A 72089-nucleotide genomic window follows, 5' to 3' on the forward strand; every position below is an offset into this window, starting at 1 on the left:
TGTTCTTCTGTATCAAACATGACTGACTCAAAGTTCCTAGAATCAGTAGAATGTTTTCAGAAAATAGCTAAGTAAGAGACCATAATAATATGCCCTCTTTCCCACACTATGTGGAACTTTTGTCTCAAAGTCTACTTACCAGTCTGGCTGAAGCCTTGTTATAAATTTCTGGCAAAATAAGAAATTTCCAGACAGATATTCCCCTTTGCATTCACAGTACTCAGACCCACACTGTGGTCTGAAGAGGCCATCTTATCTTCCTTCCTTCCTTCCTTCCTTCCTTCCTTTCTTTTTTTCTTTCTTTCTTTCTTTCTTTCTTTCTTTCTTTCTTTCTTTCTTTCTTTCTTTCTTTTTTCTTTTTCTTTCTTTCTGTTTTATTTTTATCCCAGCTGCCCCCTGCTTGTCCTTCTGAAGCATGTTTCACATATAACTTGCCATCTTTCTGTTCCATTTTTCTATTTTAACATCTCCTCCTAGAGAATTTGCACTAATAAGACAAGTGAACACTGCAAAAACTGCCAACAAATAGCAATTCATCAAGTTCTGTGATGGAGGGCAGAAGGGAACATAAGTTTAGAGCAAAGACCGATAAATGTGTCCTAGTGCCCAGATATGACTCAACAGGTAATCTAACAAACAGTTTTAAAGTCTTTGCAACTATTAACACTACATGTGTCTAAACTGTTTTTCTTGTTGTATTTCTTTTAAAATTCATTATGAAGCTGACCACACACACATACACACACACACACACACACACAAACACACAAAATATACTAAACTACAATGTAGTAGAGTTAACAAATAACAGAAACATGAGGATTGATTTTCTTTTTTAGTTACAACTAAAATAAAGATGCTGGAATTAATTGATATTAATAAAATATCATAGAAGAACTTTGCTTAATACCACCAAAACTGATGGAGACAGAAAAATGGGAGCAGTTGGATTTATATTATTCAATATTAAGAAAGTTTTATTAGTTTTGTCTTTAGTTAGAAAATTGTATATCTATTGCTTTATCTACATTGAGCAAAAATCTCTTCTATATCTATATGCCTATAAACTTCATCTTGTTTTACATGTACTTTATGCTCATTGTAACTAGTAAGATTTTAATGCATACTATCAAACCTTTAAAAAAAATCAAGTACTGACAAAAATGCATCCATATACTTTTATGCAAAAATGCTTTTAAAATCTGTATACTTATCTTTGTTTTTTAAAATAAAGTTGTTCAATTCAAAAGAAAAGTTCTTAAGACTTCCATAGGTGTATTTAAAGAATATTTCTAATTCAATGAGTAAAATGTATAATTAGCACATTATCATTTTTGATTTTACAGCAATATACTTAACAATATGAATTTTACTTTGAGCACTGCTATAGTTGTATCTTATATATTTAGATGCAATATTCAGTATTCCAAGATTTCAATGTTTTACTTAGTTTATATTTGTAATTTTAAATTATATTGAAGAGTATGTTATAGTCTCAATATTTGTGTCATTCCTCCAAACACATTTGCTGAAACTCTAACTCCCAATATGATGATATTGGGAAATATAGCATTTGTGTGTACAATATGTGACTGCAGGTAGATATGTGTTACAGTTGGCATCTGTAGACCAGAAAACAATCTTGTAAAGTATATTCTCTATTCCTGCTTTTACATGGGTTACTAGAATCAGGTCATGGTGCTTCTAGGCTTTTAGAGTAAGAAATGGTTTGTGGGTAGAGTGGGTTCCTTATCATTATTGACTTTAAATTATTCTTTTCCTTCTATTTCATTATTTAGTCTATTTATACATTATACATCCTGATCATAACCCCATTCCTCTCCTCCCAATCCCACTCTCATAAATCCTTCTTCTCATCAACACCTTTCCTTCTCCTCAGAGAAGGTGAAGCCCTACCTTGGCTGCAACACAGCCCTAGAACATTAAGTCAAAGCAGGACTAAGGACATTCACTCGCACTTAGACTCAACCAGTCAGTCCAGGTAAGTAGAGGCAAGTGATCCAATGGCAGGCAACTGCAACTGAGTTAAACTCAGTTCCCTTCCAATTGTTAGGCGACCCACTTGACAGTCAAGCTGTACATCTACTTACAAAATGTGTAAGAGCCTAGGTCTAGCCCATGCATGCTCTTTGTTTGATGGTCCATCTTCGTGAGCTTGTACAGGCCCAGGTTAATTGACACTGAAGGTCTTCTTGTGGTGTCTTTAACCTCTCTGGCTTTCTCAATCCTATTTCCCAGTCTTCCATAAGACTTCTCAAACTCTGCCTGATATTTGGGTCTTTGTATCTATTTTCATCACTTGCTGGATGAAGCCTTTCAGTATAGACTTATGTTAGGCTCCTGTCTATAAGCATAGCAGAGTATCATTAATAGTGTCAGCAGGTGGTTTTACATGGGATGGGTTTCAAATTGAGGCCATCATCGGTTGGCCATTCCCTCAATCTTGCTCCATCTTTGTACCTGCATATCTTGTATGCAGGATAAATGTTGGGCTGATGGGAGGGTTGATGTCCCCCTCCCTCCATTGGAAGTCCTGCCTACCTACAGAAGGTGGCCATATTCCCTATTGGTAGAAGTCTCAGCTAGGGCCACACACATAGTCTTTTTTACCCACAGAACCATCTCAGAGCCCCCTTAGTTAGCCCTATATTACTCAGTCCATCATCTGTTTTATTTTAAAATGAGACCCACTGTAGTCATCTCATCCTAGTGAGCTTCAGAAGTTCCTGCACATTTGAATTGAAGAAAAAATGTTGATGTGGTGTTTCATTATTATGATGCATGACCAGCTTTTGTGGGATGGTATCCCTTCTGGGAAAAAAGAGTGGTGTGATTTCTGCTTGTTTTCTTTAAAGTAAAAAAGGCTAAGGAAACAAACTTCTTACCTATTCATTCCCAGACTGTTCTATCTTCCTGAAAAAATAGCTTCAGATCTTTGACACATACTTTTCACAGCAAATAAGATTATTATGGTTAAATTATCTCACCTGAACTGTAAACCGTGATCCACCTTTGTAAATCCAATATTTCTTGTCAGTGAATAAAATAAGTTTCTCTAATTAAGACTATTGAAAACTCACAATGTGATCTCTTATTCCAACCTGTATTGGAAATGAATGTGATGTGAAATTTTTTTCTTTCTGATCATTGCCTCAAAGGTACATGCCACTAGAGTGGTAAGATGTACAAGAATCAGAAACTTTTCCAATGAAAACCCAATACAGACCAATCTCTCCCCACAGAATTAAATATAACCACACAGGAAGCAAAATAGAAATGATACATTTGTTTATTATTTTCTATTGGGTTAGTTTAAACTTAGTGTGTCCATCAATAGCAATATTTTATTTGCCTAAGGATGTTCAAATAAAAACATAACAAATCGATACATATGTACTCAATTAGCATAGTGAAGCAAATGTTAAAATGGCTCAGACATTGAACTTTAAAGAGATAAAATATTTCAATAAAATTCAGGCTGGTATGCATCCAAGTAGAGAATTGTAAAAATAAGCAACCACGTTATGGTTAATGGAATGCTGGCATGTGGGCATGTCATTTTATCTCTGGTATGACCATTAACCGAAATGACCTTGTGTAGAGGATAGGAGACAGTTTTAATGATAATGATGAGCTCATGCAATGACAATTAATGGCACTTGAATATGCCATGAAATAACTTGCTCTTTCAACACCAATTCTTGAAATGATATAAGAAAGTACTTTTAACATGAGTTTCTCATTGAGATTCAATATCTTAATAAACCCGAATAAAGCAAAGGAATTTTATGGCCTTTGGAATATAGCATGAAGAATTTGTACCCACAAAAAGCAAAGGTTGTAAGAATAAGGGGAGCTTTTTCCATCTAGTGAATGCTGAAAAGTGTCTTGTAAATATCCTAATTCCTTTCTTAATATGCAAATCTCTCCCATAAAAAAAGGTTGCTGTCTCTGTAGGCTGGCTGCAATGAGCTTTTCTTTGGTAGCAGCATCTGCATGCAAGTGCACACTAACAGTCTTTCACCTTTTTCAATGTCCTCTGGTGCTAATTGGAGAGGTTTGTGATGAGCTTTGAATGTGCAGGAAATGCATAGCAGGAGTCCAGACATTTGCAAATGGAATTTCTGGCTAGCTTGCTATTCGCTATCTCTAGTGAGATTTGAGCTGGATTCTTATTAAATCTAAGTCTTCTCTGCACCGTTTAAATCATTATTCCTCTTTTAGAATTCAACATATATTGTTGTAATCTACAGATGTGCTTTTAATGCATTCTTTTTGCATGACTCAATTTTAAAATATAAAAATAGAAAGCAGTGAAATGTTTATTTCAGGCTCCAAGGTCATGACATTTATTTTGTCATAATTTTCATTACTATTATTAATATTTTGCATTTTCAGTGATGTCCTCTTCACTGTAAAAATGAGCATTTCTGTTGTTATTATTGAAAATATAAAATGACTGAGCTGAAAGGATTATATTTTTAGAGCTAATTAGTTTTATTTTCAAACTGTCACGCAATGTACCCTTTCATAATAAGCCCCATGAATTCCTAGTAGAAGAAAGAGCTCCTACATCATTTAAAACTGAAAAGAATGTGCTTCTCTGTAGGAGACAGAACAAGAACAAGGGTTTGACTATTATCAAGGGCACAAGTAAGGGAAGGAACTGAGACAGGCCAGAGAGGACAGGGAAGGTCCAAAGTGAACACAGAAAAATGGAGTGGGTGGTCTGATATTAGCTCTCTCTTCCTCTCCTTTCCATGGGCAATTATTGCTCAACTAAAATATATTTTGACTAATAAGAGACTTTTGTTAAATTCATTCAATAAAGCAGCCTATTAACAAAATGTTCAGAATCAATTACCAAATTGACAGCTTCTCAGATCAATGACTGTGTAAGACTTTTGTGAACCATAACCAAAACCTGGAAGGTGACATGGTTGGGAATGAGAAAGGAGAATATTTGAAGAGGATTACTATAATCAAAACTCTGTAGATATTGTTGCTCTTCCCATGGGGTTACAAGCCCTGGACTAAACCACCAACCAGAGAGTACACATGAGAGGACTCAAGGTTCCAGCCGCATATCTAGCAGAGGATGGCATTGTCTGGCATCATTAGGAGGAGAAGCCCTTGGTCCTGTGAAGAATCATTTTTCACAGTGTAGAGAAATGCCAGAGTGTTGAGTTGGGAGAGGGTGGGAGAAGCAACATCCTCAAAGAATCAGGGGGAACAAGGATAGGAGAGGGAGGAACCTGGGAAAGGGGATAACATAATATTTGAAATGTATACATATAAATTATCCAATATAAAAAGAAAACTTCTGTAGAGATGACATTTTAAGTAAAAGTACATATTTCTTCATCATTACATTCACTATGAGACCTTTCTCAAGAAGTTATAAAGCACAAAGTTTCACAGCGATAATTCTAATCATGATGGTAAACCTCAGATCAATAAAACATTCTTATGAATTGGAACCTTTATTGGACAGCAAAATAGGGTTGTGCTATTTTGTTATTTAAAGCAATCAACAGACAGCATGTAAGATTTGGGACATGAGGTCTAAACATCCCATTCTTTTCTCCAGAATACTCCAGTGTTTCCCCATTTTTTTTATATCTCCATTTAATGCTTTGGTCTCGGTTCTCAGATTTGCTTCAAACTATCCCTGTCAGCTAATTGGTATTACTGTGTTCATAGTTCAAGACTTGCTACCACTTGGCTACCTGAGAGAAAAGACTCTGCTTCCAGCTTTCTGTCTAGGACATTTCTGCAATAGGACACCGTCCCTGCAGACTGAGCAGTCTTTCTTTAAGGCAAAGATAACCAAGTGACTGCCTTCTTACTAGCTTAGCTACTGTTCCCATTTTTAGAATACAGTTCCTGGTGAAAGCAATTTTGAAAAACTGAATTTTTTACTCATAGTTCTTTGGAGCAACAGTCCTTCATAAGTCAGAAGATGGTGTGGAAGGCCTGGGGGCAGGGCCAGGTCCTTTCCAAGGAGTGGCAAACACCTGGGTAGATCAGGAAACAGAAAAAGCAGTGCTGGCAATCAAATGATTTCTTTTATTCTCTCTTATTTGATCCAGAGCTCTGTTTCATGAATGTGCAACTCCCACACAGTGCACTTTCGTTCTTTTAATTACCTTGGGATTTGTGTCTAACAATTCATGAATCAAATTAGGTGACTGTGGTCAGGAGCCATCATAATTGTGGTTTTGTTTTAGATGAAATCTTCAGAGTGCAGAATTCACATTTTCAGCATTCCTCCTCGTATCCTTGGAAAGGAGAGGCAGAGATGAGAAGGAGAAAGGGTATCAATGAAGACCTCCAGTTCCTGGAAGCTTTTCTTATGCCAGAGGTTTTGAATAAGAACCTTAGTGGACCCAAACCTATTTCAATATCTGATGGGTCCTGGATTCTCCTGACTAGAAAAGAAAGCTTGTCTATGTGTCTTTATTTATGGCTACAATTTTCAGTGAGGTTCAGTGTACAAAGTACCAATTATAGAAATGATCACACTACACACAGTGCTTTAAACATCATATGTTGTATGATGCATGTATAAATTTACTTTGGAAATACTAAGTGCATGCAGTGATTTTGTATCAGTTAAAAGAAAAATAAAAAGATGTCATTGATGTTTGATGGATTTTGTATATAACACAACATATATATTCATAAACACATTTGGTGCAGCTTTTGCCAAATATTAGAGAGTGAAATGTATCAGAAGATCTTCTGCCCACTAAGAGGGAAGATATGCTGCCATCTACCTTTACCTTAAAAACTAACTTCTCTCCCCTTCTCCAACTCTCCCTCTCTCTATTTTTCTGAAATATTCAGGCCAATCAACCCCTCTCTTTTGGGCAGCAGAAAAAGAATATGAAAGGTTTTGTCTTACATATGCTCAGTCAAAGAAAGAATTCCGTGTGGCAGAAACAGTCATTAATGCAGTAGGTCCCGGCCAGCTGACTGAGCATAAGAACAAGGACAGGGAGCAATGTGTCATTTTCTGTCTGGTACAAGGAAGATCATCCACTAACCCGCATAAAATTAGCTCTCACAAAGCACCATGAAATCCTGCTTACTCTCAGGAGATAAAAATGCCATTAATTTTACTGTGCAACTTGTCTGTTTTAGCAAGTCATTCGTACTTGCATTTGGAATGTCTTTAATTATAGAATTTTTCTTGGATTATTTTTAAGTTTTATGGATGTGGTCATGTTATAAAACCATAAAATCAGAGAGTATGAATGCAAACAATGACCAAATGAACAATAAAGCACTAGATAAAGTAATTAAATGCCACTAAACAACTGGCCAATGTCGCATTGGTCCAAATAAAACAAATATCCAGGAGTTTACACAAATTTACACAAATAGGTTAAAAGAGACAAATCTCCACATAAAATAACTCCTGTACTTAAAAAATAAATTATGAAAATACTGTCATGGAAAAAAAGATAGAGTTCAGTTTATAGTGTGAGTATAGGTTTTGCTTCAAACATATGACAGCTTATTGATAGCAGAGAATTCTGGTAAACACTACTTTAGCTCTGATCAAGAGCTTTTTCTTTATTTCACTATTTCATATAGTAAACTACATTTTAATCTTTTATACAATTCATTCTTAATACAATACCTACTTTTTAATAAATATTGCCATTTCTGTAATACCACAAATAATATTTTGACAACTCAACAGATACATTTAATGCAAATGATAAAGAATCTCTTGAGCTTAATCTGAAGCTAACATTCTGCCTTAATAAAGTACCTCATGACAGTATTGATTTAAATATTAGCTTTAGGAACATTACAATCATCTTAAGAACACATTCACTAAGTGGCTTTCAAATATTTGTTGGAACTAAAGCAGCAATATGAAGATGAGAACACAAATGTCTTTCATATGTACAGTGATGTCCTCTTTTGGAAAATTTCATTTATTGAGGCAGCATTTCCCTGTATAGTCCAGGCTGACCTGTTTGTTCTTTTGTTTCAGCCACAAGAAATCTGTGTGTTCAGGTTTATTTAACTATACCTGGCATTGTTTTTAAGTAGTTAATAGAAATAAAGATATAAAGCACAAACAATGAATATATTTTAAACAGTACCAGCTTCCTCTCTTGTGCCTTTCTTGTTCATAAAGAAACTAATTTATAAATAACAATTAATATTTATCTTTGTTTTCTATCTTATGGTCTTCCTTTCAGATTCTCCTGTTTCCTTTCCTTCCATTTGGAAATGAGATTTCTCATCTGTGTTTTTAGCAACATAGAGAATGCCTCCTGTTAATCATGTATGTGTTGAGTTGGGAGCCTCTTTCACAAGGTGCATACGTATAATTTGTGCTATTATGGTTCTAGTATGTGTTTTCTTTCCTGATTAGTTTGTTATTTAATAGGATACTAGCAAAAGGAAATTCAATCATATTTTGGATGATTATAATGAACTATAATATATATATTATATATAGATAACTTAATAAGTGTAATTTAGGATCATACATGTATCTTCTGTAGCACAATCATAGTTCAGGCCTTAACTGGAGTATCAGTAATATAACACTGTCTCAAACTCCCTTTCCTGATCAATGCTCCCTCTTGCCTAAATACACAAAATATGCATCACTGATGGTCAATTCTGCCATTATCTTTTATTTCCTTGTTTAAGCATCCACAGTTTTCTGCAATCTTTGTTTCTGAAGGATTGTTCCTACCCACTTTGTCCATATAGTATGCTTTGAATGGGTCTCTATCCGCAGCTGACACCAGGTGGTAAATAAACCGTTGAATGTTTGCTGATGATTTAAGAAAAAGAACAAAGTCTCATATATTTGAAAGATTGTTCTGACTCATTTGAACAACATAAGGTGAACTTAATCAAGAACAAAACTATTAAGAATACTCTATGACCTAGTAATTGCCTTTTTATGACTTACGTTTCTCATACTAGATAAATACAAAACTGAAAATTATTGTATCTGAATATATTAGATTTTCAAAAAGGGAAAAAATAATTTGTTCTTAGTTTATTATAATTTATGATGTCCTATAACTTACAATTTATGACTTCAAATGAATAAACACTGCATGATTTTTTTTATTCACAACATTACATGTCTTTTGTTTGTACAGTGTTTCTCTTTCTGAGCATGGATGACCTCATTTAATATAGTATCTTGCATTTCCTTACAATTCCTTGAAAATTTTATTTTGCTTCATGGCTGAATAAAATTCCATTGTGATTATACATCACAAATTCTTTATTCTTCAGTTAATGAGTATTTATGCTGACACTGTATTCTTGCTGTGAGAAGGACACAATAAAGATGGATGTGCAGGTTGTCATGTAGTAAAATATAGATCCCTATGGGCTTATGCCCAGTGATAGTATTTGTGGCTTATAAACTCATTCTGCTTTTCAGTTAATTTGCAAAATGTCTACATTGATTTTTCCCTAATGGCTACCCTCACTCATGGCTACATTAATGGCTACATTCATGGTTACACACATTGAGATTCTTCTCAGCATCCAGTAATGTTTTTCCATACTCTCTCCACTCCCTGTTATTACTTGTTTTCTTGATGGTAGCAATTCTCACTATACTGACAGAACAGAATCTCAATTTAGCTATAGTTTGCATTTTTCTAATGGCTAACATTATTAAACACTTCCATATCTATTACACATTTATATTCCCTCTTTAGAGAAATGTCTGCTTAGGTCATTAGCCCAGTTTTTATTGGCTATGTGTTTGCTTAATATTTTTTTTATATTCTTGTATATTGTTGGTATTAACTTTCATTTATACATATTCTGTAGTCTGTCTTTATTCTGTTATTGTTGTTGTACAGATGATTCTTAAATTTAGGAGGTCCCATTTGTTGACTGTTGGCCTTATATCCTGAGCCCTATACATGAAAAAGTCCTGGTCTATTCCTACATGTTTTCTATAATTTTCCCTAATATTTTTATCATTTCAGGTCCTACATTTAGATATTTGATTTATCTATCACATTTTTCCAGAGGCTGTCTTCCCCAGTGTCTATTTTTAAAATTATTTCTCTTTGACTTTTAATACTCTCCCTTTTCTTACCACCATTCAAATACTTCCATATTTCCTTCTTTCTCTCTTACAAGTTCATACCCTCTTTTTCACTAATTAGTGAGTGTGTGTGAGTGTGCATGTGGGTGTGTTTGTGTGTGTGTGTATATGTGTGTGTGTGTGTGTGAGAGAGAGAGAGAGAGAGAGAGAGAGAGAGAGAGAGAGAGAGAGAGAGAGAGGGAGGGAGGGAGGAGGGAGGGAGGGAGAGAGAGAGTACAAATACATAAATACAGCCTGCTTTATCTGTATAATGTGAATTGTTTGTATGTTTTCAGGGAGGAACACGTGGCATTGGCCAACCAATTGGGGAACTCCTCCCTGAAGAAAACTATTTTTCTCATGCTGAGCATTCCTTAGTTGCTAGTAGTTCTTCCTTTGGGGTTGAGTCTTCCTGGCTTTTCCATTGTCAAGACTCTCATGTTTATTGTAGACCTTTTCATTTTTTTATGTACTAGTTTCTACCAGAATATACTCTTTGGCTGCATTGACCTATGTGCCTGTTTTAGGGGCTATCCCGCAGTGTGTGTGTCCACTACACACATATCATTTATAAACATGTCCACTACAAAATGTCCATTACAAAAATGTCTATAAGGACAAAATGTGTACTATTTCAGCTTCTTTTTGTTTTTTTTTTTTAAATCTTGCCTCCTAGCATAAATCTATAATGATAATATTAATATTCATTTATTCTAATCATGATTAATCACTTTAAGCAAAAGTCTTAGAAAATATAAAATTTGAAACATGAAGAAGAATTCGCTTTTTGGATAAGGAATGAATATGTCATCTACAATGATCAGGTAAAGAAAACCTGCCCCCATTATTTCATATTTTAGTTAGATCTGAAATGGAAACAGGGCTTCTCTTATTAGAGCATGATGTAAACTAATGCTCTTGGGTTTACATAATGCCTGAAACTAAGTTATAAAAATGATGACATAAGCAAAGTAAAAAAAGAAAACACATAACTGATATTAACTAATACAAAATTAGCTCAAGGCTGCACTAAAGAAGTGATTTATCTATTTATACTTTATTTGTTAATATAATCGTTGTGTCTCATTTGCCAATATTGCCAACTGATACTCATTAACTGTGAATTCATGACTTCTAGTCCCTGTGCATTCTTTACACAACCATCTGTCCTTGACTTCTGCTGTGAAAAAAATTTACCACTAACCAAGAGAAAAAAATGATGTCAAAAAGTGGACAAAATACCAAAACAGCTAACCAGGGACATGGGGGTAAAGCAATTCAACTACAGAGAAATAAATGTGTTTGCTTGGAGTGAGTTTCCTAATTTTCTTCTTCCATTTACTTACTGTTGCTGAAGTATGTGAGAGAACAGAGGAGCTAATATCGACAAACAAAAGCCAGCAGAGACAAAACTCAGATTCTGTTGTCAGCCAAAGCTGAAAAACAGTCTCCCATGTTGCAGAATGTCCTTTGAATATTTGAAATAAAAGAGAGAGAAGACATTTTGCCCAAGTTCTGCTATCGACTCACCAATATCTGTTCATCTTACATTATTTATACGTGGGACAGATCATCTTCAGAACATTAAAATCTGAGAATGGAACCCAGATTTGAATTAGAAGACATAAAAATAAAGTTAGATTTATGATCTCAACAGAACCAATGTTATTCTCCCATCGTAAAAATAATCAGAGCACCCTCTCAGAGTGGTACACCTGGACCTTAAATCATTAATAATCCAAGAGCTAAGAATATAGCCTTGTGGAAAATTTTGGTATTCAAAGATCATTATGCTTAATCTATACTCACCAAGAAAACTGACTGTTTCCATGTTTTGTTTTATCCTACATGTACTTTATGCTTATGGTAACTAGTGGGATTTCAAGGCATGCTATCAAACCTCTAAAAGGATTATGTACTGACAAAAATATTTATATAGTGTTATGCCAAATTGCCTTTAAAAATCTGTATATGTATCCCTATTTTTAAAAAAAATAGAGTTGTAAGAAAGAAAAAAATAATCAGAGGACAAAGAACATGATATCCACTATATTCAAAACCAAATAAAGAGATAAAAGGAAGCATACACCAAAAAATAAAGAAATGTGCAAATTTTAGGAAAATATCCTCATTAGATATTAATGGAAAAAAGCTGTGGTCTGGAATTTTCGTTAAAAAAAATCCCAATTCCCCTACTACTACCATGTCTACTATGAAAATGACATGCCTTAGGTAGGGTTTCCATGGCTCTGAAGAGACACCAGGGTAATGGCAATTCTTATAAAGGAAAATATTCCCTTGGGGCTTGCTTACAGTCTCTGAGATTTAGCCCATTTTTCTCATGGAGGAAAGCATGGTGGCATGCAGGCAGATATGGTTCTAAAGAAGGAGCTGAAATTCTAGAGTTGGGCTGGCAGGCAGCGGAAAGAAAGACTGAGCCACTGGGCCTGGCTTGAGCTTTTGAGACATTAAATCCCATTCCATATTGACACAACTTGTCCTCCAATGGCATACCAACTGTAACAAGACCACATCTCTTTAGGGATTGATGTGGCCATTGTTATACAAACCACTACATGAGGGATGGGAACTGGGGAATTACTCAGTTTTGCTTGGGTAGTTGTTATCCACAGCTCTTGGGTCAGATCCTGAAGCAAAATCATGTTTATCTTGGTAGTTTAAATGCCAGTGTGATATAGCTGGAACCTAAAGAACACAGACTGTGATTTTCCAATTAACAGAATGCAAAGGGGACAATCAGATTGCTTTAGAGACAAGTGCAATTAACTTTGTAGGACCCTTCTCAAATGCCAGGGTTTTCCAGAAATTCACAAAGGAAAAGACTAAAGAAAAACCAAGGACCTAATGGATGGCAATAGTGTTGGCAATGACATCTGTAACCTAGGTCAGGCCTACTTGTCTGTCTCCTGTGTGATAATGATGTCATGCTGGGAATATTTTATTTTACCTAACAAGGAATGCTCTTAATACTTCTTTACAGAACTCTATTAGTAGATGCTTAGCTGCTATATGGACCTGTATACAAACATGTGGGAAGAACACAGAGGTTACCCCAATGAGAATGTTAAAAGATGGAAGAGTAGTTTGAAACGATCTCATTACACATTCAATGTCAGGTGGGAAGCATGCTTTTATTTTGTCTATTACAAGTAGGAAAAAATTTTAAAAACATTGTCTGAACTGGACTATGGTAATTCTATTAACTAAGTTAGAGATGTAATGGACAATTTCCAATTTGTTAAGAGCAGTCAGTTTGATGCAAATGGAATGAATACTATTATATGCAGACAAAAAGTTACATAGTACATTGAGGGGAATATAAGGGTTATTGTTTTGTCCATATAGGAAGTACATTTCTATGTGACCAAACCTGGGAGACAGTTGTACAGGTAATCTTTTATTTTTCTATTAACTAGGTTCACCATTATAAGATAATAATGGGAGGAAAAGATTTTAGAAATAAAAATACCCGGCCACACCTTAGCTAGGTTTACTGTAAACAAAGTGGTATAGGCAGGAAAGCTCTGGTTTCTTTCTGAACCAATATCAAAATCTAAATTTAGATTCATTTGTTGCTGTAGCAGTGAGGGAATTACTGTATTAAATATCTCACCAAAGACTTCAGATACTGTGAGGTTAAAATTTATAAGGGCAACAAGAACCAAAACAATATTAATAAAATCCATATCCCTTCCATTTCCATCTCACCATGACCAAAAAAGACAAAATAAAACTTTTTCTTCTATTGGAATATATTCAAGAAAATAAAAATTCATAGGTATTATTGTTCGGTAATGTCTAGTTCATTTCAAATTAAGTGTAAGGAAGGAAGCCCAAATAGTTACTTTCACTATCTGATTCCAAACAGAAGTAAGGCTATTCTCTCTAAGGGGCAATTCCATTAGTATGAGTTCTTCAGTATAACGTGAAGAATGAGGGCATAAAGTATATTTACTGAGTTAAGCTGCTATAGGTACACACAATATCTTACTCAATACAGAGCCTCTGTAAAACTGAATGATAGGAACATCCTTTTCTATATGCTACTGTCTTTAAAGTGCTCTTTTGACTACATTTATATCAAGAAGATGGAAAAAGCTGAATGCTTAAAAATACTGTTCATTACTTTAAATAAGCAAGCCTTCCTTGTCCATCTCCCACCTCAGCACATTTAAATTTTCCAGGAAGAAGGGGTGGGAAGAAAATAATAAAATGGCCTAGATGGATTTAGCTTCAAGCTACAAAACTACCTTAGCATTCTTAGAATCATTGCATTCCCATTAAGGTCTCCAGGGAATAGCAGTGACTATTCCAGCCACCTGCAACTGACAGTCTGTAGCTTAGCCTCTAAGGACTAGTTTTTAATGCTAAAATTTAATCTTCACTAACAAAGACATTGTCACTATTCAAGGGGGAGTTCTAACTTTCAAAATAATTTTCAATCCTATGAAATGGATGTGATTCTAAAAAGACTCAATCAGTTATTTCAAAAGTCACATTACTGCTTCCAAGAATCTCAAAGTAAATTATACCTTTAAATGACAGTGCTTCAAATTTTAACAAATAGATGTATATTATGCTCAACTAAAGAAGCAATGTGTTCTTTTAGTAGCCTCTAATGTATATATAGTTAAGATGAATTGAGAATTTATTTATAGTAATGTTGACAGTAAAAAAGTATTAAAAGTGCAATGACAATAACTTTATGCCATGTGCATATAGGTGACACCTTCTGGATTAAAAATAAATGAGTGGGAGTTGAAGAGATGGCTTAGCCATTACAAGCACTTTCTTCTCTTCTAGAGGTCTTGAGTTAATTCCCAACAACCACTTGGTGACTTATAACCATCTATACTGGGATCTGATGCCCTCTTCTGACATGTAGGCATACATGCAGTTACAGCACTTGTATACAGAAAATAAAATATTTTAAAAATATGAGTGAATGAAAGAAATGGGAGTGTGAAGGAACAAGGCATATTGGGGAAAGTTGGCAGAGGAGTATGAAGATTAGATATGCTAAATGTATGTTCTATACATGTATATGTACAATTTTTAAGTATTATTTTTTAAGTTAAGTATAAAGATAAATGATGAAGAAGTCGTAAAAGCCTAGATTCTACGGTATGGTATGAACTAGAAAAAAATCTCAAGTTCAAATTTCTCCTTTCCTTTTTCTTACTTTTGTTTTTGTTTGTTTGTTTCTTTCTTTTTCCTCTTCCTTCCTTCCTTTCTTCTTTCCACCTCAGTAAATGCATAGCACCTGGGCTAAGGTAATATAAGTCCATATCAAAATAGAATTTTCTGGTCCTGGCATGGCTGTTGGGCTCACAGATTCTTAGCAGCTGTGACAGTATGAGAGACACCTGTCTACAATCAAGCCAACTAAACTCCAAGAACAGGTGGATAGGAGCTTTTGAAGGCCCACCCTTGATGAAGGACAATCATTAACCAATGACAGTTATCTGATGTCACTGCACCGCTACCCTTATTGCAGAAGATGTCCTTGTACCTCTGCAAATACTGGCAGCACTGAGCAGTGGGGCTAAAAATTCAATGACATGAAGTTATGAAGGAAAAGTGCTGGGAAAATGGGAAAGAAATTTGAGAATAACGGGTGATGGGTTTGATCAAAAGATATTATATATGATTCTATGATAATCTCAATCAATAATTTTAATATGTAATTTTTATAATTACAAATCCCTAAGTTTAATGGCATGTAAAATTAAGTAATGTCAGTAAGACAGCTATTTGAACATATAATTATATAATTTTATAATTTTTTTTACATTAAATAAAGAGAATACCATTAGCTCTAGATAAATTTGCTATCCTAGATTTTTGGGCTGATAACTTTTTGGGTATTCTTTCTCCCCATAAATAGACAAGAAGGCTCCTATTTTAGTATTCATGAATAGAAATTGTAACTTCATGCAAAAAGGCCCTGGGCAATTTTTTGAGCAAATGATTACAGAAGTATATTTTTTGATAGCTAAATATTGGTTCTAGACCAATTTCTGCAACATGCCAGATCACAGCCTTATTTTTGGTATCCTCTCCTATGAGGAGAAAGGTTGATAGACTGGTGATTATTGGTAAAAGGAGCTTGGAATTGTAATTCTGTGCCTGCTAACTCATTTTTATGTCATCTTTTCATAGCAAAACCTGCAGAAGTAATAAATATAGTATGTTTTTAGTTCTACATAATTAGGAAATAAACATCCTGGAATGGGTAATTTTCACTCTTAATCTGGCCAAATGTATAGTCAGCATTTATTTATGAAAGATTAAAGAAGCCAGGATCTATGGGACAGTCTGAGTTTTCCTAAGCTGCTATTTTTAGAAATTTAGGAAGCAAGAAAAAAGCAACTAATAGAAAATTGAACCAAAGACTTGCTCTGTTGCTATGATGTGTGTAGACACATGGTGCTTAGATTTTTGAAACTAATTTTTGAGAAGAATGTCTAACCATTTGGAATAAGGGGCTAGAAACATTTTAGCCCCTAATTCAGCTGAGCTCAATGAAGCATTCTGATATGTGTGTGGAAGTACAGAGGTCTGTGAGAAATGGAGTTTTATGAGGTTTCAGAGAAGAACCACTATTCTTTAGGAAATTACCCATAGGCCTTTCCTGTCATTTTCTGGCTACATCCTATCACTGTTCTGCGAACAACGTTTAGTCTATGGCATAGTTACCTTAGATCACTCTCATCCAGATCTACAGTGAGGGATAGCAACAAGGAAATTACACACACCCACACACACACACACACACACACACACACACATAAAATTTCAAACATATATAAAATATATATATATATATATATATATATATAATTTCAAACAGATATAAGAATATATATATAATTTCAAACACATACACATATATACATGTTTGAAAAATGGAGTTTGGCTAAAGAGACTGCTACCAGAATATAGAAATCTTTTGTCCTCTCATGGAACAATAGAAAATGTACATTATGGCAGGACTTGATGCACTGGGTTCCCCATATTAGAAATATTTAACTTGATTTGAAAGAAAAGAACATAAATCAGATAAGTTATTGATAGGGTTGTCTGTTTGAAAACAACTGCCTAAAGAAGTGTCCCCCAGGGTTAGGAGGCAAGTTACACAGAGACCAGTACAATTGAGCACGCCTGAGAGGGTCTTTCTCCATGGGCTGCCTGAAGTGTGAAGACCTAACCTCAACATGAGAGCACCATAGCACAAAATGAAGTCCAGGCTGAATACAGAAGAAAACAAGCCTGGAACCAGCCTTAGCCTATATCTTCTTCCTAACCATGGATTCAAGTGGCCAGTTGCCTCAATTTCTACTTCTTATTACTTCCATGACTTGTTTGTACCTTCAAGTGGGAGCCAAAATCCTATTGATATTAAATTTACCTTAAAAATCCTATTTAGTCCTAAAAAAGAGAAAGCCAACCAGACATTCCATTCCTAATGGCACACTCACCTAGCAATCTCAAGATAGATATATATGTGAGTTAATAAATCAATTTGGAACAGTGTCATCTTCTGTGATGTCAGGGTGAGGATAGAAATACTTATGTGTACATCTGGATTAGTTATAAAGAAGGATTCTCAGTTGTGTTAGAAAAAAATAGATTTCATCTTTTTTTAATTTCATCTTTATTTGCAGTCATGGTTGGGTTCAAAATGTATGTCAGAATGTACAATGTTATAATAATTTATAAATAACCCAAGCACTATTGCTGATGCCAAGTAATGCTTACTGGGAAGAACCCAATATGGATGCCTCCTCAGAGGCTTTGCCAGAACCATATTGATACAGAGAAGAATGCTTGCAGTTAACCATCAGACTGAACACAAGGAACCAATGAAGGATCTAGAGAAAGTACTGAAGAAACTGAAAGGGTCTGCAACCCCATAGGAAGAACGAAATGATCAACTAAACAAACCCACCACAGCTCGCAGGGACTAAAATACCAACCAATGAGTTTGCATAGAGAGACCCATGGCCCCAGGTACATATGCAGCAGAGGATAGCATTCTTTGGCATCAATGGGAGGAGAGGGCTTTGGTCCAGTGAAGGATTCTTTTCCCAGTGTAGGGGAATGCCAATGTGCTGAGCTGGGTAAGCATGGTTGGGAGAGGGAGCACCTTCATGGAGGCAATGGGAGGAGGAGGGGGATGGGATTGGGAAAGGGGATAACATCTTAAATGTAAATGCAGAGGATATCCAATAAAAATAATTAAGCAAACTTATATTGATAGACTTAGATTACGAGGAGTTCTAAACTGACATGGCTCTAGGTAGAGGACACTACAGTGTGACAGCAACTCATTCAGAACTACAGTTGTTTAGTTTAAAGGGGTGAAGAGTAAGATATTGGGCAGTAATATGAAAAGTGAGGTTTACCGATCCATGACTAAATTTCCAATCTGAGTTTTCTAAAAATGATTAAATGTTATTCTTGGGAACAGGCCTCATACAAAATAGATGTGGGCACTAATTATTAGTACTACAAATAAGATGTTTCAATTAAACTATTCTGTGTTCCATGATGCTAAATTATGTCCTCTTGAAGATTCAAGTATCATTTAGTGTGATACTCATATAATATCCCATGGAACTTAAGATATTTCTTACTGACTACATTATGTAGAGCTAATATTAATCTATTTACAAAAACACAATATGAATCAACAAGCAAATCAAAGGCAAATGAGAGAATGTGTCTGAAAGCAAGGTGGGCGATAAAGGAAGAGGAGCAGTGGTGCACATGTGCTCTTTGTGCTAATACTTCATGTACCAGGCTAACATGTATCAGCACACACACACACACACACACACACACACACAAACACATACACACATGTGAACATGCACACACACATACACACACACACACAAACACACACACACACACACACACACCACACCATACAACACACCCCACACATACACAAATCTACAGAGAAATACTATTATAAGTGAAGAACTAAAAAAGAAAATAACCAAGAGGAAAAAAATTTCACTATATCTACCCAACCAGGTGAAAAATTTATGTAATGAAAATATTACAATGACACTAGGAAGAAACTGAAGGAAATAGAAGATTGAAAGATTTCTTTTCTGAAAATATAGTTTTTCTTATAAAACATATTCTGATTCCCATTCCCCTGCCTCTGCTTTTCCCATTTCTCCTCACCTCTACTTACATCCAAAGCTAACCCCCTTCTGTCTCTCATTAAAAAATAAAAAACTTCTAAGGATCACAGTAAAATACAACAGAACAAAATATAGTCGTATGGTAAAATAAAACAAAACTATGACATCATAGTTAGGTGATACAGTGGAGGAGCAGAAAGGCACTCAAGGGAAGGCGAAGTATCAGAGATCCACTCTTTCTCACAACCAGCAGTTCCGCAAGACACTAAACTGGAATCCATTCATACATGCAAAGGACCTACTGCAAACCTATGCAGGCACTGTGTTTGCTGCCTCAGTTTCTGTAAATTCGTATGAGCTTTGATCATGATTTATAGGGTCATGCTTTTTTGGTATCCTCGGTTTCCCCTTTCTACTTTCTCTTCCACAGGATTATTTCAGTCCTGAAAGGAGGTATTAGGTAGAGACATCCAATTTATGCTAAATATTCTGAGGTCTCTCATCTGAAGTCTCTCATTCTCAGCATATACCTGACTATAGATTTCTGTATTTGTTCCAGGAGGAAACATGTGATGATGGGTGAGCAAGTCAATAATCTGGGGTATCTGGGAGGAAAAAAGATTGTGGGAGAGAGATAGGTGAAAAGACTTGCTGATAAGATAGAACAGGGCAGACATATGGTACCTATTTCCCTTTTCTAATGTGTTCTGTCTGTATTTTCTAGTACCTTACTTTATACCTACCCTTCACCTGCTTCTACAAGGTTATCACCACACTGACATTCCCCTACACTGCAGCATCAAGCCTTGGCAGGACCAAGGGATTCTCACCCCACATGGGTCTGTCCGTTTGCACTCTTTAGAAAGTGGTTGATCTCTGGAAGCTCTGGGTGGTTGGTATTGTTGTTCTTATGGGGTGTCAAACCCCTTCAATTTCTTCAATTCTTTCTCTAACTCCTCTATTAGGGACGCTGTTCTCCGTTCTATGATTGGCTGCGAGCATTGCCTCTGTATTTGTTATGGTCTGGCAGAGCCTCTGAGGAAGCAGCTATATCAAGCTTCTGCCAGCTTGAACTTCTTGGCATCAGCAATATTGATTGGGTTTAGTGGCTGAATATGGGATGGATCCCTAGGTGGGGCAGTCATTGGATGCCTTTTCTTCAATTTCTGTACCAAGCTTTGTCTCCTTATTTCCTCCTGAAAACATTTTTGTTCTCCCTTCTAAGAAAGACTGAGGCATCAATACTTTGGTCTTCCTTCTTCTTGAGCTTTATGTGGTCTGTGAATTGTATCTTGGGTATTATGAGCTATTGGGCTAATATCCACTTATCACTGAGTGCATATCATGTGTGCATTATTGTGATTGGGTTACCTCACCCAGAATGATATTCTCTAGATATATCCATTTGCCTAAGAATTACATGAACTTATTATTACTTTTAATAAGTAAATAGTAATTTACTGTATAAATGTACCATATTTTCTGTATGAATTTTTCTGTTGAAGGACATCTGGGTTCTTTCTAGCTCCTGGTTATTATAAATAAGGCTTCTGTGAACATAGTGGAGCATGTGTACCTGTAGTATGTTAGAAGATTTTTGGGGTATATGCACAGGAGTATATAGCTGTAGTGGTAGTATGTCCTACTATGTCGGGTATTACTATGTCCAATTTTCTGAAGAATCCCCATACTAATTTTCAGAGCAATTGTACCAGCTTACAATCTGTACTGACTGGTTTTTGTCAACTTCACACAAGCTGGAGTTATCATAGAGAAAGTAGCTTCAGTTCAGGAAATGCCTTCATGAGATTCAGCTGTAAGGCATTTTCTTAAGTAATGATCGAGTGGGGAGGGCCCAGGCCATTGTGGGTGGTGCCATCTCTGGTAGACATGGGTTCTATAAAAAAGTAGGTTGAGAAAACCAGGAAAGCAAACCAGTAAGCAACATCCCTTCATGTCCTCTGCAACAGCTTCTGCTTCAAGACTGCTTGGGTTCTAGTCCTGATTTCCTTGGATGATGAACAGCAATTTGGAAGTGCAAGCTGAATAAACCCTTTTTTTCCCAACTTGCTTCTTGGTCATGATGTTTTGTGCAAGAATAGAAGCCTTGATTAAGACACAATCCCACCAACAATGAAAGAATGTTCCTTATTTTCCACATCCTCACCAGCATCTGCTGTCACCTGAGTTTTTGAACTTAGCCATTCTGACTGGTGTAAAGTAGAATCTCAGGGTTTTTGCATTTCCCTGATGACTAAGGATGATGAACATATCTTTAGGTGCTTCTCAACCATTCAATATCCCTCAATTGAGAATTTTTGTTTATATCTGTATCCAATTTTTAATAGGGTTATTTGATTTTCTAGAGTTTAAGTTTTTGAGTTCTTTGTATATGTTGGATATTGGCCCTCTATCTGATGTAGGATTGGTAAAGATCTTTTCCCAATCTGTTGGTTGCCATTTTGTCCTAATGACAGTGTACTTTGCCTTACAGAAGCTTTACAATTTTATGAGATCCCATTTGTCAATTCTTGATCTTAGAGTATAAGCCATTGGTATTCTGTTCGGGAAAATTTCCCTAGTGTTGATGTTTTCAAGGCTCTTCCCCAATTTCTTTTCTATTAGTTCGAGTGTATCTGGTTTTATGTGGAGATCCTTGATCCATTTGAATTTGATCTTTGTACTGGGTGATAAATATGAATCGGTTTGTATTCTTCTACAGTCTAACTGCCAGCTGAATCAGCACCATTTGTTGAAAATGCAATCATTTTTCCATTGGATGATTCTAGGTCTTTCATCAAGTATCAAGTGACCATATCATGTGTGTGAGTTGATTCTGGATCTTCTATTCTATTCCATTGATTTACATTCCTGTCTCTGTACCAATACCATAGGAGTTTTATGAATATTGCTCTGTAATACAGTTTGAGGTCAGGGATGGTAATTCCCACAGAAGTTCTTTTATTGTTAAGAATAGTTTTTGCTATCATGATTTTTTTTTTTGTTATACCAATAAATTTGGAAATTGCTCTTACTAACTCTACAAAAAATTAAATTGAAATTTTGATGAGCACTGCATTGAATCTGTAGATTGCATTGACGAGAATGCAATTTTTACTATATTAATCCTGCCAATCCATGAGCATGGGAGATCTTTCCATATTCTGAGATCTTCTTCAATTTCTTTCTTCAGATACTTGAAGTTCTTATCTACAGATATTTCACTTCTTGGTTAGAGTCACACAAAGGTATTTTATATTATTTGTGACTATTGTGAAGTATCCTACTTTATTTCTCAGACTGTTTATCCTTTGAATAGAGGAGGGCTACTGATTTGTTTGAGTTAATTTTATATCCATGCATTGTGCTGAAGGTGTTTATCAGATGTAGGAATTCCCTGCTGGAATTTGGTGGTCATTTAGGTATACTATCATATCATCTGCAAATAATAATATTTTGACTTTTTCCTTTCTAATTTGTATCACTTTGACCTCCTTTTGTTGTCTAATTGCTCTGGCTAAGACTTTGAGTACTATAATGAATATGTAGGGAGAGAATGGTCATCCTTTACTAGTCTCTGATTTTAGTGGGATTGCTTCAAGTTTCTCACCAGTTAGACTGGTGTTTGCTACTGATTTGCTGTATATTGCTTTCAGTATGTTTAGGTATGGGCCTTGAATTCCTGATCTTTCCAAGACTTTAACATGAAGAAGTATTGAATTTTGTCAAATGCTTTCTCAGCATCTAATGAGATGTGATTTTTTTCTTTGAGTACATTTATATAGTGTATTATGTTGATAAATTTCCATATATTGAACCATTCCTGAATTCCTGATATGAAGCCTATTTGATCATGATAGATGATCATTTTGAGGTTTTCTTAGATTCATTCAGTGAGAATTTTGTTGAGTATTTTTGCATTGATATTCATAAGGAAATCTGGTCTGAAGTTCTTTTTTAAGAGTCTTTGTGTGGTTTAAGTATAAGTGTAATTGTGGTTTTGGGCAGTGTTCCTTCCGTTGCTGTTTTGTGGAATAGTTTGGAGAGTATTGGTATGAATTCTTCTATGAAAGTCTGATAGAATTCTGCACTGAACCCATCTTTCCTGGGCTTTTTTTTTTTTTGCTTTGGACACTTTTGATGACCACTTCTATTTTATTTGAGAGGTTATGAGACTGTTTAGATGGTTCATCTGATTCTGATTAACTTTGGTATTTTGCTTCTGTCTAGAAAATGTTCTATTTCATCCAGATTTGTAGGTTTTGTTGAGTATAGGCTTTTGTCATAGGATATGATGGGTTTTTTTAGAAATGTTGTCAGTTTCTATTGTTATGCTTTCCTTTTAATTTCTGATTTTGTCAATTGGAATACTCTTTCTGTGCTGTCTGTTTATTTTGGCTATGGGTTTATCAAGCTTGTTAATTTTCTCAAATAACCAGATCCTGATTTTGTCAACTCTTTGTATAGTTCTTTTTGTTTCTTCTTGATTGATTTTAGCCCTGAGTTTGATTATTTCTTGCCATGTACTTCTTTCTAGTGGGTGCATTTGCTTATTTTTGTTCTAGAGCTTTTAAATGAGCTGTCAACTGCTAGTGTCTGCTCTTTTCAGTTTCTCTTTGAAGGCACTCAAGCTATGGGTTTACCTCTTAGCACTGCTTTCATTGTGTCCCATAAGTTTGGGTATGTTGTGCTTTCATTTTTGTTAAATTCTAAAAAGTCTTTAATTTCTTTCTTTATCTTATTTCTTGACCAAGTTATCATTGAGTAGAGCATTGTTCAGCTTCCATATGTATGTGGGCTCTCTGTGATTTTGTTATGGTTGAAGTGCAGCCTTATTTTATAGTATTCTGATAGAATGTATGGGATTATTTCAATCTTCTTTTATCTACTGAGTCCTATTTTATGACCCACTATATGGTCACTTTTGGAGATGGTACTATGAGTTGGTGAGAAGAAGATATATTCATTTTTTAGGATGAAATGTTATATAGATATCTGTTAAATCCATTTGGTTTATAACTTCCATTAGTTTTACTTTGTCTCTGTTTAGTTTCTCTTTCTATGATTTGCCTGTTGATGATAGTGGGGTGTTGAAGTATCCTGCTGTTATTGTTTGAGGTGCAATGTGTGCTTTGAACTTTAGTAAGGTTTCTTTTATTAGTGTTAGTGCCTTGCCATTTGGAGCATAGATATTCAGAAGTGAGATTTCATCTTGGTGGATTTTTTTCTTGGACAAGCATAAAGTGCCCTTCCTTATCTTATTCAATAATTTTTGGTTGAAAGTCAATTTTATTTGCGCTAGAATGTCTACTTCAACGTGTTGGTTTTTTTTTGTGGGGGGGGGACATTTACTTGGAAAATTATTTCCCAGCCTTTTACTCTGAGGTAGTGTTTATCTTTTTCACTGAGGTGTGTTTTCTGTACGCAGCAAAATGTTCGGTCCTCCTTACTCATTCAGTCTGTTAGTCTGTGTCTTGTTATTAGGGGAATTGTGTCTATTGATGTTGAGAGATATTAGGGACCAGTGATTATTGTTTCCTGTTATTTTTGTTGTTATAAGTGGAATTAGGTTTTTGTGCCTGTCTTCTTTTGAGTTAGTTGAAAAATATTACTGTTTTGATTTTTCTAAGGCTTGTTTTCCCTCTTTGTTTTGGAGTTTTCCATTTTTCTATCCTTTGTAGGGCTGGATTTGTAGAAATATATTGTGTAAATTTAATTTTCTCATGGATAATATTGGTTTATCCATCTGTTAATTGAAAGTTTTGCTGGATGTAGTAGCCTGGGCTGGCATTTTTGGTCTCTCGGGTTTTGTATGATATCTGACCAGGGTCTTCTAGCTTTTATAGTCTCTGTTGAAAAATCTGATATTATTCTCAAAGGTCTGATTTTGTATGATATTTGATCCTTTTCCTTTACTGCTTTTAATATTCTTTCTTTGTATTCTGCATTTGCTATTTTGACTATTATGTAACATGAGGAATTTCATTTCTGGCCCAATTTATTTGGATTTCTGTAGGCTGCTTGTATGGTTATGGGTATATCTTCCTTTAGGTTGGAGAATTTTTCTTATATAATTTTGTTGAAGATATTTACTGGCCCTTTAATTTGTAATGAGTCGCTATTGTTTATTTCTATTATACTCAGGTTTGATCTTCTCATTGTGTCCTGTATATCCTGGGTATTTTGGGTAAATATCTTTTTGCATTTTTAGTTTTCTTTGACTGTTGTGTCAATCTTTTCTATGGTATTTTATGCCGCTGAGATTCTTTCCTCTGCCTCTGGTATTCTGGTTGTGATGCTTGTGTCTATGACTCCTCATCTGTTTTATAGGTTTTCTATCTCCAGGATTGTGTCCCTTTGTAATTTCTTTATTGTTTCTGTTTTCATTTTTAGGTGCTGGATGGTTTTGTTCAATTCCTTCACCTGTTTAGTTGATTTTTCTGTTTCCTCTTTAATGGCTTTTACCTGTTTACCTGTGTAGAGCTGTTTGTGCAGTAAGAAGAGAGACAGCAGCAGTGAGAAAATAACTGATGTTAGAGGCTGTACTGCCACCTGACTCAATGGTGATGTCCAAGAACTGCAGTGATCTGACCTCATACCTTACCTAGGTCACTCAAGAGAGCTAGCTCTAGAGGTATAGGATCCAAAGCATTGGCCAGGCCCCTCACTTGGGATTAAGAGGTATCTAATATACATAAAATGGCACTTAGTATTGCTATTATGGGTTAACATTTTGCTTCTTAAACCAAACTATAATCAGCCCGTAACTAGATTCAATGCATTATTGATCTTATGCCATCAGTTCCAGTGGCTTTTTTTACAACAATAAATGACTGGATTATATTTATATTATAGCAAAACTTTTAACTATGCAGAGAGACCAGAAGGTAAAATTGAAAGTAACATTTAGTTATATTCTGCCTTATGTCCAATAATATCTGCATTACAATATCAGCAATCATTTTGACTAATCATGCACAAGAATAGTGTTAGCATTTCATTTAAATTATCTAAAATTTGCATTTGTTCACATTAAATGATATGCATAGCTGATTTTGTACTAGTTGATAATATTAGGGATAAAATATTCACTCTAAATACCATAATCAGCATTATAACTGTCAAAAGTAAATGAGTAATTGCTGACATGTTTACTGGGAAACTCGGTGGCTTTGTGATGGCCCCATCTGGCCAGACATATTCTGTCAAGAATTGGCTTCTGTATCAGTCCGGGTTCTCTAGAGTCACAAAACATATGGATAGTCTCTATATAGTACAGGAATTTGTTATGATAAATTACAGTCTGTAGTGCAACTCCCCAACAATGGTCAACTATAAATGAGAAGTCCAAGGATCTAGTAGTTGCTCAGTCCTACATGACTAGTTGATTCCAAAAGATGTGCTAGCAAGTAAATGCAAGCAAGTAGAGAAGAGAAAAACCTTTGTTCTTACAATGTCGTTATGTAGGTCTCCAACAGAAAGTGTGGCCAAGATTAAAGATGTGTATCACCAAGCCTAGATCTGGGACTTGCTTTGTCCCAGGCTGACCTTGAACTCAGATATCTCCTTGCCTTAGTCTCCTGAAAATAAAGGTGTATATTACCTTGCCTGGACTTAAGCTTTTTATAGCCACCATGAATCAAGGTCTCCATGCCAAGATCCAGGTCAGAAACTTGTGTCTCCCAACCTCAAGATATGGGTCACAGGTGAGCCCTCCATTTCTGGATTATAGTTTATACCAGATATAGTCATTACAGCTTCTCAAAGAATAATCTGCTGTCTTCATCTCAAAACCCACTTCGCCCAAGGAGAAATATGGAGGTAACTATAAACAGAGATATATTTATGACATGTATTTAAAACAGACATATATTTTCACCAAATTAAGAAGCTGTAGAAAAAAAGTATAAGGAAAACTTATATCCAATAATCTAATACAAATTACAGATCATTAGAAAAGACATTAAATAAAGGTACAGTGTGTGAATAGACAAACCTACTCCAATGGGTCAAATCCCAATGTCATAGATGGGCTATCACACTACAGTTGTTAGTTAAAGATGTCCTTGAGATCCTCCAAACAATGCAGGTTACCACTGCTATGGTTGGTTGCCCACTAGAACTACATGGTGAGACTATAATGCTAGAGATGCTAAACCGTCATGGGTCATAGAGACACTAAGCTAGAACTGGGCTGAACGTGATCAGGCAGTGTGTTGAAGAGAACTTTATGGTCATACTCAGCTATGGACATTGTGTTAAAAAAAGCCAACCTGACAGGCAAGACAAACTATAGGTATCATCGTGACAACAATGTTATGGAAATGGAAAACTTTTTTGGTTTGATTTGATCCTATGCCAAAGGAAAATTTTCAAGTTTAGTATTTAAACACAGTCAAACACCTAGAAGAGGAGAAATCATAGGCCCTGGTGTCATATTTTTGCTAAGTGCCCATGATGTGAGTATTGGATTGTTTGGTGAGTAAGTATGCTTATGTCCATCCAACAGTGTTCTTGTCAGCTTTGGTCACAGAAACTTCTTTTGGCAGTTATCAGAGTAACTGTAGCAACTCATTACTCATCAATAAACTAAGGGTTAAAAAAGTTAACTGTTCATCTAAAAGCCAGGGCAAAAGTCATGCCCTTACAACCTCAAGAAATATTACATAAAAATGGGCAGGAGAAACTGAAGAACGAGGGGAAAAAAGAAAAATTATGGGACTTTTACTTCTGAGCCTTTTGCAATCGTGAACTCAAAAATTTTGATCACCTTTACAAGATCTATGCAATGCTGGCCCAAAGTCATCTTGTCATGGCAGGGCCTGGGTCAACTTTGTGGTGGTTTCATTTCTCTCTGAAGAGTTACACATAGTTAATGGCTCATGGAAAGCAGAAATTCGTTAAGAGTGATATAGCTACTGGGAAGATACTCGTGCTATAAAATACAGTCTTAACAAAATTCATTGCAACACATGCATATTGACCTGCAAGTAGAAAAGGGACTATTTAGGAATTGGTAGATAGGTATAAAAAAAAAGACAGTAACAGGAAGCAGGGGAACATGATACAAATACAATGTGTAAATGTATGAAAATTTCATAATGAATTTTATTATATGTAATTGATGTACACTAATAAAATCATTTAAATACAAAGGAGTCATACAATCTTTTTTTGTCCTGGTTCTTGGATGATAAAAGTATGTTTTAACCTAAAAAAAATTTCCAATGTAGAATACCCCATTAAAAAGCCAACTGAATACTCACACAATTTTGGGATATTTACAATCTCAATATTGTAGATTTGATGTTCACAGGGGCCTTTGGCCATTGGCAGCATGTGAGTTTCAAGAAGATTGACAGCAGCATCCTCTTGGGTGGCAGCAGGGAGGTGGTGATGGCTGGGGTCGACAAACCCACAAGAATGAATGGGGAACAATTACCACCTAAGCCACATTGTGTTCCAATATGAAGCACATACTTCAAAGTCCACACAGTAGCTGGGGTGTACTTCTCTCAAAATTTTGCTTGGCCACCTTACCTTTCTCTCTGGAACCCAGCTGAGTCACAGTGTGAAGGAAAACACACCGTTTTGGTTTAGAATCAACAGGTAACACAATCATTGCTAGGCACTGTTGCTTTGGTATCTTTCATCCTTTGGCTTTTAAAAGCTTTCTGTCTTTTCTCTAAATAGTACCCTGAGTTCTGAAGAAGAGGTTTAGCGAAAACATCACATTTTGGACTGAATGTCCCAGTTTCTGACTCTTTATACATTGTCTGGTTGTGGTTCTCTATATTTGATTTCCTCTTCTAGTCGGTTTTCTCCGGTAATGGTGATCAATAAAGAGACAGTAAAACTTGCCGATTTGATACCTAGCCAGAGTGACTACTTGATTTCCAGGTAGAAATTATAGCAAGGTATGGGTGGCTGACATTGTTCTTGGTTTTTCCTTTACTATCTCTAGGTCAGTACTTTAATCAGTCAATGACAATGTTATGGTGGACAATTTTGACATTTTGACTCAGAAGAATGGTTTTGCGTGTAAATGTAATGATTTTGTGTCTCTTTCTTCACTCCACCATTTTTCTTTCTCTGCATATCTTTCCCTTCTTTTATTATATCCTACCTTTCTGAGACATAATATTATGCAGTCTAACCTATCCTGAAGCTCATGATACAGCAAAGACCTCGAATTCTGGATCTTTCTGCTTCTTTTCTTCTGAGCAATATTTGCAGCCCCCATAAGTTTCTTTTTGAAACCCAACTCTTGTAAGTGACTAGGCTATTTTTTGACAGAATTGGTCCAAATTGGACTGTAAGATTCCCAGAGGTCCACAGCATAATGTAACCTTTCCTGCTTTCTTTTCATTGCAGTCAAATCAAACCTCATGAGCCTTGACAGGGTTTGCTCCGCTCACCCTGACAGGCTTTTATAACCAGCATACAATGCTTACTTGTGCAACTAAAATAGCAACCTTGTCTTTTTTCCCTAGTCCTTGTGGGCTGATTTATGCTGTGCTGCTGCATGTTAATACCTGCATAATACCTTCATGTAGCTCTTGTGGGGAACAAAGTAAATCACACGTCTGTGAAGGAGCCATAATCAAGTAGAGAAAGGTTACAATCGTTCTTCCATATACTCAGAATAACTGACTAATCCCTTGATTGGGTCCATTAATAAAGTACAGACTAAAGTGTCATGGAAGTAATCTGTCTTTCTTTAAATGAGAGAGAGAGAAAAAGAGAAGAGAGAGAGAGAGAGAGAGAGAGAGAGAGAGAGAGAGAGAGAGAGAGAGAGAGAGAGAGAGAGAGAGAGAGGCTCTTATACACATTGGGAGATAACTTGAAAAGGCTCAGATCTTAAATTCCAAATGTCAGGTCCATGTCCTGGAATCTACTTGTAAACCTGTTTTCTTAATCCCAAACATATTTTAATAAATGAAAACACATAAAGCAGAGATAATTATTCTAAAGTTGATAATTAAGATGATTTTAAGGTCAATTAATTCAATGAAAGACCTTTAAATCAACTTTAGCATCTACCAATGATAATTCTTTATTGTTTATTGATTAAGTAAAATAATTTGGTTTCTGAGAACAGTGAAATTTGTGATGATTTATGTAACTGATATTTAGTACCTCATCTGAAGCATTTATAGTGCTAACTCTAAATGTAATTTTCAAAGAGGAAAGGAAATACAAGAAAGGTGAACAAACTAGGAAAGCAAACAAGATATGAAATATGTTTTAAACAAAGTAATTGCCTCCAAAATAGAAATCTTAGAAAGTATAGAAACAAAATAAACCATTAGTGCTTGCTTGAAACCTTTAATATTGTATAAAGTTTTATAAGCATTCTCCAAGAAAGTTTAAATGCATATATATCACATCAAAATTGTAGCTGCAAGGCAAAAGTGGTCTATAAGTATACCCTTATGCCTTACCTGCAGAGAAGCATTATGCCTAAACTGATACAGTTACTGTTCTTACCAAATCTCAAGGAGCCATTAGGCATGGATTCATATATCAGGTCCTCCCTACCAACCTGTCTGAAATCAGTTCCTAGTTTCCACTACTGAAATGCTAGTTAGCCTTAGACTGACAGCATCCAGTCCTTCAACAAAAAATAAGCTGAGACTGATTCTTTAGTGCCACTCTGAATTCCTCTCAGATGTGCTTGTGTTATTCCACACTTAAATACCAGTTTCCAAACAGATAACTAAGGAACAGGCACTGAAGATTAAAGAGTACTCACACGAGAAACAGCATGAGACCTAAATGTTTCAAGAACTAAAAATAAAGCAATTTGTTCTAAATTTTAAGAACGGAAAACAAAGCAATTTGAGATTGAACTGGTTACTTCAATTTTCAGCTATATAGACTATGAACTTTTAAAATTTTTAAAAATGTTATTTCTTTACATTTACCTCTGTAACACAGTAAAAAAATCATTGATCGTTTCTGTGTTATTCCATAAATTTCTCTCACATCTGCTGAAATGTAGAATATTGAAAACTTCACTTGAGGCTAATTCCTTGAAATATAATGAGATTTCTGTGGATTTTTATTTTATATCTATACTTTATTTATTGATTTTACTTTTTTTTCTTGTAGATACATTTCATACAATATATTCTGATCATTGTTTCTCTTCCCCAACTGTACTATTTTTTCTAATTTACCTTCCATCATAATTCATACCCATTGTCTCTCAGAAAACAAATGTAACAAATTAATAACAACAACAAAGTAGCAAAAACAATGGAAAACAAGATAATAACCTAAAATCTCATCACATGAAGATGATAGAGGCCTTTAAGGAGGATAGAAAGAACTTCTTTAAAGAAATACAATCAGACAAATAGAAGCCCTTAAAGAATCCACATATAAATTCCTTAAAAATACTGGAAAATATAATCAAGTGGGTGAAGGTATTGAATGAAACAGTCCAAAAATTAAAAAAGGAAATAGAAGCAATACAGAAAACACAAAGGAAGGCAACCCTATAATGGACAACTTAGAAAAGAGATTATGAACTACCTATGTGGGTATCACAAACAGGATACAAGAAATAGAAGAGAGAATCTCAGGCATAGAAGATGCCATAAAAATTATTGATATATTGGTCAAAGAAAATAATAGTGTTAAAAACTCCTAACCCAATGAATATATTCAGGAAATTCAAGAAAAAAGGAAAAGATCAAACCTGAGACTAATAGGAATAGAAGAGGGTGATGAATTTTATCTCAAAATTCTAGAAAGTATCTTCAACAAAATCATGGAAGAAAACTTCCCTAACCTAATGAAAGAGATGCCGATAAATGTACAAGAAGCCTACAAAACATCAAATAGACTGAAGCAAAAGAGAAAATTCTCTCCTTGCATAATAATCAAAACACTGAATGAACAAAACAAAGAAAAATATTGAAAGCTGTAAAGGAAAATAACAAGTAAAGTATAAAACCACTTATCTGAATTAAACCAGATTTCACAGCAGAGACTCTAAAAGCCAGGTGATCCTGGACAGTTGTCTTGCAGACACGAAGTGAACAGCCCAGGCTACTATAACCATCTAAACTGTCAATCATAATAGATGGAGAATTTAAGATATTCCATGATAAAACCAAATTAAACAATATATTTATTAAAAAAACAAACAAACAAAGAAAATGGCCACTATTTTTCTACTAATCCAGTCCTACAAAGGATACTGGAATGAAACCTTTAACACTAAAGAGTAACTACAACCAAGAAAACAAAAGAAACTGAACAGTTGATGATAAACCAGAAAGAAGAAAATCATACACTCATAATACCATAACAAACCCCAAACAAACAATAACAGCAACAACAAAAACCACAGGAACTAATCTCTCAACATTAATGAACTCAATTCCTCAGTAAACAGACACAGGCTAACAGACTGGATACATAAGCAGGATCCAGAATTTTGCTGCATATATGAAACACATTTCAATAACAAAGCCAGACACTACCTCAGAGTAAAAGGCTAGAAAAAGTTTTCCAAGCAAAAGGTCCCAAGAAACAAATTGGAGTTGCCATTTAAATATCTAATAATATAGACTTTCAACCAAAAGTCATCTAAGAGATGGGGAAGTACATCACAAATGAACCAAAGGAAAAATATACCAAGAAGTTTTAATCCTGAACAACTATGCTCTCGAATAAAAGGGTATTCACATTTGTAGAAGAAATTTTACAGATTCTAAACACATACTGAACCACACACAATAATAGTAGGAGACTTCTACAACCATACTCACCAAACGACAAGTCATTGAAACAAAAATTTCACAGAGACACAGTAAAACTAACAGGAGTTATCAACCAAATTAATTTAACAGATATATACAGAACTTTTTACACCAGAACTTCTGGAAAATATACCTTCTTTTCAGTACATCATGGAATCATCTCCAAAGCTGACCATATAATGGAACATAAACAACCCTCAACAGATTCAAGAAGATTGGAATAATACCATCAGATCACAACAGACTAAGGCTAGACTTCAATAAAAACAAAACCATCAGAAAGCACAGATGCACATGGAAACTGATCAATAATAACTTGGTCAGGAAAGAAATAAAGAAGTCAAAGATTTTATAGAATTCAATAAAAATAAACACACATCAAACCCAAATTTTTCAGACACAATGAAACTGTTAAGAGGAAAATTTGTAGCACTAATGGCCTTCATAAAGAAATTGGAGAGATCGCATACAAGCAACTTAACCTGAAAGCTCTAGAACAGAAGAAGCAAACACACCTAAGAGGAGTAGAAGGCAGAAAATAGTCACATTCAGGGCTGAAATCAACCACTTAGAAACAAATATAACAAGACAAAGAATCAACAAAACCTGTGAGCTGGTTCTTTGAGAGACTCAACAAGATAGACAGACCCCTAGCCAAACTAACTAAAGGGCCCAGAGGCAGTATCTAAATTCACAAAATCAGAAATGAATAGGAGACATAAAACAACTGACCTTGAGGAGATTCAAGAAATTATCTGATCCTACTACAGAAGCCTATACTCAACAAACCTGAAAAATATAGATGAAATGGATGGTTTTCTAGACAGATACCACATACCAAATTTAAATCAAGAGCAGGTAAACCCTGTTTCCATTTTTGATAGGGTTATTTGATTCTCTGGAGTCTACCTTCTTGAGTTCATTGTGTATATTGGATATTAGCCCTTTATTGGATGTAAGATTGGTAAAGAGATTTTCCCAAAGTTTTGGTTGCCATTTTGTCTTATTAACAATGTCCTTTGCTTTACAGAAGCTTTGCAATTTTATGAGGTCCCATTTGTCAATTTTTGATATTAGAGCATAAGCCATTGTTGTCCTGTTCAGGAAATAGTCCCCAGTGCCCATATGTTCAAGAAACTTCCCCACTTTCTTTTCTATTAGTTTTAGTGTATCTAAACTAGTATAAAATATCTTGGTGTGACTCCTATCAAGCAAATGAAAAAATCTATACAACAATAACTATAAATCATTAAAAAAAGAAATCTAAGAAGACTTCAGAAATTGGAGAGAGCTCAGATGCTCATGGATTGATAGGATTAACATAGTGAGAATCTAACCAAAAGCAATCTATAGATGCAATTCAATCCCCAACAAAATTCCAACACATTTCTTCATAAACATGGAAATAGCAATTCTCAACTTCAGATGGAAAAACAAAAAACCTAGGATAGTCCAAACAATTCTCAACAATAAAAGAACTTCTGGGGAATTACCTTCCCTGATTTCAAGCTATGTTACAAAGAAATGATGATAAAACTACCTATGATCTGTAGGACAAACTAGAAATTTTCAGATTGGGAAAACAATCTTCACTAACTGCACATCCAACAGAGAGCCAGTATTCAAAATATACAAAAATTGCAGATGCTAGCCTCCAAAACTCAAATAACCCAATTAAAATATGGGGTACAGATGTAAACAGAATTCACAACAGAAGAATCTCTAATGGCCAAGAAGCACTTAAAGAAACATTCAACGTCCTTAGTCATTAGAGAATTGCAAATCAAAATGACCCTGAGATTCCACCTCACACCAGTCAGAATGGCTAAGATCAAAATCTCAGGTGATAGCAGATGCTAACGAGTATGTGGAGAAAGAGGAATACTCGTCCATTGTTGGTAGGATTGCAAGCTAGTGCAACCATTCTAGAAATCAGTCTGAAGGTTTTTCAGAAAATAGAACATAATACTCCCTGTAGATTTAACCAGACATCTTTTGGACATATACCCAATTTACACCCTATCATGCCTCATTGCCACATGCTCCACCATGTTTATAGCAGCTTTATTTGTTATAGTCAGAAGCTGGAAACAATACAGATGTCCCTCAACTAAAGAATGAATACAGAAAATGTAGTTTATTTACTCAATGAAATACTATTCAGCTACTTTTTAAAGGAGTGTGCCACCACCTCCTGGCCAGCAATGTTTAGCTCAGGCTGGCCTCCAACATGTAATCTTACTGCCTCTGACTCCTTCTGCAAATCCTACTGGTGTGTGCCACCACAAACATTCTATTTAGCTATCAAAAAGAAGAACAACATGAATTTTTCAGGCAAATATGTAGAACTAGAAAATACCATTCTGAGTGAGGTAATTCAGACCTAAAACTATATATATGGTATGTACTCCATGATTAGTAGATATTAGACATGAAGTGGAGAACATGTAGAATACAACCTACAGACCATAAGAAGTACAACAAGCAGAAATGCCTCAGTAGGAAGGCTTCAATACTTCCTGGAAGGGGGAAGCAAGTAATCACTAGAGGCAGATGGAAGGAGGGATATTGCTGGAAGAGGGGAGGGGGAGGAGAAAGAAAAACAGAATCAGATATGGGATAGAGGGGACAGGAAAGAAAACAAGAGAGGCAAGAGAATAAAAGAAAATAAGCAGCCTTGGGAGATAAGATATGTTGGGGGGGACCCTCTAGAAAGTACCAGAAACCCAGGAAGTGAGATGCTCTAAGGACTCCTTGGGGGTAACCTTAGTCAAAATGCTCAACATTGGGAAAAGGAAACAAAAAGGGTCCACCCTCAATAAATAGACAGGGCTGCAAATGGAGGGACAGAGTTACTAACCCACAGTCAAACTTCCTGGACGAGAATTGTTCCTGTCTAAAAGAACTGCAAGAGAAAAATATGGAGAAGAGGTTGAAGGAAAGGGGGCCCAGCAAGTATCACAATTTGAGATTCATCTCATGGTGGGACACTACAGTCTGACACTACTATGCTATGACATACTTACAGACAGGAACCTGGCATGGCTCTCCTCTGAGAGACCCTACCAGTAGCTGACTGAGAGAAGCAGATACTTTTACCCAACCATTTGACTGAAGTTGGAGACCTCTAGGGTTGAATTAGAAGAATTACTGAAGAAGCTGAGAGGAAGGGCAACTCATAAAAGAAAAAAAAAGTCTCAACTAATCCAGACACCAAGGAACTCCTGTAGACTGAACCATAAGGAGAATCTATGGGCAGGTCTGAGGCCACTGATACATATATAGCAGAGGTCTTCTTGATCTGACCTCAGTGGGATAAGATAAACTTAATTCTCTCTTTGAGAGACTTGAATCCACAGGAAAGGGGGTAAGGCTGCTGGTGAAGCAACCTTTCTGAAATAAAGGGGAAGAGGAATGAGATGAAGAACTGTGGGAGTGGGGACTGAGGGAGGGCAACTATTGTAATGTAAATAAATGAAATAATTCCCAAAAAAGAATAGAGCAACAATAAATATTGTTAAACAAGCATCTTTGTAGTAGGTTCTTTAGGTATATACCTATGAGCAATATAGTTGGATCTGTGGTCAATCTATTTCCAGGTTCTTGAGGAACCACCACACTGATTTCTCTAGTGGCTTTAAAAGCTCACATTCCTACCAACTATGGGTGAGTGTTCATCTTACTCTGCATCTTCATCAGCATGAGCTGTCACTTGAGTTATTTATCTTTGCTATTCTGACTTGTATAAGACAAAGACGTTAAATTGGTTTAGATTTGTATTTTTTTTAAGACTTTGGATTCTTAATATTTAAGGGTTTTCTCGGTCATTTTGTTTCCACTTTTATAAATTCTCTGTTTAGAGTTGTACTCCCATTCCCTTTTAAAATTGTGTTGTTTACTTGATGTCTATATTTTTAATTTTTATGTATTTGACATATTAGCCCTCTATAGGATGTGTACTTGATAAAGATATTTTCCCATAATATAGGTTGCTGGGGTTTTTTTGATAAGATGGTAACCTTTACCATATAAATTCTTAGTTTCATGTGGTTCCATTTATTACTTGTCATTCTTAGAGCCTGTACTGTTGATATTCTCTTCAGAAAATCTTTCCTGTGCCACTGAGTCCAAGATTGTTTCTCATGTTTTCTTCTATCAGATTCAGTGATTCTTGTCTTATGGTTAGGTCTTTGATCATTTCTAGTTGAGTCTGATGAAGGGAGATAGGTATAGTTCTATTTGTTTTGTTATTGTTTTACATGCAGTCATCCAGTTTGACCAGCATCATTTGTTGATGATGCTTTTTTTTTCCCAGTGTGTATTTCTGGCTTCATTATTAAAAAAAACAAAACAAAACAAAACAAAAAAACTATCAGATGCCAGAGGTGGATCTTCAGTTTGATTCCACTTAACAATGTGATTATTTTTATAATAATTCCATGCCATTTTATTAGTATACCTTTGTAGTATAATATGAAATCAGGCTGGCAATATCTCCTGTAGTACTTTTATATTTAGGATTGTCTAACTTATACTGTATTTTTCTGAATTTCCATACAAGCTAAACATTGTTCTTTCAAGGTCTATAAAGAATTGTGTTGGAATTTTGATAAGGTTGAATGAATCTATAGATTCCTTTTGGTAGGCTGACCATTTTTACTACATTAATATTACTAATATGTGAGCATGAGAGATATTTCTCTCTTCTGATATCTTCTTTTGTATCTAGCTTTCATTATGTCTGTTTTTCAGTTACTTCTTTTGACTACTTTAAGACATGTTTGAAATTGTGAAAGATATTTTACCCTGATTTCTTTATCAATCTATTATTGTTCATATCACTGTATCATATGAAGCTGATAACAGAAGTCTACTGATTTTTGTACATTGATTTTTGTACTCTGCTTGTTTTTTGAGTATTTTAATTTCTTCCATTCAATATATAATGATAATATTCTTTTTGTCCCTTAACTCATTCTAGATCTTCCCTACATTCATACTGACTCAACTTTATGCTCTCTTTCTGTCTTCCCAACACCTCCACTTAAAATAAATAAATAACAAAAATAAATAAAAACAACCAAATACTAAAAAAAATCAATAAGATAAAAAATATGAAAACAAAATAAAACAAAACAGTACTGCACAAAATATAAAATAAGTTTATCTTGTGTTTGGCTGCTAGTTGTAAATATGGGGTGTGACCTAAAGTACACCCAGGGAGATTCTCCTGGAAAAAAACGATTTTTTTTTCTCCAGCAGGTATCAACTGAAAAACAAAACAAAATCTACTTTCCTTGTTATTAGTAAGACTTGTGTCTTATTTTCTTTCTCGGTGTTGGGATTTTGTCTCATTTGAACCTGTGTATTATGTATGCTTTTAAAATCTTGGTGAGATCATATGTGTATCAATTCTGTTGTGTCTAAAATGTTGTCTTTTTGGAGTCATCCACCACTTTTGCCTGTTATAATCTTTTTGCCTCCACTTCAATGTAGATCTCTGAGCTTTGAGCAGAGGGGCTTTTATGAGGACATTCTATTTAGGACTAAGCGTTCTGAAACCTCTCACTCTGTACATTGTCCAGTTGTAAGTCTCTGTGTTCATTCCCATCTATTACAAGAAGAATCTGATGAGGTATGGGTAGCTCTCAGGTCTATTGGTGTAGCAGTATGCCAAAAGAAGTCATTCTGCTATTAGGTTCCTTAGCAGAATAATAGTAGTAGGTGTTTCTGTAAGGTCAATGAGCTGTCTAAAATCAGGTTCTTGGCTACTTCAGTAATGCATACAGGTTTTATCTCAGAGAATGGGTATTACACATTATTTTTAAATAGTAGTGCTTAATCCCAATAAATGTGTGTCACTATTGCTCCAGAAACTTACAGTAAGTAATTGTCAAGGTTTCAAGGTTTCTAGCTGGATAATATTATTAATTATTATTCTCTTTGGTATGATACAAAGCATCTTGCTAAACTATATTTTCATTATATTTTTAAGGTCATAAAATTGATTTAGTAGTTACTAAATAAAGATATTTCTTACTCCTTTATAATCCTAAAATAATTTTAAAAATTATACATTATATTAAGGACTGTAATGTAATTGTTGAAGAAATTTTATATTCTACCTGAATTTTCAGAAAACCTATAGAGCTCATGAAATGTATCACTTGCCACCACCCATTCAGTCTTCAGAATTGTCCTCTCTACCCAGTTCGAAGGCATGTACATAATAATACATGCGTGTGTGCAAGTGAACGTGTGTATTCACACATGTACACAAATGCAGGAAATGAATATCAAATGTAATAAATGTTTTTTAATGCAAAAACCACTGCAATTCTACTGTATCCATTAAGTATTTACTTTTGAAATACTAGACTTTCTGTAGGTCTTCTTTTATTAAAATCACAGAATGTCTACATTTATTTCATACATCCTTGACATAGCCTCTCATTATACTTAACCCATTGTACATCTTTGCCTTTGCCCAGCCTATTAAGAGTATTTGGAGCAAAGGAGAGACAAAGCCATCTGAAGATGACGTCATAGAGAAACAGCAGGGAAACCTCTGTCCACCTGTGATTGAGGAATCCATATGTATTGTGGCAAAGGTTGCTGTGGACTTAGCAGGTTGCTCATCTATTACAGGATTTAATTGTTCTCAAACACTCAGAATATGCTTTTTGAAAGTATACTAAAATATCGACTTTTCCATAGAATTTTCGCTACTTATATATTTATAATTCAGTAACAGATAAGATGACTAAAATACAGACCTATATAATGGCTAAGATTAATGGTAACACATTCTATATGAAAGACTTTGAACTAATTATGTTGAGGGACTTGGTGGTCTCTTCCTTGAGTGTTGTCTAGTTTATTTTTCTCCTTAAATTATATAACTTTTAAAATCATTTTTAGCAGACTCCAATGTACTAAATCTGCTCCTTATATTTTATTAACATTTGAATGTTAATGTTTAAAGTATTTAGTATAATTATATACTATTTCTTTCACTGTTTTTGAAGATGAGTCTGCTGTTTTCTTTCCTAGACATATAGTCTTCTTGCATGTGTTGCTTCCCAATACTTGTATGTTCTGAGAGTTTGTACAAGTATTAGTTACAATAAAAACATTCAGAGAATGTTGCTAAATACATAATTAGAGCTAATATTCCTTTCTGGAAGGTGTAAAAATATAAATAGAAGTTTTAACAATATCAAATCTGTAGAGGTGAGCCCCTCAGGTGAGTGTTGCTATGCTGCTCAGTGATGGAAGAGTTTCTAAGAGTGATGACAGAGCTGTACCAGGCCTTCAGCTACATGCTAAAATCTAAACTCCAATCTACAGTTATCAGCAAGTACTTTAGCTCTTGAACATTTCTAAATCCATATTTGAAAGACATTTGAACTCTTCACAGATTTCTGTACTCAGTATATTTAACTCCAGATTCTTAAAGATATTATTCATTTATAAGTAGGCTTTACAGTTTGGTGATAATTCTTTAATTTTCATGCCACTTACTCAAATATAAGGCTTCTTTTCTTTTGTTGGAATTCTGAATTTTCTTTTTATATTACATAAGGAAATTTATAGACACCTTTAAACATATAATTTAGGGGGAAAAGATAGATCAGGTATTTTTAAGTTTGAAATTTCAGCCATTTTCAATTCAGTTAACTTTCATTTCTTCTCTTTATTTCTTTCCCTAAAAAACTCCTAACTGTATTCATATAAAGCCATATCATCTTGTCCAAAATGATGCTCTCTCCTACCTTTTCTACTTTTCCACATTTACTCTTAGTGTATTAATATAGACAGACCTACTGGTCAAATTTAATGTTTTCTTGACTTTGCTGAAATTTGTAAAAGAAAACAAAGTGGAGGATAAAACATACAGGAGAGGATAGGAAAGAGAAAGAAGAGGAATGTGGAGGAGTTGGGAGCAGGAAGAAGGAAAAGAGAAAAGAGGGAAGGAAAAGGCAGGAGCAGAGAGGAGAGTCAAACCCACTTTCTATTGTGCCATAAGAAATCTAGCTATTCTAAGCACTTTCTTCACAGAATAAAGGTTTTCATTTGTCTTTAAAAACAAAACAAAACAAAAACAAAACAAAACAAACACACACACACACACACACACACACACATACACTTCAGCTGAGGATGCCGCACTCAATTCATTTAAAAATGTTTTTCAGAGGCCATTCTCACAAGTTACTTTGGTGCTCAGTTTTTATTCTGTGCATTTCTGCCTAGTGAGCTTTGAGTGAGAGTTATTTTACCCAAACACAGAAGAATTCTTGTCACCCAGACAGCCCTTCTCATCCCTGCAGTTCTTTCCTAACCTCTTTCTAGGCAACAGGCATCCTTAAGTTGAACTTTACTTTTTCCCATCACATATTGACAACTTAAGCCTGGAAACCACATTCTCAAAGGATATGTTTGCTTTTTATATGTAATGATGCTTCCCACAGTAGTCCTCAAGCAACAGCGTAAGGTGGTGCTTTTTTCCTCATAACGTGACTTTGAATGTGTCTTCTTTTTTTTTACTTTGCAATTAAAATCTAAATCAACAAAATGTTAAAAGATACAACTGTAAATCTTACCTGCTACCTTTCATTATTTAACTTTAGGGTGAATTTCTCTCTTAACGTTTCTCTGAAATATGAAAAGTCAAAAAACTATGAAGAATTTCATTTCTCATTTATCTTGGTTCCCATAATCATACCAAGTAAAATATTCATCCATCAATGTACAATCTACTTCCACAGTGTGTGCATTTTTGAAAGTCTTTCCTTTTTAGATTTATTTATTATTTTATGTATTTGAGTACACTGTCAACTGTCTTCCAACAAAGCATAAAGGGAATCAGATGTTTGTGAGTCACCATACGGTTGCTGGGAATTGAACTCAGGACCTCTAGAAGAATAGTCAGTGATCTTAACCACTGAGCCATCTCTCTAGCCCTTTGAAAGTTTTTCACGGTATCCACTTGTCAAATTGTAGTAAATGCAGTAAATGCATATTTCTTTGATTTATTCAGAAATAAGCATAGCTTCTTCTGTAACCTGATAATGTCTTTTATTGCTTCAAACAAAATACTAAGCTTGTCATTTTGCTCTCATAATCCAGAACAGGACAGAGTGGGATCTCATTCAAGCTAGAGACCAGAGTTAAATTAAAGTGTGGAATTGGTCACCCCCCAAAAAACAAGTTGATTTTAATAACAACCAGTCATGCAGAATTCAAAACACTGAACTTCCAATTGTACAGTTGAATTAATCACAATGTGGGTGTCTACTGGCTTTAATTTTAAGGGGAACTTATATATATATATATATGTATATATATGTATATATATTAAATTAAAACCCACATTTTTCTCTTTTTCTTTCCTCCCTCCAGACTATTTCAAGAATTATATCTCAAAGTTATGCCTCTCTTTCCTTAGTTGTTATTGTTCACACACACGTGCACACACACACACACACACACACACACACACACAAAATCAACTGGAGCTAGACACCTATGATCGCTTTTTCTCTGCATTTTGACGAGTTATGGCTTTCCGTAGTTGTCTCAATTTTCTTCAAAGAGAAATTTCTTTGACCAGCTACATTTATCTGGGTATAAAGATAATTATACTAAAATGAATTTAGAAATTAGGCTGGTTTAATAAAAATAGCAGAAGTGGTCCATAATTTTACTAGAACCAGAATGTACACTCTTTCTAGTATCAGGCAAAGTTTTCTTCGTGTTGAATGGTATTGAATCCAATTGGACATTTGTTAGACATTTCTAGATATGAATGTCATTATTGTACCTTTAGAGATACTTTGACAAGCAGGTCATTTTTACAGTTTATAAACTATACAGTTGCAAGGCCCTACTGATTACTCTCTCCCGGCCCCCATTGGTAACTTGCATAGTACCTTCAGGTATTATGAAAGCTAGCTGTCTGGAAAAAGGCATCTCCACCAGATGCAGCTCAATATTCCATGTTTTTTGACCAAAATCCATGGTGTCTTCAACAATAGAGACTTAAACCTTCAACTTTTTGGAGGCAACCAAGAGCAAAGGAACTAGCCTAGTTTGTTTGGGTCCTGGATTTCCCGGTCAGCAATGCTAAGTGAGGCTTCCTATGTACTGCATGTTTGTTAGATAATCCAAAGTTCTAGTGCGGATCCTTCTTACCCCAAGTGCTACAATGTCATCAAAAATATACACTTATATGTATTATATATAATTTTAGGTACATGTAAAATCATGATTTGCTATGGCTTTTCAAACATTCCCCTGACCTCATTCTCCACTTGTACTGATCACTGCTTTCCGCCCAAGTTCTGCTATTTTTCCCATTCCCGCTTCTTATCTCCTGTATCCTTTATATTTCTAACTCCAATATATTAAAATTGTGCTCTTTAGTACTTCTTACATTTACCTATGATTGGGTATGAATTAACTGCCAGTTCCAGAAACAGGAAACGCTTGGATGCAGGTTCAAAATTTCAGCAGATACTTTGTGTCCAGAAAGTCAAAGGTCTTCCAATGATACTGACTCCAGCATACACTGCCTGTAAGTTCCATGTAAAAATGATTCCTTTAAATGTTTGCTGGTCAACCTCAACATATCCTGGGTGCTAGAGAAAAATAAGTCTATCATGTTTTGGCTCTGAGAATGTCACTGGCATCAAAAGATTTTATCAAGTCCCACCACAAGTTGTGGCTGCCTCAAAAGCTACACCAGTAATTGAAGATAAACACCATGGGATTGGCAGAGGTGAGCTGGTGTGTAAGCCCCAAAACTTGTCATCTCCTCTGCATTCTAAAAGTAAAGGCTCTAGCTATAATTCCGCCTCTGAGTTAGAGTTCTTATCCCCAGGGTCATGTTGCTGAGAGGTGAAAGGGCTTTTCAGAGGGGCGGTCTAAGTTAACCTCCACTTCTGCCCTGTTCTCTTTCTTTACTGGCTGAGGTAGTCAGCATATGCTCCTCCTCCCTTGGTATTTTAGCGCATCACAGGATGTAATAAATGAGGTTAATTGCTCACGGACTGTAATCTCTGAAACTGAATTCTTCTCTGAGAGTTTCTTGTAATGACTGATTATCCTAAGCATTCTGATTAGCGACAGCAGCTGACATTGCTTACTTATCCCTTAATTTTTAATATGTATGGCCCACATCATTTAAAAATAGGACCCCCTTTTAGCTACTTAAATTAGAGTATATTACTCTTGCTTTTCAACAGTGCAGTAATATTTATACCTGTTTAAAATCAAGCACCATTGTGGAAAGCAGAAAACTTTTTGTTAAAAAAAAATAAAACTCATGTTAACTTTCTGACATTGCCATAAGACACCTGAGCTAACAGCTTAAAAAGAAAAAAGTCTCATAATTTTAGTGAATGGATGCTTGCCCCTGTTGCCTTTGAGTCTGTGGTAAAGGAGAACGTCTTTGAAAGAATGCCATCTTGGAAACTGCCACTTACTTTACGGTGGTCAAGAAGCCCAGAGAGTAAGAAGAAAGAGCCAAGGTCATAAAACTAATTTCTAGGTCATATACTCTAAGTCCCGATTTTCCATAGGGATTAACTATTGAGCTTTCTCTAACTTCCCAAAAATGCCATAAGACAGAGAGTAAGCCTTCAATATATGAGCTCTTGAGAAAACATTATGATCAAACCATAAAACCACATTGACTATACATTGATAGTCAAAACATTCTCAACTTATAGATAAATGTTGTTTATAGTTTTCAAAAGTATGATGGGTTGTAGTTGAGTTAAATCCATAATGGTCACGTTAAGTAAATATATGTTCATAGTACAAATGGGAAGTATTTCATAATGATGTTTCTCATACATATGAAAATAAGGTACAGATGCTTATTTAAGCTTGCTTCTTAATTCCTGGGAAAGTTTTCCTAACTTGTACTTATAAGTCATTTGTATAGAACAATGCTTCTCAAACTTTGCTGTGGACTTGAGCATCTGGGAGCCCGTTCAAACAGGGATGCTTTTCGGAAAAGGATCCAGGGTTGCACTGATGCTGTACCTTCATAGACCATGCTCAGCCAATATGAGGGGCCTTCTGTTCCCATTAAGTATCTGAACTCAGTGCTCAAAATGTAAAACTGGTAAAGTTGGAGCATGAAAACTTCTGATATCCTGTATGTATAGACATTGACTTAAAAAAAGAGAAATACTGTAGGACAAAAAAAAAATAGTCGCTTTGAGTTATTTGAACCTTGTCTTCTGTACTGAAGTTTATGTGGAGAAGGAGCAGAACTCCGATCTAAACCAGACATGGAGAATAAATGTTAGTTATTGAGGAAATTATCTTTCAAATATTAAGAGTCACTTTATGCTTTCTGCCACTGAACATGCATAATAAAGTTTAACATCAACTGCAAATGTGGTCAGTTATGCGACAGAGACTAATTAAATGATTTGTGAAGGGTTTGTCTCCATGAGAATAAGACTGGCTTGTAAAAGGGGATGCTTCTTGACTTTTGTTTTTCTTTAGACTTGCTGTTGTGCATTTTCTCTATTTGTGCCTGAGAGGAGTAGGATTATAGAGGACCCTTCCCAGGTACCTGAGGGATAATCACCAGTATTTTTATTTTCTTTTCATTTGCTAGGCATGGTACCACGCATCAGCCCTGTGGCTTTGTTTCCTCTAAGAGAGGTCATGCAGCTTCAGTCCCACATAATTCTTTGGGACGCCTGTGAAGAGGAAAGCTGTAGTTTGTTTTTCCTGCCAAGTTGTGTTAGGTTAGTTCATTATGTACTGGCGTTTGAGTGGGAAACCTAGAAGATGAATGTTTTCCGTAGGCGTAGATTTCAAATCCCACTCGGCTTAGAAGTGTTTCGCAGAGCAGAGAGTATTAATTACTTGAACAGGTCTAAAATGGCTCCCTGCAATGCACTGTGTTACATGGTGCCTTGTCTTTCCCAACCACCTAGTGAAATGTGCTTTGTTTGATATTAAAGACATATTGAACTGACCTTTTGGTCCTGCAGAAACAAAGCAAGCAATTTCTGAGGCCAGGAACAACCATTTAACTGCCGACATAGCCTGGCAGCTTCTGTTTAACTTCTTCCCGGGGGCAGAGGTCTTAAATGAATTCTATGCTTTCTTCTTTTGTTTTGTTTTTTAATGTTAAGGTTTTTGTTTGTCTTTGACTTTGATTTGGTGTGGCATGATTAAGTAAAATATTTTCAATTTCTCCTTTTGTTTCTTTTCTACATACTGGATGCTTCATTGGGTGATTGTAGCATGCATTAGATAGTTTCAAACATACAAATAAATATGCAAATAGGGGCAAGGAATTATATTTATTAAAATTTGCTAGTTCAGAACCTTGGCAAGTCTATATCCTGGTCTAAAATCAACAGAGAATAGATGCTAATTTAATATATAATGATTAGATTTGGTTGCCAACACAAGTGTATTAAGAAACACTTAGATTAGTGCAGTGCATTTGTGGACATGTGTCTCAGGGCATTTTAGAAATTTAATTAGAATTTTAATTAAATTTAGAAATTTAATTTAAATTTAGAAATTTAATATTTAGAAATATTACTTCATGTGATCTCTGAAGTAATACATGGATGTCTATCTTTGTATAACCATAGTTCAATTGTATTCATGTCAGATATTTGAAAGCCAGAAGGTAGAGTCAAGGTGGATGAAGCAGAATAGAAGGAGGCAGGAAGACAGCCTTGGGTTTCACTTTGCCCTTTTCTCTCCTTCCTGCTCCTATGAGTTCAGAGCCTGCACTACCACACACCGGCCAACCACCATTTATTCTCCAGTGGCAATGCCACGTGACCATACAGGAATTCCTCTGAAACCACAAGCCAGAAGAAAGCTTTCCCAACTGAATGACTTCTTTCAAATATTCAAATTTGGCTATATAAAAGTATTTAGTAGAGGAGAAATACAGCACTCACAGCATATAGGGTTGTAGGACAAAATTAAATTTAAAATAAGTGTGTGACTAAAATAAGAAATATACCATCTACTCAACATCCAAGGAAGAAGATTCTTGTACTGAAGTAAGTAGCAATGTGGCAAAAACTACCAGAACAAAAGTTAAAGTAATATAAAGTAATATAAATAAAGAAAGCAGCAGAGCAATCCCAAATGGGCAGAAACTCATTTTTGGAGAGAGCACCTCCTTGGAAATAAGTTGAGGAGGAGAAGAAAGGGGAGTGGGGGGGGGGCAGGGGAAGTGTATAACCTTTGAAATGTAAATACAGAGAATATCCAATAATTTTTTTTAAAAGTCACTCAGTGTTAAGGTTTGTATATGTCCTTTCAAAAATTCAGGTGTTGTTAATAAAATGACATTAGGAAGTGGGATGTTTGAGGGGCCATTGGAACATGAGAGTTCCTGTCTCATGGACAGAAACAAATAGCTCTGGAAATGGACTTGATTCCCATAACCATTCCTGGTTCACTCTTCTGCCTTCTGTGATGAAAGAAGGCAAGAGACGGCAAATATTGGAAGTTTGATTTATACTTCTTAACCACTAGAACTATAAATAACAAATTTCTGTTCTCTATAAATTATACAGTTTAAAGTATTTTCTTATAACAGCCCAAAAGGGACTAACATGTAAACAGTACTGTGAGTCAGGTGTTAAGTATTAGTGGTCTTAGAATAGGGGTTAAGATGGAGGCTGAGAAGTTTTATAGTGAATTCTGTGATCAGAGCATGAAAGTCAATTCTGGTGAGGTTCCAGAAGAGCAAAAAACTAAGTACAGCTTCATACTTCAAGATTATTTACATAATACCAAACCAAATTCTGAACAGTAAAGACGTTTTGGAGTATTTCTCAAATAAACGGAGGAGCATGGTATTAGAATCTGACCAAATGACTTTGTTGTTATAAAATGGTAAAAGAACATGGATGTGTGTGGGGAGAGCCCTAAGCTAGTGATAGAATAAATTTCTCATCAGCAAATTGTTTTTAGAGCATTGTGTGCACCTTCCTTAAATGCTGACAGCGATACATCCAGAGGCAGAAAGCATTTAAAGTGAATTTATAATAAAAAGGTAAACAGGATTAAGAATTAGAAACTTCTCAGACAAGTTGTACAAAAGCCACTCAGCAGACAAAATCCAGAGCATGGTCCAGCAGCAATTTGACACAGTGATTAATACGAATCGAAGGAAGTTGAGGGCTGTTTATCAAGGCAATGGGAGAGTGATAAAAATACAAATTGAAGATCTTCAGAAGTGGGCAGAATGTCACCAAATCAATGCAAGCCCAGAATGCCTTGAGAGAGAAACAAGCTCAGGGAAGAAAGGAAGCGGTTCAGAACAATGTCCTGGGATTTTTCCCAAGACTTAGTGTCATGACTAAGACTGGCTCAGATCTCTGTGCACTGCACTCAAATCCACAGCAGTTGGATACTCCAGCTGCTGTACTGATGGAGCTGGGTTGGTCACAAAGCATGCATTGAAAAATCTGCATTCCCTAAAGTCTTGAAAATGGAGTGTTTCGGGTTCTGGAATCTCACTCCACACCTCACTCACAGTGCCCCATGACAGCGTGGGGAGTAAAAAGTTTAGCTCTGTCTGTATGATGTGTTCTTTAAAATGACTTAGAATATTTGCCTCTTCTCCATGTTTTTATGGTATGACTTTCCTATACATGTCTTACCCGTTTATTTGTAATCCTGTCAGCCATTTGACTTTATAGGCACCAAGGTGAAGGGAAATTTGCTCCAAGATGAATAACACTGATCGTATATTTAGATGAAACTTAGTTCTTAAACTGTAAATTTAATGGTGTAGCAAATAAAGATTTTTTTAGGTTTGGATGATAGAATATCTTACATGTAGATAATATAGACATATATATGTGAAAATTTATGCTTTGGATGTAGTAGTATTACAAGTGAGGATTTAAGAGGTATGGAGGTCATGGAAGGGACTACTTCATGGAGTTGAATTGAGTACTTTACACTCAGCCCTAGAAGAAAGGATTTATCTTCTACCCTTCCATACCCTGCCTTATGAGGATGCGGCTGTCATGGCAACATCTTAAAAACAGATACTAGAATGCAATTTTAGATACCAGTTCCACTATCCTCTTGATCCTCTCCAGACGCTCATGAAAAACTGTGGGAAAATGCATGTCTGTTCTTTATAAATTATTCATTTCAGGCATTTTATTACTAAAGCATATAGATATCAGACATTTAGTAAAGTACCTAATGAGTAGGCATTTATTTCTGTTTCACTGTAAAATATTTTTGTTAGTGTAATAAGCAGTGTTATAAACAGTGAGGCAAAAATCAGGTCTAGTTAAAAAAGATTTATATGATAAAGACTTGGTTCTCATTGGAGAGTGGTGCGGGAAAAATCAGGATTAAGAATTAGAAACTTCTCAGACAAGCTTTGCAAAAGCCACTTGGCCGATGATATGAAGAACATGGTCCAGCAGCAATTTGGTACAGTGACTAATATGGATAGAAGGAAGTTGGGGGCTGTCCATCAAGGCAAAGGGAGAGTGACCAAAACACAAATGGATGATCTTCAGAAGTGGCTAGGACATCACCAAATCTATGCAAACCCAGAATGCCTTGAGAGAGGAACAAGCTCGGGGAAGAAAGGAAGCGGTTCAGGACAATGTCCTGGGATTTCCTGAGACTCAGTGTTTATGACTGAGACTGGCTCAAATATCTGCCCACTTCATTCAAAGCACTCAGGAAATGGAAACAGGAGGACCAGGTAAAAATATTAAAATTTGAAGTCTGAGACAGGAAGAATGATTTAATAGTTAAGAGCACTTGCTACTCTTCCAAAAGACCCAAGTTTGGTTTCAGGCACCCACATTGGATGGCTTACAAATATTCTATAAACCCCAGCTCCAGAGGATCTGATGCTCTCTCTTGTCTTCAGGACACTCGAAGACATCACACTCACACACATACACACACACACACACACACACACACACACACACACACACACACACAAACACACAGTCTTTTCAAAAATTGACATAAACCTAAAGACCATTGATTATAGGCACAAAGGTCAACGTGGTACCAGTGGTTGGAGTCTGGGCTAGGTATTTTGTAATTCCTGGCTTCTTATCCAAAGAACTGAAAAATAAGTGCACGTATAGAATAGATTTTAGAAAATAAGCAAAAAACTATTTTAAACAAAGCAGCAGTGACACTGCAGGCCATGGAAGCATGCACAGTCAAGATTGTCAGTGGGTCACATAAGTGGCAGTGCTTAAGGAGCCTGAATACTGTTGGTGCTTCCTTTTATAAATTGGAGGAGAAGGAAAAGGTTAGTTTCTAAGGGGTGCAGCATGGGCAGTTTTCTACACAGGCAGATAGATATATTTAGCTTTTCTGCTATGCATGTATCTTCCCATAATGCCTCTGACTTTGTTCATATAAATACCCAATTATACATATACATATGTTAGATAAATAAGAGATACACAGCAGAGGTTACTAAAAGATACAGTTTTGCTATAACAAGTATGCACCTAATCTAGTTTAACACCAATCAAGCCTTCTGCTCTTCATCCCTAGAATAAGTTATGGAATTCAGTTAAAACTGTAAATTGTGATTGTTTCCAGGGCATAGTGTTTTTTACAGTTGTTTAGTTGAGATAGGAGTATATGTATTCCAATATGGGTAGAAGGTTTAGGGGTTTCTGAGGTTACTATGTGCATTGTACTCTCTCTCCCTCCCTCCCTCTCTCTCTCTCTCTCTCCCTCTCTCTCTGTGTGTGTGTGTGTTTCCAAGTGAGAGAATTAGAATGTTCTGCACATTATTTCAAGAGGAAGTGAATGAATGACCCCAAAGAAATGGGGGTCCCAGGTCAAACTGTCCTCTCGTCTTTCCTGTTGTATTTTTGATTCCATATTCCAAGTTATAATCCTGTATGGTTTTGTAAAGTTTTGATAGTTTATCATCTTGGTTACTTTCAGCCTACCTCCAGCACAAATAGAAAAACAAAAGAAAGTTGGGTACTTTTCCTTAGCTTATAATTTGAAGATCAAATTATTTGAAGTACCACTGTCAGGCAATAGCAATGGTGTACCGTAAACCAATCCCTTCCTAGTGCTTTCCACTTGCTTATTTCTGATCTTCTGAGGAGTCAAAGCAGATGTTTGACTCTGCCTACATAATGAGACTCCCTATATTTGAAGGAGACTATTACCATCAATTAACTGTGCGATGTTAACACTTGTAACCGTAATGCACAGAGAGACCCAAATTTAAACTGCTGGAACTTAAAAACAAACAAGAATCCCTGTGTGCTAAGAAAATAAAACGAGGCTGGGGGCATCTGCTTTGAGAAGTAGTTTAGTGGTAGTTTTGTAAGGCTGGAGTCTAATAAACTTAAGGTGGAAAATACATTTATAATCACACTGCTGTATTCCATGGTATGATGCCCAAGTGTCATTAGCTGATGGAGAAACTTGACACTCATCAGTCTATACTTTCCCATATTTATCAAGGCTGAAACAAAATGATTGATTCCCTAAAGCCCCATTAACTTCTCCAAAGAGTCACAATATTCTGCCACAGCTGTGTATATAGAACTCCCCAATAGAACCAGCCCCGATTTGAAATACTTTCCCATTTACTATTGAGGAGAGAGGGACGCTCCTCAAATGTAAGGGTTTTTCCCACACATGAAGGCACCAGTTGCCAATAATTCTTAACATCATCTTTTTAAGACATGTATTAATTCAAAGACAGAGTGCCATTGTAGTTCAGGCTGACCCCAAACCCATCAATCTACTGCCTCTGCTTCTTTGATTATGGATATTACAAGTCTACACACACACACACACACACACACACACATACACACACACACACACACATAAACACACACACACACACACACACACACACACACACACCACTTAAGTCCAGCATGATCCTCAAACAATCCTAATATTTACTATCAATTTGTGTCACATGCACCTTTGTCTCCCTTAAAAGTGTTGTGTGATAGTTGGTTCTCTGACTCAGCAGGAATGCTGATTACCCCCTTGTTTTGTTCCCCAACCTTGGGCTACCAGTAGAAGAGTCCTCTTCTGCACTGTTTCAACCACAATGTCACTTTAAAAACACTCTTGTGCAGAACACTAGAGAAGGCCACACATACTAAGTATTAGAGCCTCCCCTTCGTCAATAATGACAAGTGTTAACTATGAAATGACCCTTTAGAATTACCACTGCCTTCCTTTTAACAGAAAGAACACTGAAGTGTAGCGTGGTCAGAGTCGTCACACATAACTAAGATGGATCTAAAATGTACACATTGTTGCTAGCTTTCAGTCCTGATCAATTTGAATACCCCTGCTTGTGTGCATTACTATTCTGTATTTCTACAGAATAGGGAATTATGAGAAGATGGAATTGTCCTGTAATTGGCTGAAATATTTATGAGCTTCCATTATTTTGTCAAGTTTTCATTTTCTGACAGGATAATCTAACTCTAGGAATGCAATTGCCCTTCTACCTGAAATTAGAGAATAACCCAATTTGCTTTCTGTGTTGTTTTGTTCCCTTAAGTTTTCAGTGAAGAGCTTCCATTGAGTAAATTAGACTTTATGTAGGCAAGCCTGTTGGGCATCTTCTTGATTACTGATTGATTTGGGAGGACACACAGCCCATTGTGAGTAGTGTTCTTCCTAGCCTGTAAGTCCTGGAGTTTATAAGAAAACAAACTATGCACACTGGGTAGAGCCAGCTAGTAAGCGGTGTTTCTCTTGGCTAATGCTTATCTCATTTCCCCTTACAAAAGGAGCTGAAGAGGTGTTTCCCTACTTAAGTTTCTGCCCTGACATTTCTCAAAGATTGGGTGTGATCTGAGAATTGGAAACTGTAACAAACTCTTTCCCCTTCAAGTTGCTTTTTTTTTTTTTTAAACAGTGTTTTATCAAAGCAATAGAAACCTGACTAAATGCAATGGTTATTCTTGGTTGTCGATTTGGTTATATTTGGAATCAACTAAATCTAAAGGTGCTTGGTACCCGTCCAAGGGACAGTTTTATTAAATCAGTGGGAAGAACTGGATCCTTTGTAATCTAGGTCACACCTTCTAGTGGCAGCCACCATAAAGAGCATGGATGAAGAAAACCTTCACCTTGTCTGCTTGCCCGAGCTTTCTTTGACAACTCTATTTCCTTCACAAGCATTAGTGTCTACTTCTTTGTTTTGTGCACACTGAGAGCCAGCAGAGACAGTCAGCCTCTTGAACTGAACAACGGAATTCTTGGTCATTCTATTATTAGACAGTCATTTTGGACAAGTTGAAAGACAACCGGTAAATCAACACACACACACACACACACACACACACACACACACACACACACACACACCATCATTCTACCAGTTCAGTTCCCCTAGAATACTGTGACTAATACAGTAATGAAATCATGCTTTTTCCCTAACCCAGTGCGGTGCTCACTCACACCTACCACTCCTTTTCTTCCTGTTAACCTGTTCTGACTAGTTTCCTTGGTGATTTCCTTTGAGAAATCTTCTCCTCTGCAGGATGAGGCAAACATTGTAATAATCTACTTTTGTGTGCCAACCCTCCCAACCCACGCTTCCCCAGAAATAGAATGTTAATAGTTACCATAAGCACAAGAACTAAAGCTTTACCAGGATCTCACCACTGTTTCCATGGACACAGTCTTATGACTAGAGATGATAAATAAGATGGAGAGGCAGAGAGACAGATGGATAGAGAAGAGATGATAAACACGTGTGTAAGAATTAAATTAAGACACTGATATTATTTTAGTTAAAATGTTAGGCTTGTCCTGATTTCATTAAGATACTTCCAAGGATCCATTAATTTTATATTCTGTGTAAATTTAAGACCTGATGAGTTTGACACAGACACACATGACAAACAAAACTACACTTTGCTCTATATTGTGGCTTACACATCTGTCAATTTAACCAAGTTATCAAATTAATGATGGGAAAATGTTTACTTGACAGAGATGTTGACTTTATTCTAATCTTTGTTACTTAAATAATAAACCTTACTGTATAGTAGATTTAAATTAAGTACTTTAAACAGTAATGATTTAAAATATACACCCCCCCCCCATTTCTCTCATTCTTTTTCCCTTGCTTTGCCCGCTTTGTTCTCTCTCTGTCACCGTCAGTACATACTCAGAGACATTCAGTCTTTCTCTCCTGCTGGTGTTTGAGCATATGCCTTTGCAAGCTGCACTCTACCATGAACATTGGACTGGTTTTCTTTTATTCTGTGAGGACTTAAAGTTTAAGCTGCCTTCTGGTGACATCATCATTGTCTTTTTTTTTTTGTTTGTTTGTTTGCTTTGTTTATTTTTTTAAACGACTTTATTTTACAAAACAAAGATAAATGTACAGATTTTAAACATTTTTTGTTTAAAATTATACTTTTTTGTCAGTACTGTTTTTTCTGACATTAAAATAATTTTTCACATAAAACCATGTGAATATATTTTTTTTAGTCAGTACTTGATTTTTTTCAAGGGCCCGACAGTACGCATTGAAAACCCAATAGTTACAATAAGCGTAAAGTACATGCAAAACAAAACGAAACATGGAAACAGTCAAAGTCTTCTTGTATGTAAATATATGTATATTTTTTTGTTTTTTTTATTTCTTGGACTTCATACAGTCTGTGAGTTGTTTCTGGGGGAGTGCAAGCCTCTGGGGTTAGCATCCCACTATCAGTGACTGCATATTATGTCTGTTCTTTTGTGACTGGGTTATCTCACTCAGGATGATATTCTCTAGATGCAGCCATTTTCTTAAGAATTTGGTTAAGTCATTGTTTCTGGTGGCTGAGTAGTATTCCAATGTGTATATGTACCACAATTTTTGTATCCATTCATCTTCTGAAGGACATCTGGGTTCCTTCCAGCTTCTGGCTACTATAAATAGAGCCGCTATGAACATTGTGGTGCATATATCTTTGTTGTGTATTAAAGTGTCTCTGGGGTATATGCCCAGAAGTGGAATAGCTGGGTCTTCAGGTAGTATTATATCCAATTTTCTGAGGTATCGCCAGACAGATTTCCAGAGTGGTTGTATTAGCTTGCAACCCCACCAACAGTGGAGAAGTGTTCCTCTTTCTCCGCAGCCTTGCCAGCATCTGCTGTCATCTGAGTTTTGGATCTTGGCCAATCTGACTGGTGTGAGGTGGAATCTCAGGGTTGTTTTGATTTGCATTTCCCTGATGGCTAAGGATGTCGAGCACTTCCTTAGATGTTTCTCGGCCATTCGGTGTTCCTCAACTGAGAACATTTTGTTTAGCTCTGTACCCCATTTTTTAATAGGGTTATTTGATTCTCTGGTGTCTAGCTTTTTGAGTTCCTTGTACACCTTGGATATTAGGCCTCTATCTGATGTGGTGTTGGTAAAGATCTTTTCCCATTCCATTGGTTGCCGTTTTGTTTTCTTGACTATGTCTTCAGCCTTACAGAAACTTTGCAATCTCATTAAGTCCCATTTGTTAATCTTTGTTTGACCTTAGAGCTTGAGCCATTGGTGTTTTGTTCAGGAAATTTTCTCCTGTACCTATGTGTTCTAAGGTTTTCCCTACTTTCTCATCTAATAGTTTCAGTGTATCTGGTTTAATGTGGAGATCTTTGATCCACTTACACTTGTGCTTTGTAATGTGGGTCCACAACCCATGCCCATCGGATGCAGGAATCACAGCTGGATTAGAAATTTCAGTTCCCTCCCACTGTGATTGCCAATCATTTTCCCATCCCAAAGACCTACATCTCTAGGCCTGTTTTGCTTTTAACAGACTTTGAACTTACACTGTTTCCACCTCTGCCTCCGGACAGCTTGGGTTCTAAGTCCCAACCTCCAGGCAGTTGTATGCAAAGAGAGTTGACTTATTTTTCCATTTCTATGAAACTCTCTGTCAGGTCTTTGTAAGTTTTAAATATTTCATATAGTTGACTGTCAATGAAGTGAATGTTTTATAGAAAATGTTAAAGCAATCTTTGCTTTTGAAGAAAAATCCACTCTGTCTTCTATATTCATTCTCCCTGTGGCATATACGGCTTTCTACTGTTCTTTTGAATTCCAGGTCATATCGTCCAAAAGTCTTTACCGTGTCACTGAAATGCTATTTGGGATTGCTCCAGGATTGATTACTTTAGCCTTTCCATTTGTTTTTTCTTCTCCTGTTCTGAAAGCTTTTGACAAAGCCCTCCTTAGAATGATAATGAGCTTCTGTGTCACCTTAGTTCAAATCCTAAATGCAGCTGGAGACTTGTCCAATCATTCACAGATCTGGCTCCTGGCTCCACTCACATTTTTAAAGGATGAGCTGGCTTTCTAGTATCTCACAGTCTTATTCTCTCTCTTTATACTCATACCAAAAAAAAAAAAAAAATGGGAATGAGGTCCTCATTGATTTCTGTTCTGTTGTTGTCGTTTGGTTTTATTTTTTATAATCTAGGATATGTCTGGCCTCTTATGAATAAGGACAAATATGTGTTCTCATTTAACTTTCCCACTGTCACTTTAAAAGGCCTCATATTGACTTTCCAGGAAACTTGAGCTATCAAAATCTTGTGTTGGTGAACAGTCAAATATTAAGTTAAGCTTATTCTTTTGACTTATTTCCTGGTTTCCTTGGTGATATCATATTGATACTGTGTTACTGTTCCAAGATGTCCTGAATAGAGGCTGTCACAGTCAACATAAGTTTCTCTTTACCAAAGGGTTACTCCTGTGATCTGTTCCAGTCACACCTGTCCTTGTCCTGACTCACTCTTCTTTGTCTTTCTCAGGCACTGGCATGTAACCTACATATAAGAAATTATAATATAAAGTCCCTAGATGGATTATTATTCCCATTCTTCACAAGTTCCTCATGGGTAGGACACATTCCTGGAGGTATTAATATGTTCTCCTTTCCATATGACTAATATTCTACAAAAAACCCCACAGCATGCTTATTCATTCTCCCAGTGTAAGATTAGCTCCTTTCCAGCTTTTGATTTTGATGAATCACTGAGAACATTCACGTGCACGAAGATTCATGTGCATGAAGATGAATTTTCAATTCGGGAATAAAAGCCTTGAGGACTCTTTGCTAATAAATCTATCAAAAACATGTTTAATTTATTTTTTGATAAACTGGAAAACTGTGAGTAGCTGTCTCTTTAACCTTGGCATTCTGCACAGTATTTGATATGGTCCCTACTTCAATTGAATCCATTCTGATAGATCCACACTCTTATTTCCTTGTTTTTATCAACATTTCTCTGAAGACCAGTGTAAGTCCCTTGCCGTGTTAATCCTTTAGTGTGTGCATGCATCTATCCTCTTTATTGCTGTGGCTCCTCATGCATTTTGAGCATTCTCTAACCCCATCATCTACCTTTCAGCTCTTGAACCTTCAGAGCATTGAACAGTGTACATATTGGATCTTTGTCAAATATAAGGCTTGCAAATATATCCTTTCTCCCTAAGACTTGCTTTTGCTCACTTTAAGACACATTGAAAATTTATTTTTTATTTATTATATATTGTGTGTTTGCATGAGTGTATGTTGCCGGTATGCATAGGCCAGAAAAATCCATCAGATCCCCGGGAGCTGGCGGTGCACAAACAGAGTTGGGCCACTTGACATGGGTGCTGGAGAGGGAAGTACAATCTTTAGGAAGAACAGAAAATGTTCTTAAACCCTGAGCAATTTCTCCAGACTCCTTAATGCTTTGTTTTTAGAATTTTTAAAAATGTAGGTAAAACTCAACTTGCTTATTTTTTTTCTGTACAATCTAATAACTTCTCAATCACAAAATTATCCCCTTTATAATGATTTTGACATTTTACATTTTACACTTAGTTTCCTGCCCACAATTTACTTAGTGTTAATTGATCTCAGAGGATTTTTCCTCTGTAGTGTGACAGGGAGCTTAGGATGAGCAGTGGGACAAAGGCAAGGACAACCACAAATGTTGCTGCCATAGTAACAAGCAAGCTGCAAGAAAACCAGGGAGATGAGCTCCCTGGTGCGTGACTGAGCTCAGCCATGGTTCCCAACCCTGTGTTAGACAACAATCAAATGAATACCTGCAGAAACCTGAGAACACCACATCATTCTTCCTTGTAGTCCACTCATCAGATTTATTTGAGAACTGTTCATTCAAAAGTGTTATCCATCTTGACAGTGTTCTCGTCAGCAACCAGGGTAGCACTCAAGAGTTTTTATTGTTTTGGTTTGGGTTAGTATATCGTTTTGTTTTGAAAATGGGCAGACCTCGATCTTTGCTCATAGGCAAGAGAAAGGGGATTTTCCTCAAATCTCATGACATATAGGTATTAAGTAACTCAGAAAGACCTAATTGTGTTGTTACCATTGAAAACACTGTGTCCTTTGATTCTTCTTTGTCACATGGGGAAAATGATTTTTAAGAACTTGTGAAACAGTTCTGTGAACTATATATTTCTGTGTTTCTTCTTTAAAGCTGAGAAATGTGGATCTCTAGAAGCACAAATGAAGGCAAAACTTCTAGTCTGACATTATCCAAGCAGCCCAATTCATTAACTTGAAGATTCCTATAATTTTAGTCTTAATTTATTGCTTAATTTTGAAACACAAACAAATCCAAACTAAAATGACATTTTAAAACTTATAATTTGTTCAGTTTGTATTTTCTGCCATATTTAAATTTAAAAATAAGTCAAGCATTGATAAAAATTTTAAAAAGTTAAAAAGTTGGATGTGTTTTAGTGAGAAGTAGGGTGGTTACCCTTTTCATATCAATTTGGAATCTAATATTTAAAGACACATTTCCACAACATGTATTTATTATTTAATGACAAAATTGTTATTCAATCCTCCATTAACAGTTTGTTGCTCTTAGAGGGAAGCTGTTGTTTTGCAGCCTAAGTTGGCATTCCCCTGGCCATCCGCTGCTTCATGTTCCCAGGTCCCCAGGATCACTGCTAAAGTACTGGGTGAAATTTAATTTTTAAGGTGTCAGACTTTTGAAAGATACTAGACAAAAATAAAACTAACAATGGTGGGCCAGCAAGATTACTCAGCTGGTAGAAATGTCTCATGCCCATCCTGATGACATGCCTTTGATCCCCAGAACCCATGAGGTGGAGGAAGAAAACTGCCTCCCATAAGTTGTCCTGTGACCTCCACAAACTGTTGTATGCATATATTTATAGCCATGTAAACATATGAATAAATAACAACACTAAATAAAACAATAATCAACAACAAATAAAAAATTGTTGTAGTTGGAAAGCATGGGTTGTGGAGGAAAGAGAAAGACTAGTGATAGTTTGAGGCCAGCCTGGGCTACAGAGTGAGACCCCATTATACAAACAAAATATCAATAACAAACACAAGGGCCAAGCATGTGTCCTAGGGGCAGAACACCTGCCTAAAGTACAAGGGCTTCCCAGTCTCAACTCTCCATTGTGGCAGATAGAATCATTTGAACTAAAAAGGAGAAAGGTGAAACTTTTGAAAGAATAAAAAGAAATGAAGAGCAATGGAGGTTGGAGGAGAGATGGGGAAACATCAGAAGAGCATCTTTTCAGTGGGAAGAAGATAGAAAACACCTGACGTTGTAGGTGGGAATTTCACTGTATATTAATGAAGTTTTGCAACATCTAATTTGTACTCATCCAAAGTTGATTACAAACCCATGACTGGTATATGGAAGTGCACGTAGAACTGAGTGACAGCAGCCAGCAAACAAATAACTAGAAACATAAGTGGACATTAAGTAGACACAACTTACAGTCAGTCATCACACACTGTGACAGAGTTTACAGCCTGGAAATTATTAAATTGGCAAATGCTTTTTTCTGTTCACTCACAAAGAGCCAGTATAATCTTGAGGGCCAAATCAGCTCCAGTGTTTGCATTTACATCCAAACTGGGAGTAAATGGATGAGGAAAATCATGGTGAAGGAGCTGAAGGAAAGGACACGACTCAAATATGTTTGTGTCCTTCATGTATGTGTCCCTGTGTGGCTTTCATGTCATGTTGTATCCATTGCATCCATAGCTTCTAGAAGCCTGCAGGTAGCAATGACCTAGCTCTACAGAGACGATGATATACAGAGAAATCATGGGAAATAGCACTGTGCATTTGAAGGACTTTACCCACAAAAGAAAATTTATACCACCACTGCATACGAAGTAAATTCATCTCTGGTGAGGACGGCCTCAGTCTTACAGCAGAAGTGTAGAAGAGTTCCACAACTACGTGGACGTCACAGGATCCAAAACAGGGATAAGAATATGTCAGTAATGGCTAAGATACAGAAGCCTAGCTCTCTCCTTAATCCCGTTGGAATAAATATGGACGGTTGTTATACTAGGAGTTTAATTATAACAAAGAAGCCTATTGACTGATGCAGGGGTTAATACTTTCCATGAAATGGGAGAGGAGTAGAAGGAGAGCAAACCTGATTTATTGTGGAAGAACAAGGTTTTCTCTTAATTCATACTTTAAAAAAAAAAACGTTTTGAAGCAAAATGACTGTCATAAATATGCTCATTTCAGGGACTGGATCCTGATAGCATTTAACAGAGGAGTAAAAGGGAGAAAAGGACAGTAGCCCCTTGCTTTGGTGCTGTCAACTGTAGCTACAGCTTTCATGGAGTACTTATTGTTATTTCATGGCATTCCCAGTGCATGTGATAGTGAAGAAACAACGTCAAGGTGAGAAAGGATGCTTGTGGGATACAGCAATGCTGCTGCCACTGCCCTTCATACCCGAGCCGCCCTTTTCTCTCCACTCAGTCAGTAACCTGCCTGTGTTGCTTTTCCATCAAAGGGGAGCATAAAGAAACAAGAATTTCCAACCTCAACTAAGAAAAGATTCATCAATGGAAATAGAAATGAGCATAACGTTTGAAACAAAGATGTTGTAACTATTCTCCATCCGTACTAGAAGGTATAGAAGCATAAGGTGGGAAAATCCTTAAGATAGATTTAAAAAAAATCACCTTGAAAAATAAAATCCACAAGTTTCAAGATGAAAAATTCCTGGAGGAAATGAAATCTTGTGAGACAATTCCACAAAGGAGCCTGAGGAAACAGCACTCTCCGGTTAACATGGTGAGGAGGCATATCTGAAAGTGACTGGAAAGCCAAATGATGTACACAAGCAAAAAAATGGAACAGAAAACACACTTATTTCAATTGATATGCAATTATTTTTTATATTTAATGTAAACTCAAGCTGGCAGTTTCCAAAATTCAAGCAACTCAACCACAAAAACCATGGACTATTGTTCTGAAGATATCCTAGCAAACTGTGAAGTCGGTGGTGAAAGGAAGGGCATTTAAAGTAGTTACTACAAACAACCCACTTAAGGCAAGACAAGAAAGCAGTTTCCTTATGAGGAACATCACATTAGACAAACAGTTCAGACAATTTGACCAGAGAAATACAACCCTTTAAAAGCAAGGTGACAGAGAGGTATTTTACAATTCTAAAAATTGCTGAGCTTGTTCATTACCAGAAGACCTTGATCCAATAAAGGAAGAGAATGGTGCTAAAGGTTATGTCAGATGAAAACCCTCATCCATCTACAAAGGCAAAAAAGGCACAGAGGCCATAAATTCATGAGGGTAAACATCAAGACATTTTTTTTTGTATAGTCATTTTTAACCTAATCAAAAGCTCCAACAGAAAAGACAACATCTGTAACATATGAAGAACAAAAATGTATTTGTATATATTTATATATTTAGATTTGATATGTAACTATCTTATAATTTCTGTCCGAGATATATGTTATAATTCATGATAAATCAGCATTTACTTCAGCAAATATAGCTATGCTTTATTTACCCTTATCACCTCCCTACGGCACACACACACACACACACACACACACACACACACAAACACACGTTAAATATGCAAGTTGGAACATTTCAGTTTATGTGCCCCAGTTATCTGTAATCAGTTCTGTTGAATTTATTGTTCTCAGCTGACTTTCAAAAAGACCATATTTTCATTATGTTGTTGGAATTGTCCCATTTTATATCTAATAGCAGATCAGGACTCTTCCATACAATATGCCATCAGAAAGATCCATAAACACCTGTTAATCTTAATATCACATAAGCTGCCCTGAAGCTCTTATTGTGACATCTCAGTGGCATTCTTCTCGTTATACCCCTCAGGAAAATTATCTGAGTTAAATCCAACAAACAGGTAGAAAGCATTGCTTTGTTCATTAAAATGAGCCACAAGTCTCATGCTAAGGAATGTGACAACACTAACTTAGTGTGTTTGGTTTTCTTCCTTCAGAATAAAAGTCTCATATTCTTCACATGTTGACCAGTTGTAGCCTTCTATGGTAAGCTCCACATTCTACAGAGAGAGCTTTTGGGTGAACAGTGAGGCTTTCAGTAATCTGCAGGTATAAGAATAACTGTTTAGACAGCAGTTGGGTATTTTCACAACTTGGAAGAATGCAGCAGTGTGTTTCTAGGGTGTGTGACTTCTCTGAGCATGTGTTCTCGGCTCATAAACTCAGTGCTATAGGGAAGCACTGTTATCCAATCAGAATCTACTGGTTACCCCTCAAGCTAGTAGAGCAACTATTATTATGGCATCTCAGGTGACTAAGAAGACAAGTAAGAGTGTAATTTAAGGGAGTGACAAGAAACTGATTTCTAACAGAGCCATTAGATGGGAAAACCTTGGCCACCTCAAAGGAAAGTAGTAAGGAGCCAGGGTGACATGTTAGAATGAAAGATTTGTAGCATAAGATCAGTACATCAGAGAGGTGTGGAGTCCGTAGGGCAAGTGAGAAAGGCTGTATTTATTCTGAACATGATGGAAGTTACCTGGAGTGTTTAATCATGGAAAATATGTTGTTTAGTCTAAGTTTTAAGAGATATATCTAGTCGCTTTGTACATACACACATGCACACACGCATACACGGACATACACACTCATGTTCACTCTCACACACTAGCTCCTCAATGAGGAGTCAGGAAGCAGAATGGCTACTTGAACCCACGGGATCTCCAGAGGTTCATCTGTGGACTAAAGAAACACGTGGGGGCAGTTAGCTAGCACTGCCAGTATTTTGAAAGAAGGTTAGATGTCCTCTGCAAACCCAGCTTTCACCTGAAGATCTCAGCTTGAGGGGACACACAGTGAGGTAACCACCTCGTGTAAATTTAAAAACTGATCTCTAGATTTGTCACCTGAACTCTTGCTGTTGTGTGATCACATACTGCCACATCTCTCAGCTTAACTGTCATCCCTATGTTACTTATCTAAGGTATTATTTCCTCCAACATGACTCTGAGTCCCTGCAGTGTTTTTTGAAAAGTGGAATTAGACATTCTGATCTTCCCTTGGACCTGTTTGTCTTTTTTAATAGTAGGCATGCTTTTGAGAGGAATTCCATGTTTTTAAACAAGTCTCAAAAAGAGTCGATTTTTCTTTTCATTTCTAAGGCTTTTAAAGTGACTAAAATTCTATTTGATTTTTGTCATGAAATGGATTCTTAGTTAGTTACTGCTTTTCTTTGGGGCTTCATCTGCTTCTAGTCATTTGCCCTAAGCAGTAACAGGAAAAAACACAAGTTGAAGATATTGGCAGTGGATACCTTACTCTCTTAATGAGTGTCACTACCCTGTCCATAAAGTTTGATCTCCAGCCAACCCTTTTTCTGTCTCTTTATCCTAAGACACAGAGAGAAGGGGAAAAGCAGCATCATGTGGTTTGGAAACAACTCAGGGAAGCAAATGACACTTGCAGAAAGCCTGAAGGGTTGGGCAAATAGCATCTGATTAAATTCTCTTGATAAAGATAAAAATCAGTAACTTGTATAGCAAGCTGTTTTGTTTCAAAACATAAACAAACAAACCACATTTTCTGCCTGTTGTCTTCTTGCCTATCTAATTTCCAGATTTCCCGAAAGCTTCCTCCCATAAGACAGTCTCTGTTCTTTAGACACTAAGTGCTCCAAAGCTCAAGATGAAATTGAAACCAAATATCTTTTGCTGTAATAAGATATGCGCTAATGGAAAGTGACTTAGAATACAAGTTACTCCCTAAAGTACATTACAGAAGAGATTTTCTTTGGCATGAATAAATTCCTGTGTGGCTGACAGCATTGTGAGATGCCCCCCACAGTACTTTGGAGGGTTCTCCCAGCAGCAGATGATGCGGCTGTACCTTCATCACTTCTAGGCACTTAAGAGAAGCTGCAAAGGATCCTTGCAAGGTGGGGCTTTCTTTTTGCAAAGTGTTACATAGAGAAATCAGTCAGCAGTGAAACAAGTCCATAGCTATAAGACTTAAATCATCAGTTCCTAAAACATCTTAACCTAGAATAGAAGGAATGCAAAGCTATCAAGATATGACAATTAGACATTTAGATGAGGTTTATGAAAAGTCTGTATGTCAAGAAGGGCTCTTAATAAAATTTTAAATTTAGATATTTTTTCTTTCATGCTTCATGGTCATGAAACAAGATATTGCAACCTAGTTTGAGCTCTTTTCATATGCTGAATATTATATTACATATGTTAAAATATATCATACAACATATGCAGTGCTAAGAAATGGATGCTGTAATTATTGCCAATTTCCTGTTGCTTGGATACATCAAACAATTTCTATCACAAAATGGATTACTAGTTAGAGAAAGGGCTACTGAGTTGTCTGCTCAGCTGTAGCCCAATGTTTCTACTTCACAATTTTCTATTCTTTCTCTTGTTTAACTTTCTTCTTTCCTGCCTTTGTGTTTATTCCTCCCTCTCCCTTCTTCATTCCTTCCTTCTACCTCCACTCTCCCACTCTTCTTCCCTCCTTCCTATCTTTATTCTCTCTCCAACTTCCTTTCTCCACTCTCTCCTTTGTGCATATTAATGGCTGATCCACTGATCTTACACTCTACTACAGAGCCACATCCCTAATCCCCTTGCTTTTTAGTTTTGATTTTGGAGCAGGGTCTCAAGGCATTGCCAGGCTAAACTTCAACTCACCCAGTAGCCCAGGCTTACTTAAAATTTGGAAGCAGCTGCAAATACAGGCCTGTACTGCCCTCTTGACTAAACTTTCTGTACTTCACCTCCTCTTTACAATGAAATTTCCACTGTAGGGTGACATGATTTTATTTTTATTGATTGTTATTTTCAGGGTAGTTTGAAAAAGAATGTAGGCTTTTAGGTTGTAGGTCATCCTGAGCAGAGACTTTAGAAATGAAACTATAATGCAGCCTAAGGCTAGGGATTATGTGCTGGTGTGGGGGAATAATTCTCTCTTAGAACCTCTCAAGCTGGGTATATATATATATATATATATATATATATATATATATATATATATATATATATGCATATGCATGTGTATGCACACACACACACACACACACACACACACACACACACACACACACATTCTGACCCCCTGTATTGTTCCTTCACCCATTAAGTTTTTACCTTGTGTATTTACGGAATAATAAAAGGATGGTATCCAATTGGTGTTAGCTTTTCGTTTTGCCTTAATAAACATCACAGGAGCAGTTACCTTGCTTTGTTTTGAGTGACCAGTTTCAGCTTATCTAATTTGTCTATGGTGACATTTGACACAGGAACTCCATCAGTCCCATTTTCTCTGAAACTTGTTTATACTGCCGAAACTCTCTTTCTTTAGTCTTCTACTCATCTATTTGATTATTAATTATCTACTTGACTGATTCCTCCTTGTTCCCTCTGAGAACATTATTGTATGAGTGTCTGCACTTGGACCACCCAGGTTATATTTAGTCAAGTCCTATGTTAAAAGCAGTCTTTTTGATGAAAACACTGAACCATTCTCCTCTGAATAAGTGAATCCAAAGGCTGCTTGGTATTCCAGGTAGACAAGTCAGTTCTAAGACCCAACACAAGCATTGTTCTACCATTTCCCAAGAAACCAGAGGAATGGCACAACCAAACACCATGGATTTCCTTGTATCTTGGTTCTTTCCCACTTTCAGGAATAGTGTTCCTGATTTGTTTGCATTTACAAGTCATCCACCTTGAAGATGCATCTCACAGGTCACCTCTCCGGGTCCTCAGCTCATGCTGATTCTGGAAAAAGAGCTTAACCAGACTTTCTGCTTGTACTGAAAACTGATGTCTTGCAAGCCTGCAATCAGGAGCCCCCAAAGGTCACCAAATTTAAGGACCATGGCAAAGTCATTTTTTCTAGCCATATTCACTGACTTGTTATAATTGTAGACTAATATAATCTTCTTTAATCAGTAGGGGATATAAAATTATAAAACACTTTTTAAGGTATTGGCATGTAGCATTCACTGATGTCCCTTGTCTTTGAGTCACAGCTGATCTCGCGAGGTGACTACATTGCTTTTCTTTGATTGCAAATTATCTATTGATACATAATTCAATGTCCTTAACTTCCTACCAAACTTTAAAATATAGAAAAAAAATCAATGTTCTTAAATGGCTTTCATTTCTTTTCTTACCTAGTTCTTTCTCTTTCTGCCTCCCTCTGTCCTTTTCTCTCTTCCTATCTCAGACATTTTCTCTCAATTTATTCTGTCTTTAAAGTTTTTACTTTTTGGGACAACATTTCACAATTTTACACAAACCAATTATCAAGTTCGTAGCTCAAGTTACCCTCAGACCTCTGCTTCCCACAGTTATAAGCCACTAGGGATAACTTCTGAATTCTATTTCTAACTACCTTCAAGACCTATTTTGTTCAAGTCACTTGCTTTTCTGAATTATTTAATCTATTTTAAAGGTTGCTAGAGTTTTCACTCAGATATTTTTTAAAGGAGTAATATCACTGTAGTTTTCTGGTTGATTTTAACCACCTTTAACATGTAGTGGCACACATCTGTAACCATTTGCACACTCAAGAATGTAAAACAGGAAGATGATCGTGGGATGGAAGCCAGCCTGAGCAATATACTGAATTTTAAGGTTTTCTTTCCAATGAGATGTTTTATTTTATAAAAACACTCTTTTATAAGCTACTTTGGCCATGGTGTTTTGTCATAACATAGAAAAAATGAGTTTTAAGTTTTAAGGCTGCTTTGGCAACATATGTATGTTATTTTAGAAGTGTCTTAAGAAGTGTTCATCCATAAACCAGGAGCTTCAGACAACCATAACTTCTGGGAGAAGGATAATTAGCCTTTTGCAAGGATGGACCCCTCATTGTTTGTCTAAGGCAAGGTGTTCAGACTTTAAACCATATACAAAGAATAAAAATGGATTGAGTAGCAATGTCATGATGGTGCATGCCAATAATTCCAGCACTCAAGAAGCAAAGGCATACAGAACTCTGTGAGTTCAAGGCTACCCTGGGCTAGAGTAAGATTCAGAACAGACAAAACTACACAAAGAAATGTAGTCTTCAATAAATAAATAAATAAATAAATAAATAAATAAATAAATAACATGAGCATTTCAAAAACTTGGGCTAAGTAGTTTCTACTTATATATTTTGTGTATCCTTTTAAACATGTGTGTGTTACAAATTTTATGAACTTGAGATTGAGGATGCAATGGGAGGGATTCAGGTCACAGTAATTTGGAGGGCTGGAATGAAGAAATGGGGAGGGGAGTGATATCGTTCTGCTTCAATTACCAACATTAAAACATAAATGTAAGGAAGTATGCAGAAGTCACAAAGATGCTTCTGATTCCTTATGACCTTCCTCTGATTTCTATCTGGTTCTCAGTCATCTGACTCCTACAGAATATGCTTTCTGTAAGGAGTCAGTGAGTTACACCACTCTTTATGCAAGTGTCAAGATCTAGAAATGAGGTGAATAAGAACCTAGTTCCTGGGAACTACCCAACAAAAGCACTTGAATGTATAAAAAGACTATAGAGTAGAAAGACTGAACTCAAGCAACTGGAGTGAGAAAGAAACTGCTCCAGCATTTTTCCTTGGTGTCTTAGTGTTCCTCGGGTTACTCCCCTAGAATTTTCTTCCAACATCTAATCTCTCCTTTCTATATTTGCACCTTAATTGCACCAAGTCTTGGCTTTAGACACCATCCAGTCCAAGGTTTCTGTCTGTGCCTGTCTCACATTTTTCTTTTCTAAGATGACTTTTGCAAAATTTCTTTGACAGGCCACTCGGGAGGTTCAATATTTTGAGAACTGCATGGTTCTCTCAAGTCAGTATCACAACGCATTCACGTGCATTGGATTACTCAATACAAACTTCTCTAATGAATTAGCAAATAAGTTGAACATAAAACTCATAAAAATCATATTTATAAAAAAACCTAGAATGGAACTGAGATGCATGTAAGATGCAAATATAAACAATTTGTAGAAGGTCTTGGAATCTTTCACCCTTTTGCACCATGTTGATAAAATATAGAAAAAAAAATAAAACCATGTACTAAGATATAGCAGAAGAACACTTATTCAATATGTACACAGCCTGTACAATATGATTAAATAAACACAGAAAATATGATCATGAGCATTTTGGGACTCTGAAGACAGACAGTCTAGATATGACTCAGCACAGGCAACAATAACAAATATTAAAATAAAATTGTAACTTAAAGAATAAAAAATAAAGGGCTATTCGGGAATATTTTCCTCCAGTTTAATGAATGTTCAAAATACCTAGTCTGATGATACATGATCATCAACATGAATGGCAAACTGAGGGGTGGACTTCAATGCTAGAAAGTTGGTTTCCAAATTTTCCACATTTACCATAAAGATGAAATTCACTTATAATTTTCAGCATGTGAGAACATTTATCTTTCCCATGGCAGCCCAGAACCCAGATGGGACCAAAGAAAACTTGTCTGAGAAAGAAAAACTTTGGCTGGAAACACCAGGGACTCAGCCAAGAGGGGTATCACACTGAAGTGTTCTTGGTGAAACAAAGTGTCAGCAAATTATAGGGTCTAGCTTTACCTCATTTTACAGAATAAGATAGATGGCTATATTAATAACAATAACCACATTAACTCTGTGTTAAAACATACTGTGTATAGAGTAATGACTGGTACCTAACAGAGGTAACGGTTTATAACCACCATTAGTTGAAAGTTGGAGTAAGTTCTCACTATAATGAATAATCTTCCCAACTTAGTCTCTCAAGTGCCATGTATTAAAAATTCTTAGTGATGTTAATATCAATGGATGGTTGAATGTATTGGCCTGGACCTCAGAGCTAATCAGATGTGCTTGAAAAATGTTCAATATCACGATGATCATTTAAGTATAGGAAACAAAGTACTTATTTACACAACAGCAATTAATTGAACACAGCTGATTGAGATATGTGGGGAAATGTCCTGAGAGTATCTATAGTATTCTTATAAATAGAATTTACCCAGTGACACCACCTGTGTAGAAATTAAAATAATCCTACAACTGTTTGGAAGGAAGTCACTTAAAATGTTGATAGATGGTAAACTTTCATAGGATGAAAGCTATCTTATAGTACAATAAAGTCTGAAAAGAGCATCACATTAAAAATGTTTCTGTGGGAAAGGAGTTGCTCTTATTGGATTTGACAGCATTCACTTTACAGTCCTACACAGGCTCCACACTTGACATAGAAATAACTGAGTGTTTAGCACAATTCACTTTTTGTAAGTGGCAATGTAGCAATACCTGAGGCATGGTTGTCCAGAACCACACACAATATTATGGCACAGATTTGCATTTAAATATTCTTGTCTTTTCATGTTCAGGGACGCCAGGATGCTTGGTAGACATCTATGCCCTAAATTCCAGTCCTGAAATTGGGTGGGTTTGTGTCTTTTGCCTTTTAGAATACTTTGGCTATGCAGGAACAATGTTTTCTCAGGCAAGGTTTTCAGCAGCTATTGTGTGGAGGTACCAAGTCTCATACTACCTCTTCCAAATTATCTATCTTTTCTGTGCCTTTGTGCTTCGGAATCCTCATCTGTATAATAAGAATGAATGAGAACAGCAATATATACTTTATAAATGTGGCACAGAATTTGTGCATTCTTTTTATCTGTAAGCTGTTCTGCTTAATTTAAAAATTTATTTAAGTATATAAAAATGAGTAAGACAACTTTATTCCCTCAATCGTGATTCTTATATTGATATAAGAAAAAATAATACTTCAGTAAACCACTTGATTATAACAAGAACATACTAAACAGATTACCACTAAGTTCAATACTTGAACAATACAGATTATACCAAGTCATCTTTGCTTAGAGTCAAATATGTTGAAGGAAGAATTTTCTCAAACTACCTAGTAGCATTTGCATGGAAAATATCCTTGTACACAGTTATAGTGAGGAAGGTGGGGTAAACCAATCAAACAATATGTGTCATCTTGATGTAACAAGGGGATATTTAATGGTATTATTTAATAATAATTAATAAATTTTACTAATATTATTAATATTAACAATAAAGGAAAGATGTATAGATGAAATATTTGAATAGGAAGCTAAGGGTAGGAAAAGTAAGAAATGATGGTGTGTTTCCAACCTAAAATGACAACTTTTACATTTATGTCTTCTTATCCTTCTATTGTATGGGAAAAGATGCACGACCATCAAAATACATACTAATGTAAAAGAAAAACTGTTATCTGAAGCAAAGTCATCACTCTAATGTACAACTTTTCCTTTGCTTGGCAATCGACTTATTAATGCATGTGTCATATACAACTTTAAGCTGCAAAACTATGTGTTATTATTTTGTATTTTAACAAAATAAAACTAGTATCTTATTGTCAATAATAAAATGTTAGCATGTATATCGGGTGTTATATACTTGAAATATGACTTAAGCCATGTTTATATTTTTATATAAATTACTTTCAGATATTTAAAAAGCAAGTGAATGTGAATTGCAACTCTTCTAGCAATTATAAACCTACTTAAAAATAATTTTTATTCACTTTTTAACCAAAAATGGGCATGTGTGTTTCTTTACTTATACATGTATTAAATGATTAAGTTTCATCTTAAATATTTAATAGCGTGAATATACATGTTATTAAGTTATATATATATATGTATATGTATATATATATGTATATATATATATATATATATGTATGAAACTTGAAACTCTACAATAATGCTTCTCCAGCTATTTCTATGCAATATATTCTACTCAGAGTAAGAAAAGTTTCTGAGTACAAAATCACATCCTAAGGTGTATCTACATTCATTCAAAGTTATTATTTTTAGAATGTATTGTCTGCATGGAATCTACCTGCTAGTGTGGAATAGGTAGGTAGCATAAGAAGAGAAAAAATTTCTTGGGCAGGAGAAAGCAGATAATGAGAGACGAACAGCATGCTGAGGTAGACTCTTTGCTCCTTATGATTTCTGCATTATGATTTCACCTTTATTCCTCAGAAAGGTCATCAGCGGACTGGTTTCCCGGAATGAACTGTGTTGCTTTGAACTATGCTGGTAACTTATTATCTTTTGAAGTTGGAAAATATTATTCAGATATTGAAGTATATTTTTTTCTATTTCCAGAAACCCACTTCTGAAATTGAATAATTTTATTTCCCATACATCCTCATTTTGCTGATGAAGAAAATATAAAAGGTGAAACAATGTAACTTTGACACCAAAGGTCTTTCAAATGCTAAGACCATTTGATACCTAACTTTAAACCATGAATCATAGGAAACTAATTTTGAGTAATCAAACATTTAAATAAATTTAAACAAGGATGGAAATGCCACATTCCGGTTAGGGGATGGGTGACTTTAAATCATGTTTCCAACTTAGAAAATTTATTAAGATGGTAAGTTCCACTGAATTAGTCATAATCATGCTTTCTAAACCATTTACCATGTTTTGGGTTTACAAATTGGGACTGTATTTAAATAATGTTACAAATAATAGTAAGAAGAAATACTACAGAAGATATGGAATACTTTTAATGCACACATAAACATACACACAGAGAAACACAAAAACATTAAATTAAAATAAACAGACAAGTTTATCTCCTTCACACAA

Source organism: Micromys minutus (assembly GCF_963924665.1).
Source record: "Micromys minutus genome assembly, chromosome: 4".
NCBI lineage: Eukaryota > Metazoa > Chordata > Mammalia > Rodentia > Muridae > Micromys > Micromys minutus.